Source organism: Dermacentor silvarum, chromosome 4 (genome assembly GCF_013339745.2).
Source record: "Dermacentor silvarum isolate Dsil-2018 chromosome 4, BIME_Dsil_1.4, whole genome shotgun sequence".
NCBI lineage: Eukaryota > Metazoa > Arthropoda > Arachnida > Ixodida > Ixodidae > Dermacentor > Dermacentor silvarum.
Genome location: NC_051157.2, coordinates 31,935,316 through 32,007,404, shown reverse-complemented (window position 1 = coordinate 32,007,404; position 72,089 = coordinate 31,935,316). Strand labels below are relative to the sequence as shown.

Here is a 72,089-nt window from a genome sequence, read left to right as displayed (position 1 = left end):
AGCGGCCTATCGTAATAACGCACGCTCGAATGTGTATTTTTGGTTCTGGCTAAACTCCCAACCTCTTGCGCCTTTCTTTCGTCTCCTTTTAGGGCGCAGAAAGCTATTACCTTACGTGATGTATTCAGATTTCCAAGCATAAAAGAAAGTATGTGCAGCGATGAAGGACAGTAGTAAAGCCGTCACAAATGCTTGAGTCGCATAAGAAATAGCGATAACAATGTATCTTTGTTTCTTTAAGAACTTTATAATGATTGAATATGTAATTGGACGCTGACGATAAAAAAAAAAGAATCATCACTGATTGTCTCCCAGATATACATTCCTCTATATACCGAAACATTCAGAGGACTGAACGAGAAATAGAGCACCGAATGGGGTCTATTTCAAGACGAAAGGAAGGGCGCGCAACTTCCACAACTAGACGAAGCATTTCCATCCGCCCAGGCGACGTATATATAGTAAAAACAAGCCATTCGGATCATGCGCCCGTAATGTACGTTTCTTACACACAAAGTTCCGTCGTACATCACCTTTCGCTCAGAGCGGTGCTCGCCGGAGCTCAAGGGTGGAGATTTAGGAGGAGGCACCTACATATTTGCGCAGCCCTTCTCTGAAACCTCGCGAAAAAAAGATTGCGTCGCCTGAAGAATCCGTCTGAAATTGTTTTCGAAAGACTGCGCTCTAGCTGTACGAGGTGGCAAGAAATCGGTAGACACCGGCCATTCAATTTATTTTTATCGCCTTGGTATCATCCTGTCAAGATAAATACTCTCGAGAAACCTTTTTTTTTTTTAAGCTTTCTCTCTCTGTCATTTCATGGTTGCTACGTTAAAGGTAAGAAGAGCACATGAAAAGAGGAAACGTGGGTCTCTAAAGCTGTTATGTTGCCCCGGCCTACCACCATAATAGAAAGAACTGCGACAGTTTTCCACTCTATACCTGCATTGATGGTGCCGCGGCAATCCCGTTAAATTTCTGGAGAAAAGGTCGCGGGTTCAGCTGCCTTCCATTGCGGATGGATTTAGTCGAAGTGAGAATGCTAGCACAATCACCATACTTTGACCTCGGTTGGACGCTGAGAAACCGAAGCGCTCTAGTTCGGGGACGCAGCTGTGTAATGTGCTAAAGTATAGCTTCAGGACGTATAGAGCAACCGTTTGCGCAGTGGTTGCCATCTCTGTGGGTTCATTCTTGAGAATTCGGGATTCTTATTGTCGTCATCATTGTCATTATTATTACTTTAGGAGCGCTGTATTATGTCTATTCCAGGCAAAACCAGCAACTCATTGAGCAGGAAAGAGAGAGAGGGGCATTTTTTATAAAATTTGGAGAGATTCAGCTGTACCAAGCACGCAACTCAAAATGAAAAGGATGATAAATGAAATCATAACCACAGCGCATTTCTATGACACTCAACGTACACAATACACATCGTTACGCACAACATACAAACGAATTAAACTATTTCGTTTATTCAATATATTGTGTGTGTTTTCTAAAGTCATCCGCAGAGGTGGCGAAGTGGATTTGGCGTTGCGCTGCTAGGCCCGAGGGTGTGAGGTTCCAATCCCGGTCGCAGCGACCGCATTTAAATTAGGGTGAAGTGTCCTTGTACCGTGCATTGGGTGCACGTTAAAGAACCCGAGGTGGTCAAAATTAATCAGGAGTACCCCACTACCGCGTGCCTCATAATCATATCGTGGTTCTGGCACGTAAAAGCCCAGAATTTAATATAACCTTTTAAAGACAGTCATCAACGTTCGAGGAGGAGCAAATACGGAATCCAAAACTATTAACCCAATGCATTATTATTCTGATGATTTACGTCAGGTTCGCTCCACGCGCGTGTGTGGGCCTCAGTATTATTTTCTGTGCAAGCGTTTAAATTCTATATTGCTAAACACGTGACACCTGCTAAGCGTGCTCGCCGAGCGAAATAACATGCTCGTCTTCCCAATCTTCAACAAACATTTAAGTCCTGCAGTTGCAAATTGTGCCAACGGAAACGGCACGCCCTTTAATGCGTCGCTTTTCTTGGAGACACTAATGATTCCTCGGACGCAGGAGATTGGAGTAGAGCACATGTGCATATAAGCAGGTCTTCGAAAAGGAATGGAAGAATCGCAAGAGTAAAAAGACGATGATCTAAGCGAGAAACAGGCAAGGCGCAATCCCCATCGTTTCAGTGCTATGTCATTAGCAAACAAAGAACTCTCCCACGTTCGCTTTTTTTTTTCTTTTTTTTCATTTCAAGCCACCTATTTCTCACCATCGTTGGTTGCATTCCTCACACGAAGTTTTCCAACGCAAACGTGCACATCAGTTGAGATTGCAGTTGAATAAGCAAGTGGCTAGTTTCGTATTTCTTTATATACATCTACATCACAGTAGAGACATCTTTCTTCTCACTTTTCACTCGGCCACTCTCTTTAAGAACTGAGTTGGTGGGTTTTTTCAGTTAGTGTGTTACTTTTTGTGCATGATCGGAGCGTTCGTGAGGACAGCTTGTCGGTGCTCACAGATATCCACAGCTAATTAAGCCTGCGCGTGTCCTGCGCATTTTTAGGCTGTGCAGCTAGTACCGAGAGTTATTATCAGCAGCTTTTCTGCTGGCAGTGAAGCGTCGCCTTTAACGTTGCTCGTTAGGCGTGTAGTTAGGTAGAGCGGACCCGCGTTTCCTGGTACGAGCTGTACAGCAGTGATGTTGGACTGGGCGAAGCCGCCTTCTTAAGTACACGTTCTCGGACTAGTTTTGTTCCTTCAGAGCGAGAAAGAGAAGCGCAATAACGATGCGAAACACTTAGTTGTGCACTGCAGAGATTGTACGCGGCCACCATTACTTCGGTCTGTGAAGGTTCTACATACCTGTGGGAAGCCCCCCACCCCCCATTCTTTTCCAACAAGGCCAGGATAATGTAACGATTCTGTCCCGACTCTTTTCTTTATCGCGCTTTTTCAATGGTGTGAGCTGCGCTCCAACTACGTCATTATCAAGATCGACCGGCTCGTGAGCGGAGCATGATAAAAAAGGAATAGAATTAAACAAAGCACGCAGGAATAGTTAGAATATACTGGGCCCAAGGCAGCACGTGGAATGATGGAAGGGAGAAAGAGAGAGAGAAGCGAGATGTGAAAGGCGCAGAGAGATATAATAAAAGGCAGGGAGGTTAACTAGATTCAATGTGCGGGTTGCTGTCCTGCATGAAGAAACAGGAAAGGGAATACAAATAAACGGGGAGAGATGAAACGCTGCTGCAAAAAGGACCTGCATAGCGGCGTGCACAGGTTAACTGAGGCACTTGACAACGATCACAGTCTCTCACTGCATGCCGATGTTTTCATATAAACACAAAAGCGCTGCTCGCAAAGCCACTTCTGCTAGCTTCCATTGCAACCAGGTTCCACGAAGGGTGTTTTCAGTGAGTGCACTGTTGTCGCGGGCGTTAAGCGAGGTAAGGAGCTCTCTTCTTTCGCGCACTCGCAAAGAAGAAGATGATGATGATCATCAGTTACGTGACCATCTTTTTGCGCCAGCAGACTTCACATTCTTCACCATAAGACATCCAATGAAGAAGACCTACGCATTCGTGAATGCAACGCCAAGCCATAGGCAACACAAGAAAGTAATGTCACGCCGTAGCAAGTCACGCGAAGGAAGAACGTGTCGGTGAAAGCGAGATTTCATTCACATAGAGGTTGCATAGAGGTTGTCCTATAGTTTGTGCCTTCTAGCCTGCTACTTTCTACTGGGAAAGAGAGAAAGGTAGTGAATGTATGGTGATGAGCAACGATTAGGAGAAGGGAACGAGTGGATGTGTATGTAGTACATTTGTTACACAGCGGCCCTACTTAAGTCGCCCTTCCAGTTCCGTGGCATACCAGTAGCTTCAACAGTGCTTTTGTTGTCTGCCTCGCAGTTGTAGCAGTTGTATATATAGTATGAGATACAGCAGATAAGCGCCTGGAAGATAAGCTTGGAATTCACATAATATGTGTTCCAGCTGGATGGCTTTCTGCGGAACAGTGGCAATTGTGTGTGTGTGCGCGTGCGTGTGCGTGTGCGTGTGCGTGTGCGTGCGTGTATGTGTATGTGTGTGTGCGTGCGTGCGTGCGTGCGTGCGTGCGTGTGCGTGCGTGTGTGTGTGTGTGTGTGTGTGTGTGTGTGTGTGTGTGTGTGTGTGTGTGTGTGTGTGTGTGTGTGTGTGTGCGTGTGCGTGTGCGTGTGTGTGTGTGTGTGTGTGTGTGTGTGTTTTCATTAGTTCTCTTGAGAACTTGATAGTCTGAAGTGGATGTGGCTATAAAAACACAGGCCCGTATTCCCAAACGGTACTTCAGTAGGGCGTGCAATAAGTGCGGGAAAAGTACAAGTGATAGGAAAGTTTTAGGAGAGTACTTCAAAAACAACACTTAAGTATCGCTTTCGACAGTAACACTTTTCGGGTCAAGTATGTCGTCTGGTTTCGAGGATACGTAAATAATTTACGTGTACGGCCGGTTCACTCGTAAAAAAAAAAAATGCAGCAGAGTAATGCGGGTATAAATGTTGCAGTGCTTGCACGCGCATTCTTCTGAGTAAATTACAAAGAACTATTTGGTTTTAGTTCTTTACTGAAACACGTCTGGCCACGAGTTCACATTGGTTCTAGCAGCCACTGCGGTTGTGTGTGTCGCCATCCCGACTTTTTTTGGTTTTGTTGCTGAAAACGTGCGGTGTTTGTGCATAATGTGTGTGTTTGTGTTGTGTGTTTTCAACCTGCGCGGTAGATGGAAAAAAAGAAAAAATAAGAAAAGAAAAAAAAAGCAAAACAAGAGTATCGGTATGCTTCATCCTCCGTAATATCGTGCATACGTCCGGTGAAATCGGCGGACGTGTGCACGATCGGAGGCTGCCAGAGGCTGCAGTACCAGTCGGCCATCTTGCTTGCTAGGCGAGAGTAGCGAAAGGCGCACTTAAGGTTGCCAATGGCTGTACTTTACTTTCCGGCACTCAAGTGTCGATGAAAGTTTACCTTAAGTACAAGATTTGTCTATGAAACGCGTTAAGCACCGACCGGCTACTTACGAGTAAGTTATAAGTTAAGGGTAAGTTCCGTTTGTGAATACAGGCCATAGACGCAAATAAGTTTTAGGGGCCGCATTCCAGCTTTTCATTAGTCAGGGATCCTTTCCGTTGGCTCATCGCATTCGCTAATTATATGTCGAGCGTCACCATTGGTCACGATAATGACACTTACGAACAGTAGCTAGCGTAAAAGCTTTTTGTGAATATGGACCCCAGGTAATTAGGAACTCATCTGAAATAAACATAGACAAGGCCAAATTTTAAGTAAAAAATTAGGCAGATCCAACGCACGTGTTGGAATCTCTGTGAAGCGAAAGTTTCGTGAAGCTGTTACTTAAATGGTACAAAACGGGATGCGATGCGTACAATTGTCGTTATTGTCATCTATGCAATGTCTAAAACGTAATGCAATTTTTATATTTACGCATCCTACCGGTACCAGCATTATTGTGATGCAATGTTTGTGTTTATGCGCTACGAAGTTCACAAGATAAGCCGGAATGCAATCAGTATAGTTCATGTGAATGCACACTGTGAAACGTCGATGCAGTGATGTTACGAAAACGAAGGTGTGATGCTAGTTGAAGGAAGAATGGTGAGAGCAGATCTATACTGACAGAAGTACGACAAAAAAAAAACATAGGTAAAATTCACCGTTGTTTTTCCTGCTTCATTCTTGGACCCTCGTCTAATAGAAACTGGCGCACGCGCACATGCAACGCAACATGAGGCACGCGCTCTACCCGCCAAGGCAGCAGCAGCCACGGTCGGGAAAGTCTCGATGGGTTCTCTAGGAACGCATCGCCATAAACGTAAACATCGATAGTTATACCAAGCACTTGGGCCAAAACCTAAGATGGTCTGAACCCTATAGCTACTATAACCTTATTTACGTTAACAGGTTGTTGGCGGGTTTGTTAATTGTTTCGAAATTATGACTGAACTTGGCAATGCGACTTGACGATGTCGGAAAAAGAAAATGACACACAGCGTTTTGAGAGTGTGAGGGTCTTGAGTGTTTTCTGCTTTATGCTGCTTCAGTGCTGCTCATGCTTAAGAAATAGTTTTGTGTGCCTCTATTCCCTTGAGCCGAAATAGCTGAACGCTGAGTAATATAGTCACGACTCGAAGCCTATCCTTTATATGGCCTTTGTGGGTGCTGCGAATATCCTCCTATTCCAAAATAAACTCTGCTCAATACCTTAGTTTGCGAATTCCGTTTCAGGTGAGGGCTTCAAAATAAAGAAATAAAAATAGCGCATTGAATTCGCGCGCGCTGATCTCGTGTCCACTTTGATATCGAAGAGAGCAGCTGGCCTCTGCATAAAGGGTCGGCAAATGATTCTTCCGGGCCAGTGGACCCGTCCACGTCAGCGACGCGAGGTCAGCACTTTTAAAGCGTGCGCAACGAAGTTTTTGTTAAAGCCTGCTTTCCAATCTCGTCATCTCAAAGTGACGAGCCGTGAAGGCCTTTTAATTCAGGCTCTTTTGAAGCATCCCGTGCGGAAATTTCTATATATCGATGCTGAAACGGCATCAGCTTGTGCCTTAATACAAGAAGTTCGAGGCACGTCATCAATCTCAATTTTTTTATCTCTCTCTTTTGCTCTTTCGGACTTTCTTTATCATATACAATTTCAACTATTCCGTCATCCTATTTTAATGCTTAAGTGATAAGAAAGCAGCTGCTATAAAGTATCTAGCCGCCAATCGATAGTCGACAAATGGCAGATGGAAAAGAAATAGCAGTGGTGCCTTAACCAAACTGAAAAGCGCGCGTTGGTCAGCCAGGCGTGCCGTTTAGAAAAATGCTGAGACAGCGACGCGAATAGCAAAGGCTACATGGCGTGTTAAGCCGTGCCCCATTGGGCGGTAGAATGTATTCGGAAGATATAAAAAAAGTTTGATAATACTTACACTGTAAAATCTTGGCCCCAAAATCGCGCGCAGCTGCGCAAAAGATTTCTTTCAGGATTAAGGAAAAAATTGGGGGCAGCTTCACACTAAGTGGTGCGAAGACTGGGCAAACAGCGAAGCTGCATGGTGGCCCTTCCGTAGCTTTAACTTTGTTTTCCTTTGCTTGACTTGGTTTGGCTTGGCTGGTTGTTAGCTCTAACTTTGCTTCGCATTACGCGTGCGATGCTCTCACCATTGAGCTACCGCGGAGCCGTTTTCCTCATTCACTTTCTGGGGTATTTATATTTTACAACTAGAACTAACCCTGGGAGTGTTACCCAGCGCCACCACCCACAAACCACAAACATAGGGGAAATTACTTGTACTTTACTAATTGAATTAAAGAAATGATAAATTTATGGATATATATATATATATATATATATATATATATATATATGTCTGCATAACTTTCCCTACTCCATGCTTATGTGCTAAGTTATTCTCACATTACGATCTCCTGTAGCTCAGAAAGAGAGAGAAGCTCTTTATTGCAGAGGTTTACCCAGCCGCCATACCTAGAACTCTACTCTAAATGGGAATGTTGAAAAGTGAAATGATGTGCACAGTGCAATTCACAGACACACAACACGCGCAAAACGTACTACAACACGCCACATAAAAACTAACTAGAGTATCTCGTTTAGACCGGTGTCTCTAATTAAGGTTAAAAGCACCTTCGTTGCGCAAGACGCCCAGGCAGCGTTAGTCCATGGGTCAGCTACGTGTCGCAGCTTAAGGTACAACAGTCTTTGGTGACTGCACTAAGGTCCGAACCCGAGCTAGTTGGTAAGGCATCACCTTTGAAGGGAACGGCGCAAGAAAACGGGACGAGTGAGTGCCAAACAAACACACAGAGTGCTGGATCAATATTCAGCGTGGGCATTAGGGCTGTTCTTTTTCATGTGGAAGGACTGCAAGAGCAGATTAAGTGCGCTATGTCGTCCCATAAGATGCACGGAGGGCACAGAGGCGATCTTATCCATTTAACGTGAGCTGCGCTGCCTAGCTGCTGCAGTCTGCGAGTCTGCAACGTAACCTTACGTCAAGAAAAAAAAAAGAACAAAACAGTGCTTGCAACTGAAGTAGAAATGGTGATCCAACACCGTTTAATATTACAGATGGACCAGAGACGAGTATCGACTATAGCACCGCCAACGAGTCGAACGAAGCTATGCGGAGAATACTTTTTAGAATGATGTACGCCAGGTCTCCTGCATAACTGAGAGCGCAAGGTTTGCTTGGGGTTTGCTGGGACCCAAGCGGCTTGCGGCACTAAAGCGAAACGCCCCTAATCTAAAGGTGCGCTTGCGCACCTTTAGATTAGGGGCGTTTCGCTTTAGAGCGACGGTGCGCCCAGAGCGACGGTGCGCTTGCGCAGGATGGCGATTCCACATTGCGCAATACAGCGCTCCCGCAGCACACACACCCACAACCGTCGCCGCTCCTCCTGTCACGTGTGTGTCTGCGTCACGCCACTCTGCGGCTCCTTCTTGCTCGCTCCGTCGCTCACACGCCGTTGGTGGTTACATCGCCGAAATTGCAGAAAAGGGGAGGGAAAGTAAAGCTCTTGTTTGTTATGAAAATATAGTTGGAAGTTTGCGCCCGTCCTATGTACACGCCTTTCTTCGTCTGTGTATTTTCGCGCTGCCCCGTTATTTGTTCTGGGAAGGAGAGGCAGCCCCTCTCCTCTCCCTTTGAATCCGCAAGCGTGTAAACGAAGTAACTATTTTATGTAAACTGGAAACTTACAAGATTGATTTCACCCCTCTAGAAGCCCCATTATATGTGGTTTACAGAATTGCAATATTCGTCTTTCACGTGGAGTTCAGCACGGGCTGCTTCGCTCTTTTTGCAGTGGACCTATTCCCGTGACAAGGACTGCCTGATTATTTAGACGTAAATGTCGAAAGGCTCAACGACGAAAATGCAACGTTTAATATTGTCAGCATTCATTTACCTGTGAAAGCAAAAGCCTTAGCCGACTCAAAATTGGACACCGTAAGGGGGATCAGTGAGGGAGATTGGAGGGGGGGGGGGGGGGGGGGAAGATAATGGGCTCGGTTTATGAGGGCGATGTCTGGTCAGAATTACAAGTGTGGGAGCCAGTTAGACACATTCTTGCGATTTAGGCGGTAATTAGTTAATTGCTTGCCTGAGCCATTGCGCAGTGTTGAAGCACTTAGTGTACGTATAGCGTGCCTACAATCATTTGACAGCTTTTATTGACATTGTATTTTGGTTCAGCATGGTCGCACAACTATGGCGGATTTTTCTTTTTTAATATGAATTTTCAGCAATTACTGTTTCGAATTAACGACTGATTCACAACTCTGCTTCAAAGAGTCACTAAAACATAGCTCTTTCTTTTAAGTGCAACAAATTTCATTCAAATCGGTTTTTAAGTGGTTGCCTAATAATGACATTTCCGCACTTCACACGTGTCTAGATTGGGAAATCCTAGTTTGCCCGAGCTTACTGTCAAAATGCGTATTATTATATACTCATGCTGACTGGCACGATAGTATGTTGTAAGGATCGATAGATTTCAAAGGCTCAAGCTGCTCGTTTCGCGCCGTCGGCTTTCGAAAAGCAGCCGGTGTGACTGCGCCTACCAGTGTGCCTGCTGCACAGAAACACACACTACCTGTTACGGCGGGTTTTCCTGATTGATTTGCGCAAGCTTCGCCTTGAGCAGCACTGCGCGACTTTATTACGAAAGCTTACGTATTCTCTGTAATTTAAATCCTGCAGCATCGCGAAACCTAACAGATTCATTCAAGGCGGGTAAGCCAGGTTGCCACTTGTGAGGTTGGTGCGTTTGCACTGCAGTTTTCAGCGCAGTCCTATCCGCGGTGTCTAAAGAAAGAGAATTGAAACGGTTCATCAAAATATACGCCTATTTTCAATGTGTGTGTCGTATCTGTACGGCCGGGGGCGGCAGAGGCACACTGCGTCAATCTTCGTGACCTCTACTTGCTCGCGACGTCGGCGTGTTTGCGTTTACGTCGTAAATGATTGCGAAAGCAACGGGGTCGTAACCCCAACACCTGTTTACGATCTGGCGTCGAGCGCAGATGTCGGAAGCACGTTTCGCGCGCATTCTTTCGCCTGAACTAAAATGACGAGAGCCGACCTGTGTTGTGCCAACTTCTTGTTTGGTGTCATTATTCCTCAGACGCGCACAGCCACGCCAGCGACACGTGCAGCTTTGAAGACATCTTCGCGCACTTCCTCTCTGCCCTTCCTCGTCAAAGTAAGAAAGGTCAAGTGCTGCGGTGGATGCTTGGCAGGCTGGTAAGCCGTTCATTATCAGAACCGGAGGTTCTGACTCAGCGCTCTCAAAGGAATGTTCCTCAGATAGCTGTACCAGCGCGATTCCCGTTCCTGATGTTTACTGGCCTGCATGACATACTTCAGTGACGTTTAGGGCTAGCCCTAAACTGTGTGCACGCTTTCGTATGCTGACTATAATTATCTCGTTTGTCCTTCTATCCTGAGTGCGGCATTTTTCATATCCGAGGTGGTGCTCTTGGGTAGTTAAACATATCAGTCAATCAAGCAATCAATCACCGCAGGATCATGCCTTGTTGTTAGTGGATATGGTTCGTAGTGCTTCAACGATGAAAGCAATTTTAGATACGTTATTTAGGGACACTATAAAGCAGATTTTTCAGCTTCAAGAATATCCTAGGTTCATGGTCGACATATTCATTGGAAAGGCGAGCGTCAATGGCGCTCCAGAGATTCCTGGAATCGAACGATATTCTCGGTAAATATTGAGTAGGGTATTGATCATCTCTTGCAAGCTTACTGTATCCGCTTATCTCGGCTAGACTTGGTTCCATTCTGTGCTTGGCTTCATGTGCCTTCGTGTGAACTTATTCCGTGTTTCGTTTGGTGCCCTCACTTCAGTGTAGTTAGGCGATTGGGCTTTGTGTTTCAGTAGTATTGTCTTTTTTTTATGTGACATGACTTAAACATGGAGTATGTTTAACTTACTTACGTGCCTTGACTTTAAGTGTGCTTGACCGACTTCTACGGGTTTACTTCAAGTTCGAGTGCGACATTGTGTGTTTTTTTTTTTCCATGTCCGAGGCCTTCATTTCTGTGTGAAAAGGAGTGCCTGGCGCCAATAAAAGCTATTAACGTCGCCTAAACATCATATATCTAAACAGTGCCATTTAATAAGCAATAATGAAACGTACACGGACCGATGTATCAGAAGGCTGTGGTTTCGCAAAGGAAAATCTTATAGCCTAACACTGGAGTGGAAGCTGCGCCTGTTCTGAACCTATCAAAATCGAGATCGTGCGAATGCACATTTTCTATGGGTTGTCTCACAGTCTACGTCACAGCGTCGACGTGTCCTTCTTTAGCAGAGTGCTGACCACTGTCGAGCGCCAGCGTAGTCCTTGTATGCAACCTCTCTTCTCGTGTTAGATGGTCATAAAACCGCAGTCATTAAGTTTTGGAAAAGGAACGTCATTGGTTATAGATTCTTTGAACGAAATCCTGAAGCACCCCAGCGTAGATATTTAAAACGGAACGTGCCCCTTCTGCACTCCGCCTTATATACACATGAGGTGAGGGAGGGACATCGATCACCTCATTTTATTGTGCCCGCACTTCGACACCGAAAGTCAAGAACTGCTTGAAAGCTCGCAGAATAAGGGCCTCTTGCGTGCGAGTGTTCATCTGCGGGCGTTTTTTGGAAGGGCTCAACATGGCTGGGAAATAAGTGTCACGCGATGTCATCGCTTCGCTTTGTCACACGGCAATTTACCTGGGGCCTCCTCCATGAGGTATATCGATCCTGGGTAAAATTAACTTCGTTTAGAGTAGAAAGCTTTGTCCATTTGACAATATGTTCCTGCAGGTTAAGAACGGCGCTTGTTCATAGCAGTTGTACTTTTCTAGCTCTACAAATTTCTACTCGGCAACTTCCTGAAAATTTTCACACGCGGGTAAAAATATCAAGAGTAAAGATTTTCATGCCGGAGGCTTTAGGACTGTGGGCTACATTTATCAATAGGACTTAAGCTCAAAAAACATATTTAGGTAATCTAACCAGCATAACAACCACCACAATATACGTTATTTGGCGAGGTTCAAAGTTCTTTATTCCAGAAGACGACGTTAGAGTAACACACTTACTGCGACCGCATACTCGCCAAGCCAGATACCGTGACGAAAACTCGTTGATGCTACTTAATTGGCTCTCATATTTTTTTTAATTATTTGCTTGGTGTTCAAAGTCAAAGCGCTGTTGTGAAACGAAACAAAAATAAAAGCTGTAGCCTGGGATTTACAGTGCACTTTTACGTCAATAAAGGAATTAAATCAGCGATAAAATCAGCCTAATATTTGTGAGGTCACGCAGCAAGGTTATTGCCGACGTTGTTCGGGGGCGATAAAAATTTACTTTCAGCTACATTCTTTCCAACCAATAACTAATCTTACTCCACCAGACAAAGGCTTAAAGTGTTACGAAAGCGTAATCTACCAAGTTGGCCTGACTCAGCCCGTATCACGGTGTCCTTTCAAGCAGTTTTAACCCTGATTTGTCTGCGCCCAAGTAAATAAGAGCAGTAATATGTCTTTCCCTATTTCCAGATCGCGTACGTGGCTTTAAAGCTGGCGGCAACTTTAATTAAACCCTGCACTGTCCGCGGTCGGTGCTTCGACGCAACCTGAACTCTTCAGTTCCAATTGTTACCGCACCATTACGACCCCTGCAGTCCGCTTTCTTCAGACAGACTCCGTCGGGCCACTTGGATAATTGCTTGGCCTTGTGTTCGGGCCACAAAATTTATGGTCCGTCCTTAAACTCTCTCAGGGACGGTCTGCTGCCTGGCTGGATCAGTCGTTCGGTTTACGACCCGTAAGGAGACGGAGCACTTCTCGAAACACCGCACTGCTTCTTCGCAGCCCAGTATCTCTCGGCAATATTGCAGTGCGGCTGGCAGACAAAGCTGTGCCCCGACGATCGCGGTCTCTTACAGCGCGCTGATTTTATTATCGATTTTATTACTGTGTTGCTGTCACTCGCCGAGCCGGTTTCCATGCCTCAGCTGTCACGTCGGCCCGTCGTACTTAGAGTTGCTGACTATGGGTGCAAATAATCGGTATAGAATCGAGCACAATCATTGTAGCGTTGCGGCACGTCTTTTTCAGGGAGATATAGCTGTTATAGATTCACTGACCTATTCGTCTTGACGTCATTCGTTGCCGCCAGTGTCCGTCGTTAGAACCCCAGACTGTTTTGACAGAACTGCGTAAAGAAAGAAAGTTGCACAGACAAACTAGGATTCGAATTCCGCAGCCACAGATTGAAATACGAAGATTTTATCTCTTAGCCCCTCTGCCTTTACTTCTTTTTGTTTTCTTTTACATCTCTCAAACACTCCGCGGATGCCGCCGTAAAAACTTCGCCTCTAAAATGGTGTGCCTAGTCTTTTGAGCGTTCGGTAAAATGATTGGATTGCTGAGCCAGCGCCGAGGTGAAAGAATATGAACAAAGTCATTGGCAGCAAGCGAAAGTCACGACATATATAATAGAGGACGGAAAAAAAACAGAATCTTGCCTCTCCGCTTTCCCACCTGTAGGGAGTGCCATCTACAAAAACAAAAACCGTTTTGTTATTCCAAATTTATATTCCGTGCTATTCCGAAGTTATATATATATATATATATATATATATATATATATATATATATATATATTATAGTGCAACTGACTGGGGTTGTGCTGCGGGCCACCATCAGTTGTACTCAAAGACAACTGATGTATGTCGAGTGAACTCCTGAATAACACTTAGCAATGCGCTGAACGCAGTTTACATCATCAATCCTGGACCTATAAGAGGTGCTCGGCCGGCACGCAGCCTCAGTGTTGAGGTGTTTCAATTGGGTCGCATTAAAGTATAAATAACTAAATGTCACAAGTGGTATTGCTGGGCCCCAATATCTTTCCGTGAAAATGAGCAGTTCAGGCAACACTGACCGATGGTTGGTGACAGTACAGGTGTATCGCTCGCATCAAGACGTACGACACGCTCCTCCCAAAATTACTGCGTCGTAAGAATAATGGAGCGTAATGAAAATATTCGCAAGTTCCAGTGTAAGCAAACAACACAGCATGATCATAAATAACCTAAATCTCCAATTTCACCTAAATAATTTACTCGCTCACATCCTGCACACGGAGGCGGATTACAGCTGCGTTATATTCGCAAAATGTTGTGAAATGTCTATAAGCAAAAAATTTCAGTGAATGATTGGCACAACGTCAGAAAGAAGAATCGTCTATGAAGCGCCTGGTTTTCTAACGTATTTGTTACTTCCCACTGGGAATCATGTGGTGGCGTCGCATATTTTCATCTTTGTTTTTAATAACTAGGTAGTTCTCAGAGGCTAAATATTTTACCCGTTTTTTTCTGCATTCTTCTGAGCAGGCTTCCGTGTATGTTGAGCGAATTGAAGCGCAGCCCTACAGGGATTTCTATGTGAAATACAAAGGTCGAGGGCCAGCCAGGAAAACAAACAAGAATACAGAAAGAAAACAGAAATGCGCGCAACTAAATTGGCTTCCATCGTTGTGTAAAAGATCCAGATGCCGTTGAATTGGTCTCGTTGCTGAGTGAAAAGTAAACGCCGAGCCTCAGGGAGCACTTGCGTTTTCCATTTTCCCGTCACCTTGGTATCGCATGAATTCGGCGCGCCTATGCGACGTGTCTCGCTGTATCTTTATGAAAGCTTATCCTCGATCCTCTCTTGAAGCGGCAGCCACCACACGGCCTATCCCGCATCGATGCAACATCACAGTATTTACTCGAATGTAGGCCGATGCTTTTCCTTTAAAAAATAATGTACCAACATCTGGGGTCGGCTTAGATTCCAGGATGTGGATTGGCCACAACCGTTAAACGCTGCCGACCGCAAAAAGGTCGATGCTAAACGATGTTGCTGATTTTAACGCGATAACGTTAAGGGCCTCGTGTCGCAGAAAATCTGGTGTCGACGTCGGCGGCGTGGTTCGTTACAGAAAAATCATCCTGAACCATGCAATTCGAAGCACGCCGGCCCTCCGCGTGGCGCATAGGCGTTACTGAACTAATTCAATTTCTCAAAGTAAAATGCGTAAGAAAATTCCTAAAGTACGTCTTACGCAGAACCTGCACACATGATAATGTCGGATTGTAATTTCAATATACGAGAAAACATAATTCTGCGACACGGAAACTCAAACACAAAACCCCTTTTCCAGCTGCCATTTGAGGTCTGTCTTAGTAGGTCCGCGCACCGCTCGGTTCCTTGCAACACCATACAAATGGCGCTCGCCTCCGCGTATCCACGGCAGCGGCGGCACGCGCCGTGCGGGGGAAAGAAAAAAAAGAACCAGAAAGCTCGCCTTCGTCCATAGGGTTCACCGCCAGCGTTTGCAGGTAAACATTACGGTTACATAAGCTGCAGTTGCCGGGAAGCGTTAGAAGCAGTCAGAGATCTTTGAGTGCTGTCACGTTCCACTCTTAAAGGCGAAGTTCAGGCGTTCTCCAAGTTTTTTAAGGACAAAAAGAGTAAGAAGCGGGAATGTCTGTGACGCCCCCAAAACAACAAAACAATGACGGAGATCATACAGGCGATGGCGAACCAGGCCGCAAACGTTCCAGGCGTCGCTCGCAGCAAGTTTTAACTCCAGTCTACTTCAACATACCTTCGTCATGTCTACTTCGCTTAGTCATAGAACTGGATCGTGGTGGCATGGGCTAGAATATTTTCCGTATTATTTTCTTTGTCGAATGTCCTTTTTTTTCGTTCTGCTAACATTTGAGGAAAAAACATTTTCCTGATCTTCTGAATATGGGAAGTTGAACTACAATAGAGACCGCCTTATATTCAAGTAAATACGGTAACGTGTGGCTTGTGGCTGGGTGTAGCGTTAACAAACGTCTCTAAATTCCTCACTGGTATGGGTGACACATGTTAATGCGACAGCTGTGGGTGTAAGGAGTTTGTCAAACATCTCCTCTGCATCGGTCCCCAATACGACGACCAGTACGTTCTACTCCGCACCGATGTCATCCTCGATGACAAAAGTCCTTGGACCGTTGCCATGTCCATCGTCAAGCTCCAAAAATCGATACGTGCATTTACTGCAGTTCCTGACGTCGAGAGCCCTCAGTGTCTGACTGTAGTCTCGATGTGACGCTCGAGATGAAAGTACCATCAGTAATCTCTCTCTCTCTCTCTCCCTCTTCATTTATTATTGTGGTAGCAATTACATGGACGTTCAAGGTGCATTGACGCCGTCGCCGTTGCCGTCGCCGTACTGTCCTTCATTCGGTGGCGTAGGCATGGCCCGCGCGCGGTGAGTTAGAGGGTCCTCAGAGACGCGGAGTGCGTTTGGCTGCAAAAATGACAAACGAAGTGGACTCACCGGCGCCACCACGCTCAAGCGACTCTGTGCAGGGGCCAGACCAGTGTTCTGGCTTCTGCTGCTGGCACGAGCGTTGTGAGCACGCACACTGGCATTCCTGTTGCGTTGCTGTGTGCAAGCACTATATTACGTTTCATAAATCGCGTGCAGTGCTGTGGAGGCTAAAGAGAGTTTCTTCGGCAGTGGCTGCATTTGCACCAAGAAATACCTCGGTGTTCTTGCCAGCAAGTAGGTAAAAGCTGTTCTTTATTTAGATTCAGGAATATGTGAAAACGAGTAATCCTTAAGAAAAAAAACGAACTATGCATTTGTAAGGCTGGTAATAGGTTGTGTTTGATCAGTTTTCTCTTGGTCGTTTATCTTTTCGGGTATTTTCAGCTCGCCGCGGCAGCCTCACGCGCATGCTCGCACGAGCAAACACCGTGGGCAGGCATCGAAGTATAGACGGAAGGCGCACTGGAGCATGGAGGGAACGCGCGGAGGGGTATATTTTGGTAACCCAACTTCTTGCGTAACCTCCGCAGCGTTGCAGGCTAAGTATGAAACGGAACGAAGAGTAAACGTCAAGCATACGTTCTCTAATATTTATCAGGACGCCGACTAACGCCGGCGGTTTTCCATCGGATTCATCTTATGCAACATCGAGGTGCGGCACCTGCAAAGCCATTGACCGCGCTCCCCGTCATGCCAGCGTTGTGAGATGCCTGGTAGCTGCTGCAGGGCAGTCTTTCTTCTGCGCAACAGAGATTGCCTTACGTGCTTCGTCTGGCCGATACGTCACACCCGCGTATTGTCAGAACACCGTCCGACGAGTTCAAGTGCAATCATGAACCTTGGAATTGAGGCCAATGCTGCCACATTCTTTTGCTTACTTCCTTTCATTCCTTTTACCTCTTTTCCCTTCCATAGAGTTGCAAACCAGGGGCGCATACGGTTGACCTCTGCTCTACCTGCCTTTTCTCTCTCTCTTTCTCTCTCTCTTCGAACTGGTGATGGTCAATCTGGATCTCAATTAACGATGCCTTTCGCCGCTTTAAGCAGTTGGACTCCTCGTCAGCGAAATTTTGCCAACACAATCATATTATCAAGAACACTTTTGTGCGCAAATGTGTTTTTACACACAAGTTATTGTCTTTCAGTTCGTTATTAGCACCCGCCGGGGTAGCTCGGCTTCTTTGGCGTTTCGCTGCAGAACAAACAGAAGCGAGTTCGATTTCGGGTCCCGGTGGCTCCACTCGATGAATCAAATTGCAGAAACACCCATTCCTTTGTGATATAGGTTTTTTTTATGAGCACAGCCATATTACATAGGCAGCGGCGCCATCTAAAGGCAGTCAGCTTGCTGGCTTCTGCGAACTCTCCTTGTTGTACGCCAGCTATACGCCCGGCGGCAGTTTCTGGTGGTTGTTTTCGAGCTCGCGCGTAAGAATTCTCTGGCGGGTATCTCAGCAAAATCTGTCTGTCACATGAAAAGTGTAATTCCTTGTATCTGCACGAGAATGCGCAATTTGCGAAGTTGCGAAGGGATTTGCTGGTTATAATAATGTAAATGCAGATGACTAGTAGCTTTATAAGCGATAAGCAACAATTGAAACCAAAAATAAAATTGATCAAAGGGAAAACATCCTCAGCCCTTCCATTCCAGAAAGATGGATGATAAGCGAAGTTTGTGCCTTTGTATACCTAACCGTCCCCTTTGTCATCAACTTTATCTTTACTGGAATGTGCCGTTGTTCTTCATCCTGCCTTAGAATCTCTTCATTCATTCATACTTGTGTCGCTGTTCGTCGGAGCGGATCACACTGATGAGGGACAAGTTGTTGTCGAACCACAAACGCTTGCGTTTGATGTCTCGAGTTTGCTCGGTGCGTTGTTAGCAGCATCCGCCCACCATTGCCACTTGTCTGTCTTCAAAATTAGATTGCTTCAAAATGAAATCTGTCCGTCACGTAAGACAATGAATGGCTCATACTCCCTTAAGCAATGGCTCATGCCAACACCACTGAGACTATTGAAAATAGTCTAGGTGGTGTTGCTCATAGCCCCGTAAATGCGGCCTCCCCATTACGACGACAGAAGAGAAATGAAATTCTACGATGGAATGATGAGCGGCAACGAAGCCAGCAGTGGAAGAAGAGGACCACGACGAACGCGGTAGCAGTGGCACGAGCGCGTTCGCGCGGGGCCAACGTGCCGGCTCTGGAAGAAGACGACGCTCGAGCCATTGCTGATGATGATAGTTTGCGTACACGGACGCAACCGAAATATGTACCTTATAACAAGCTTCGCTGGAAAACGTTCTCGTCAGGCCGCTTTGAAAGCTTACTTTCCCGCATGATGGTTGTGTGTGCAGAAAAGCCTGCTGTGGAGCTGCTGAGTATAACAAAATACTGATTGGTACATGTGATGATGATGATGATAATAAATTATTGGCGGCGTAAGAAAAGAACTGGTGACGTCGCTGTCACCACGTCAAGGTCGTAACAGAGAAGGATAAAAGAGAAAATAAAATTAAATAAGAGGAATAACAGCTGTGGTGAAACCGGTTGTGACGGCGTTCCGGCTCAGTTCATACGATGGCTTTTAAGGGGCCATGCAGCTTCCTGGCAACTCATCTCTACACCATTCAGTACACGAATTACATTTCTTTGGCACCGGAAAAGTGATGGGTAGACATGCATAAGCTAGGAAAAGCAAGTAAGCCAAAGCGAAGTAATAGCCGAGCTAAAGAATGCTTACGCATTAGTAGACAATTTTCAGAATTTCTGTAGGTGGCATGGCCCAAGTTTTTGCTGCCGTTGAAGCGAACGGAGCACCCTGCGTGATGTGTGCGCTCGTGTTTGAGCTTACAATCAGCCTCGGAGATCGGTTAAGCATTTCTGAATATTCATTTCATGAATGCAATTTAGTGCAGCATTCTCATTGTGATCCTGAGCTGTGCTTTAGCAGCAATTAGTAGTAACAAAACAAAAGAGGATTCTAACAGCGTGGGTACAGTTCTGCTGCGGAATAAGTTGTTAAGTTTACTTTGGCAAGAGTTCAAGTTGTTATCTGCAGATACATTGCGCGGCTACCTAGTTTGCTGGACCAGGTTTCCGCGAACGAATAAAATAGTTTTGATTACCAATAACAGCGTGTCGTACAGTGGGAATCACAGTTGATGAGTGGTCGAGCTACCGGCTGCGGACTGCGCGAGCGTCCGAAGCAGTGGTATATAAGGTGTCCCAGTTAACTTTAGCTAAACTGTTCAACGAAAAAGAGAGAGAGAGAGAGAGAGATTGAAAAAAAGACACGGTGTAAGAAACAATTTTAAGGCCTATCGTGTTCGACCGCTAGATTTCTAACGACCGAACACCGTAGGTCTTATAATCGTATCTCGCACGGTAGACGGTACAGGCCGCGTTTACGGGGGTATGAGCCATTGCTTGAGGGGGTATGAGCCATTCATTGTCTTACGTGACGGACAGATTTAATAACAGAGGTGATACGCGAATGTTTGTGCGTACCTATCGTGACGATGACCACCAATAAGGACAATAAATAAACTGCACTCCCATCGTAATTGTGGGTGATTTCAATGTCGACCTATCTCGGCCAGACGGAAAGTGCTTCTTGGCGTTTCTGTTGGAAAGGTTCGGCATTCAGTGCTATACATACATCGGCGGGTCTACCACACGTCATCCGTCCTGCATAGACTTGACGCTCGCGAAGAACCTTTCCAGCGTTGTTACAGAACCCATGGTTGTCTGCCATAGCGACCACAAAGTTATAGTCACCTTCGCGAGAAAATAATAAATACTGTAGAAAATGACAATTCATGCCGTATGTGTCTTTATTTAAATCAATATAGTTTATCACCATATGCTGGTCATCCACTATCACAGAGTGGAATGGCACTGGATTTTTTTTTTATTTGAACAGCTTGACTAAAGTTAGCTGGGGCACACAGTAGATGCTGAGTTATAGATCTATTTATGCTTGATAGCGCCTGTTCCAAGCATCTGGCATGACCATGCGAAGTCTTAGTGCAGCGTTAGCCAGTGTGTGTGCGTTTTATTATTTTTTTTGAAAGAAGATGAAAACATCTATATTTTTTTAATGCGGCTGCACGTAAGCAGTATGTAACTTGCCAAGCGCGGTACTGTTTCGACTAACATATATTTTTAGAATACCAGCTTGTTGCAGTGACTAGTCTTTGAAACGAGCATGAAATAGTTGCTAGTATGTATGTAACATATTTCTCTTAAATTATGTTTGCATAAATGAACTTCTCTTGTAGCGCAGCCAAGGCTTCAAAGCACAACGCAGGCTTTTTAATCTCTCTCTCTTATTTTTTTTCCGAGAATGTAATTATCTTCGGACTAGACCAAAACGAAAACACCAATTATATTTCCTCTTTTGTTCGAGATTTGTTTTTCATAAGAAATGTATAAAAAACGCTTACTGAGTTAAAAATTTTCGTTTCTTGCTCCATCTGGTTTTGTGGCTTTCTAATTCCCTGTCTGGTTGTCCTGCTCCTGTACGCACCTTGACGCCGACAACTAAGCCGTCCTCAGGAAGACCGCATCTCATTGTTTTTGTAACGAATAAAATTAATCCATCAAAATCAGCGGGTCCGTCAGCTGTGCATGAGCAAACTGTGATTAGAAACAGCACGTCAAAGAAACGGCTTTTTAATCAATTCCAAGGCACACACGGGCTGGTATTCTCGGTTGTTCACTGTCACAGATTTAATCACTTCGGCAAAAATCCACGTGTAGCATCGGAAGCACCAGCGTCGACGGACGAGAACGTTCCTGCCAATTTGCAATGACAGCAGTTAAACTTTGGGGATGCAATCACCGTCGCAACGTTTCGCCTGTAGCACCAGACGCGCGGATTTCAATTATACGGTTGACAGCGTTCCTTCCACTGCGCGAAAACAGCGTGCTTGGCTTGTGCCAGGAATGATGTTGCCCGCAATGTGCCCCTGTGAAATCTCGCGAAATCTCGCGAACGTTAACCGTACACCCGAAAGCGATCAACCGAGAACGCGTTTCCTGTATGCCACGGAACTTATGAAATGGCTTGTTTCATTTACGTTGGACAACCTATTGCTCAGTTCCTGTGTGGTCTTTAGTTTTATTGCGATAGCGGTTATATGGACACTCCAAGCGGATTTCTGCGGTCGCCGTCGCTGTCGTCGTCGCCGTCGCCACGAGTTTCCATATAAAGTCCAAGGGCGATAAAATCGTCACCGCGCGCCGTATGCTGTATGTGCGAGTGAAAGCGCGCGAGAGACGCGCGTATTCACGGAGAGCGAACGCACGGCGGAGAGGGGCGATAAAATCGTTGCCGCGCGCCGTACGCTGTATGTGCGAGTGAAAGCGCGCGTCCCTCGCTTTCACGAAGAGCGAGCGCACGGCGGAGGGCAAACGCGATGTCTTCCGTCGTGCGAAAGGTCATGGGGGAACAGGAGTGAGGGAGGGGAGGCGACGTTTAGCTGCGGCACCAAATGCGTATCTTGCGACCGGGTGCAAGGGGAACTGGCGACTCAATCTCACACGCGAAAGGAGGAAAGCGGGAAGGCAGCGCGGGAGGGAGGAAGTGCGGCTTCTACTCTGCCAACCACTGCGTACTTGTACTTTGCGCGGCTTCGGGCTGTCGCGCGCACCGTACCTTGAAAGCGATCTCCACACGGCTCTGACCTTTGTACGCCCTGTGCTTTCGCCGCTCAGTTTCCGTTGAAGCGATAGGCCGCACGAACCTTCGCCCACTGCTGCTGGCGCGCTTGCTCACGCCAGCGTTTTGACTGTGGTTGTCTGTGGTAATCGAGTGTGATCTACTCCTTTTTGCTTTTGCGCACTGACACCAGGCTTGTTAATTCAGTTAGTTAGCGCAGGTGTCCAAGTTTACGCAGCCGATACAACTATTATCCTTACTCCGTAAAGCTCTCTACGAATTTCCTATCGCGATTGATGCTTCGCCTTTCGGGCGAAACTGTGACATTTATCAAAATAATTTTGCTTGCTTCAATAGAACATTATCGCAGTGGGTTGTGCACGTCAGCACGTGTAGTTAAATAGCACGCGACTAAGCTTAAAATCAGAGAAGACCTTGAAGTAATGTATTTTGGAGCAGAGTTTCACAACCATTTCCAGTTATTTTTCCTTCAGTGCGTCATTTTGCAGCGAGTAAACGATTCTTGAATTCGTAAATATATCAATATTTAGGTTCGGTTTTGATAAAGCTAAATACATATCCCATGTAACCTTGCACCATTTCACGTATAGTGTTGATCTGTAAACTTCTTGGTATTGATGTACCGAGTGGGCTAACATGGAAACCAAAACAAAAATATGCTGGCTCTCCCGTAATCTAGAGTAGATGTAAGCATGAAATGGCTACCATATGGCGTGTTTTGCTGCCTGTGGTGCTGCCGCCTTCAACCGCGTTTCTTCTTGAAACAGTCCAACGCGCTCAGCATCTGTCGCTACTTTTTCTTCTTGTCGCATAGAAGTGGTCGACTGCAATTGTGCGGCCTTAAGTCTGCTGTATCTGCCTTTGGAACGTCGCTATTGGAAATGACAAATAAAATTTCAGTGTACTAGAAGTTACAGCTTCAGTGATATTGGGAATAAACCTTAGGGAGAACTCGGAAGGAATATTTTTTGTAACTTGTTTAGAAAGTAACTAACGTATGGAATGCGGCCCTGTACAGGGGGTTGAGGGCCAGAGACCGCATTTCTTAAGTTTTGACTGGTTGCCCGGATGATCTCGTTTTGTTCTCGTAACACAATTTACTATTTTGTTTGCTCATCTGATTTGTTTATATCAAGTGGAATGTATTGCATGTGCGATACATTATATTGTACTCTACATTCATACCACAGTTGTACGCGTGCCTACGGGTGAGTAAATTTCCTTGTCAACTTGCCGGCATGTTCTTCTTTTGAGTGCCCGGATAACGGCTCTGGCTTTTGGCTCAAGGTCGCCAACAACGGGAGCTAAAAACATTTCATGCTTAAAAAGCGTTTGTGTGCTGAACGCACTTGTAAAAGCCAAACCTCCAGGAACAAGTTGGAGCTGCTTTGCATGGTAAGACACGTACAGAAACTCCGTCCACTTAGCTTTGGCTGCGGTGCCACAGAAGGTTCTCGCCAGGTGTACTGTGGTTGTCTGGGGTCACCGAGTGTGATATATACTCATGAGATCATGAGAGCTTCATAGCTCTCATGATTTTACATCCTGGTTGTGGAGAAGAGGCATGGCCTATTCTTCTTTCCTAACCTGCCTTAGTGTATGACGAACATAAGTGATAGGCCATGACATGTCATTACATGCGTGTCAGGTCATGACAATGACTCAGCGACTTGTCCTGAGTGTTCGTGACCCATATATAGTCGCAGTGGGGGATTGGCTTTGAATTGGATGGTTCAAATCCCACTGGCTTTCTTCGACAGCAAACTTTTGGTGCCTTGTCTTTGCCGACCGCGGCCTCCTGAGTGGCACAGCATGCAATGAATATTAATTAATTTAATTATGGGGTTTTACGTACCAAAACCACGATTGCATTATGAGGCACGCTCTAGTGCGATGCAATGAATGTCAGCGGCTGCCGCAAGGAGTACTGCAGTGCAGGTGGGTGTATGGTGCCTTGATGTCAGCGCCGCCTCCCGAGTGGTGTCGAGGCACCCTAGGCTGGTGACGAGGCACCGTCCGCTCTTAAAACCTGCTGTTATACGAAGTTTCTATACGCTAGCCTGCGCCGGCGATGTAACGCTAAAAAACAGCTGCTCTAAGAGCTGCACAGGTGGTCGGCACGCGCTCGTGCCACTGCTCCCGCATACGTCGTCGTCGTCTGCTTCCACAGCTGGCTGCGTTGCCACTAATCATTCCAGCGTAGAATTTCACTTCTGTCGTCGTAATAGGGAGACCGCGATTACGGGGGTATGAGCCATTACTTAAGGGGGTATGAGCCATTTATTGTCTTACGTAACGGACAAATTTAATTTTGAAGAAATTTCATGGAAATCCATCCAGAATGAATGCGCTCGGGAAAGGGCTCGTCGTCGACGTGCCCATTCTAGTGTGAGAGCTTGCGAAGCCCAGGCGAAACGTCAGCGAAGAGCCGCGGACACCGAGTTGAGGGAGCGCGATGTTGAGGCCAAACGTCAGCGTCGTCTTGCCCTCCAGGAACCTGACAACGGTGGTGCACGCCTCAGCAATGCTAGCGCCAACTTCCCCGGTGCGACGACCAGGTTTCAATGCGAGTTTCTTAACCGGAACTTCGGAGCCAGCTGCAGTGCGTGTGACCGGTCGTCGTTCTAGCCCAACGTGGTACTCGTCAGTGCAATTCGTAGGGAGGAACACCGAAGAAACACACGAGAAGCTTCGCTTACACCTATTTCCACGACCGGGGAAGGGCTACTAATTGTTTTTCACAGCATCGGCAAGGTGCTTCTGCGCTTTTGTTTTTATAAAGCTGTAGGAGCAGTACAGTATTCATGAAGGAAGGTGACTGCTGGTTTAAGGGTTTGTCTTGTCTACAAGAGGCTTATTTACTACTTCTGCTTTCGCTAGAGCTTGCGTACCAACTTTGCTCCGATTCTAGTGTCGAACATCCGGTGGTTCGATGAAGGAAAAGAGCGCACTACATTCGTATTATTGCAGGGTAGGTTTTTTTTATGCGTACTTATTCGGCGACTTTCCATTAAAGAAAAAGGATGCCTAATTTACATTGACCTGTTAAGCTGGCTACAAATGACTTCTTCTAGATGATGCTCCTATATGTGATTCGCATGTTCATCGTCATACATTCTGAATCCACTCACCATTGTATAGCATGTCACGGTGTGACCTTGACAAAAAACTGCTAGCTCTAGAAACTGCTAGCTGCTGTTTAGGGGTAAAGACTAACATGTGCTTCACTTAAGAGAACGTTCCTATAAGAAAGTATTCCTATCTATTGTTCCTTTTCCCCATACTTTTTTTGTACTTTATTTTTTCTTTTGACTGCTAGCTTGCTTTTGTGCCAAAAACTATTTCTTACATGCAGAAAACACGAAAAATGCATCCACCACAAAGCAGCTGCAGTTGTTAATTAAGACAACTTCCTTGATTAAGGACTATGCATCATTACAAATTGCGCGTTTTGTTTTTGCTTTTGTCATCCTCACAGGTTTCCTAACACTACTTTTTTTTCGTAAAAAAGGTGACAAATTAAAATATTTCAATTTATTAATGTCGTCTTCACAATATGCATAAGCTAATGATTCTGCTGGGAGAGATAGCATTTTCATCCATGCAACTGGAATAATGATCCCCGTCGTAGTACAGATGACGACTATCGCTGGTGGTTTGCGGCCGTTGTGCACCATCGTCTTGCAATCCATCAGCGTTTGCTGCTTCGGAGCTAGAGTGTTGCGGGCATTTTTCAGATGCAGAAGCTTTGTGGTAGACACCAGATCCTTTGAGATTCTGCAATTCGGCACTGTCAACGGCTGAGCACAACTCGGAGGCTACCGACTGGGCGCGCCTGTACCGCTTTGCTGTAAGTTCTTTCGCGGTGTCAAAGTTGGAAGAAGTGTGTCTGAAGTGTGGGAAGCAACTGACGGTGGATTGGTCCAGTCAACTGTCAGTTGCACTTCGCTCCTCGAAGTGCGTATGTCGAGCGCTCCTGAACAATACTTTGCAATGTCATGAATGCGGTTTAAATCATACATCCGAGACCTCAAAGAGATGTGACCGTGATGCTGACACATATCTCTCGCATTTACTCGCATCAGGTGACAGACGCGATTTATCGCGCGGGAGATCGTTGACAACACGTTCCCGATGATAGTGAAAGTGCGTTCGGTTAAATGGCTTTCGAGGTGCTTTTCGTAAACCACAGGCGTCAGCCTTCTATCCTTTCTCCTGATCATTCGTTCCCATTCTGTAAGCCGCGTAGCATCAGCTGGTGCTATGAATAAGGATACACGCTCTTTGTTCGAGCAGTAACCACTCCTGCACAACCACACAAAGCAAGTGCCCTCCAGCTGTCGCTTTGGTTGCAACATTGTTTCACCGCCGTGACATAGTTCCCCCTGCTAGCAGGCATGGGAACTCAAACAACCACGCACTCACTCTGTGCTTTGACGACACCAAGAACAAAGAGGCAACGCGGTAATAACACTGAAAACGCAAACACAGAAATCGACGCAACCACTGCGAAACTGCTGTGTGAAGCAAACTAGACTCGTAGGCAGCACCCACTGCTGGGACTTCTGCCGGCCACCGTGTGCATTCATTGCACATGGTGCCACGCTCGCCCATTGTAAAGAGCGGGTTTATATCAGTATATTTGCGGAGTGCATGTAGAGAGCTTATTTCACTCTAAGCGATTGTGAAAGCTTTTGATTATTTCTATTTTTTTCTATTTATATTGTTCTTCCGTGTCTCCTTTTTATATGTTTGTGTGATAGACTACGACGTTGGGGTAGCGGGCTCTTCAGTAGGCCAAACTTCTCACACTCTCGCAGTTAATAAACAACAACCTCTCCACTTTCCTTCTCCTAAAGTTTCTCTCTCTCTTGATGCTTATCGTCGCCAGATAAATTATTAGAAAAAGAAACAGCAGAATGGAAGGCAGGGCAGGGAGGATAACCAGGTTGTGCCTTGTTTTCTACCACACTGGGAAAGGGAGATACGGAAAACAAAAGGAAAAGGATAAAAAAGATGCACGCGCACACACAACAGCGTTCACCATGTAGTTATAAAGGTGGTCACCGAGCGAAGCTTCATATTCCTAGACGAAACCGTATATGGCTTGACGAAATCGCCTGTGTATCGAAAACTATCATCGTCTGCATTGGCTCGAGCATCGTCGTCTTCTTCTGCAGCTGGCTCGTTGGCGTCCCTTCGGGTTGCGCTCGTGCTCGTGTTCGGCACGCGTTCGTGCCACTGCTCCCGCGTTCGTCGTCGCCGTCTTCTTCCACAGCTGGCTGCGTTGCCGCTCATCATTTCAGCGTAGAATTTCACTTCCCTTCTTTCGTCGTAATGGAGAGGCCGCGTTACGGGGGTATGAGCCGTTGCTTAAGGGGGTTTGAGCCATTACTTGTCTTACGTAATGGACAGATTTAATTTTGTAGCAATTTAATTTAGAAGAATCGCAAGCGGCAATGGGCGGGTGAATGCTGCTAACCACGCCGCCGAGCAAACTCGAGACATCGAACGCAAGCGACAACGGCGGACTGCGGGCATACCGTCAGTGACGTCGTTCTCTCCGTCGCAGCCGAACGTGTGTGTAACTTCATAATTGAGACGTACTTTAATGAACCCTCGGGATTAACCCAGTGATAAACACCGGGCCACACGTTTCAGCTTCGCTGGTTAACCATCTTCACGGAGTGGAAGGGCCGATGAATTTTTGATGAAGCGCAGCAGTACAGGAGTGAATAATTCAAATACGCTGGGCATACGAGCGCTCAAGCGACGTTCTAGGTTCGGATTCGTTTTCCTTTTTTTTTTTTGCTTATTTTAGTTTTTTCTCTTTTTTTAACAGCCTCAAATTGGTCGGGATATCTCGTGGCGTGCTCACTCCAAAAACGGCATCTGGAAAAGGGGTTTGTGTTTGAGTTTCCACGTAATAGAATTATGTTTTCTCGTATTTTCGAATTACAATGCGATGCTATTATGTTGGTTGAATTTTCTGATGCATTTTACATTTAGAAATTTATTTACTTCAAGGGCGCCTTCATACGCACGTAGGCGTGCGTATATGAAGGCGCAAGATAGTCCTTTATTTGCAAGAATAAAGGCTCATTTATATTAAACGTTGGAACATCGACTGAGAAATAAAAGACAAACAAGGAAGCGCACTATGGTACCGAAAAATATGATTTGACGCGGCGCCTTGAATATTTGCTACCGCACGAATCCTTGAAGATCCGCCACACTGAAAGAAAAGTATGCTACAATTTCTTGATGTCATCGTGGTTGCGTCATACCGTCATACACATGAGAGAACCAGACAGTGATAAAAAGAAAAAGCTGTATATTTGATCCTTGTCTTTCAGGCAATCGGACTGGAGTCACATAGAACTTGGCCAGACTTGCGACCCGTCTTCAAAACATGTAAGTATCTGTTGGAGAAAGAAAAGAGAAAGAGAGATTAATATCATGGTTATCTTTAAAAGGCTTGTTTTGCTGGAGAGGGATAGACGCGTAACGTTACATACTAGCAAAAAGAATATATAAAATGCTTTTTTTTTTTACAGTAAACTGCATAGTGATATTTTTTACAGAAAACCGCATGGTGATGTTTTTTTATTTTTTCTGCACAAAAAGAAAAGAGAACAGGTGAAAAAAACTAGCTTACCGCTAGGCTGGCCAGGTCAGGCGACCAAGTCCGTGGGACGTGGCGCGGCTTTATCCATGGTAAATTCAACGCGGCATGGCTGCCAACGTACAGCGTTTTGATGCTAAATGGCGGGACGATATGGAGTTCCTACGATGCACGAACGTCTCTATACAGGACAACGACGGCTGGGCTTAGCCCTTCCCGTTGACGTTGTTTGGCCCCGGTGGAGTTGCTTGATTCGGCTACGCCTGGAGATGACTGCACAGACCAGAAGCACACAAAGAAGAGGTTGGCGTATTGTGGCCGTATATAAATACGATTGATTGATTGATTGATTGATTGATTGATTGATTGATTGATTGATTGATTGATCACTTGTTAAATGGACACTGAAAGGATGCCAAGGGAATTCAGACTGGTGAAGTATTCTTTCAGTACATCGGAGAAAAAGAATGCTTAGCTTTCTATCTTAAACTACACGTTTGATATTCTTTCGCGCACAAGTATGCCAGGAGCAACACGCCAGTGTTACTTAACGAATTTCAATAAATTTAACGTATTTAGGTCACTTTTGCCGAAAAAAGTTATCAAAACTCGCTGTATCTAGTTTTTGAATCCTTCAGAATGTAATGCAATTCTTGTCTATCGCTAAAGTAATTACTAGGGCTGAGTAGGCGTTGCCGAAATTCATTGCGCCATGGGAAAGTAGTGAGACAATTTTTAACGAGGTGCGGTCACTGATTTTTCGCTTTCGCGGTCTACTGGATTGTTAGCCCTTCACGCACGGCGGTGTCAGCCCTTTCAAGAATGTAATTTACCAATTCATATTAATTTAATGCTCCTATTTGATTTCCCTTTGAGTGAGCTTGCTCGAGGCATCGCGCACTCCCATATATGACCAGAGGGAATAAATAGGCGTGAGAATGCTATCCACACTTTGTTTGAAATGTCATCCTAGGAGAAGAGCAAGCCACCGATTAGGACACACAGTTTTGTAATCTTGTTTACACATGGACAGAACGGACGTACTCGGCTGGAAAAGAGAGCTTCCCCTACATGGATCATGCAAACAACACAGAATAATGGAGGAGCACATCCGATATCTGTTGACGTCAGACGACCAACAGTGTCGTAAACCAGAGAAACCGAAGCGGCGCCTCTGCTCTGAAGCAAAGTGAGGCCGTTGTCCCCCGATGGAGCCCCTTTCCTCCATCTTTTGTCCACATCGCCGGAGGCCTACGGGCAGCGTACGTCTCTGCGAACCAAAACGGACGCGAAGGACCAGCTGTTCGATCGCCTCGTGGTGACCACATACGTGACTCTCTCGAGATTTCTACCCCGATGCCTGACGGCTGCCATCTGTCTCGCAGAGTCCAGCAACATGGTGAATGCTTTGGCGAGTGTGCTCATTGGTCTTTGCAGTGGTGTCAACGGCCTTGATACATTTTATTTCTTTTTAGAGCTCTTAAGAGGAGTTCCGGAGCGGTTTTCGTGCGGTGGCGGTCAAAGCCGACGGCGGCAGGGTCGGTATATCAAATGCCAATCAAAGCACAGCCAGCAACGCAACCAGGCAACGCTAGCAACGCAACCGCATTTCCTTGGTACGTTACAAAATAAGTTACCTTGTGTGTGCCTCACTTCAATAGACAAGGTCATTGCGTGGTTTATCTTAGCCAGTAATCCGTAATTTTTACTTCGCAGGTCGCGTTTCATCGGCTCCACGTTGCACGTCAGCTAGGAGCACTGTTGTGATTTTAGTCAATTTCGTCGCTAGATTTAGCGACTGTCTAGTCGGTTTAGCGACATTTTCTTTCTATTTAGTAACTGGTGACTTTTTTCTAGCTACATTACCAAACAAATGATGATAACTTAACGATTTCGAAGTAAGGACAGTTGCTTCGAAAATAGATTTCTATGACGCACTTTATTATTCAAAAACACAAGTAAGTGGCCAAAATTGCGTTTATGGCGGGTGGGCTCTGTTACCGTTATGAAGCGACGGTTGTCTTCACACCGATGGTGCTCACATCAAATTCGCGCTTTGCAGCACGGTGGGCCTAACAGACTTCACACTATGCTCGCAAAACGCCTCTCTTTTTTTTTCTTTCTTTCTTTTTTTGCAATACCACCTTTAGTGGGTCTTCAAGCTGCAGGTTTTGCAGTTTTAGCAAATACGTTCGACTGGTGAATAGTTTGCAACCGTAGCAGGAAATCAATTTACGAAAACTAACTGCCACAAAGTGTCTGGTGAGCATTAGAACGCACCAGGTGCGTGATCTGAGAGATCGACTGTAGAAATTTAGGCATTTATATCGGAGTGGCTGAGCTGCCAGAAACTAGACTGCCAGAAACACTAATGACAGAATACAAGCAAAAGTCAAAGGTTGTCATGTAGGCTTCCACCGCGAAATCGAAAACAACACTTATATTATTCATCTTATCCATTGCTTCGAAAACTGTTGTTTCACGTCTGATAACTTGCGATATTTTGTTTAGCAGGCGGATAAGACTACCAAGACTCTAACCGTCAGTTTTTTTTTTCGAAATATTGGATTAGTTTCGATATTAGAAACAACCGAATAGTTCGATTTCGAATGCGAATGAGATTAAATAGTGTTTAATATTCGATTCCTATTCGAAACATCAAATATTCGCCCACCCGTGCCTTATAGCAAAGTGATAAGACAATGCGCGCGATGTTCGAGGAACGCTTGATTTTACTGAGTTGGTGTTCTTATGAGTGAACCATTGTATGACGTTTGTAGAGGTTGGTGCTGTATCAGCCTCCCTATGTGTCCGTCACTACGATGTTATTTATCTATTGTGTTCGCTTGTTATTTGCTGCGCACTTCATGTACCTGGAGCAGCCTGGTTATACGCAGTACCTCGACATCTCCACAGGAAGCAATGTAGGGCAGAACAGAATCGCTTACTTGTCTTGACCGTCCTCGCTTCCTTCGGTGTTGGCGGTGCTGGCCACTTCCAGGAGTGGCCGCGTCTCGGGCACGGGGCTGATCATGAGCGTGTGGTTCGAGTTGTGGCTGGCCATGGCACCGCCCGCGCCTCTCGCGTCAGCAAGGAACATCCTGTTCTCCGTGTTCCCGTCTTCTGCCTTGCTTAAGTCCTGGCAAAGAATGATAATTAAAAAAATCCTTGGCTAAGTGATTCTTTTATTCTCTGAGCTCAGTTATTTGTGTGCAGAAAGCAGCGGCCAATGAAGGCCGTTGACATATACTGGTTACAGTCGGCATATACTGGTGGCAGTTAAAGGGGCGATGATAGTATCAGTGTTTGGGGCGATGGTCGTGGCAGTAGTAGCAGTAACTGCTGGTGTTTAATATCTCATTGCTGCTTATTGCCGCTAGATCTTAATACATTAGTGTTTTTGCATTTCTCCCATATAGGAATGGGAAGCCCGGAAATTGAACCCATGAACTCACGCCCATCAGCAAGACGCCATAGTAGCAGTAGTAGTATAGTAGTATTAGTAGTACTAGTAGTATTAGTAGTATTAGTAGTATTAGTAGTATAAGTAGTATTAGTAGTAGTAGTATGCCAGCTCTATCAGTAGTTCGTATTATTATTAGTAGTAGTAGTAGTAGGAGGAGGAGGAGGAGGAGGAGGAGCAGTAGTATAGTGGCATCAAGCAACAGCTGCATTAGTAGCAATTGTTGTTGCTGATGGTAGTTGTGCTTATAGATAGCGTCCGAAAGCACGGTATCTTTAGCGCGCAGTTTTCGATGTCATCATTATTGTAAGTACCGTTGTTGTAATCGCTGTTGCTGGAACATTGGTTCTTACCAGGACGCAGGAGCTTGCTTGATAGTCGGTTTCGTCGCCTGACGGCTGCAGTGACGTTTCGGCCGTGGACAGGTGAATGCCGCTCGAAAGCTCCTCAGGGCCGCCCGCGAAAGCGCTCGTTGCTTCAGGAACGATAGTGTGGGGGGACAGCTTGCTTCCCGCGCCAGCCGGTTTGTCTGAGCGAGCAAAAGGATGCGCTGTCAGAAAGTCAAACCAACATGATCATCCATATTTGCGTTATTTGCATTGCGTTATTTTCATCAAAGAGAGAATCAGAAGAGGTTACCTAATAGTAAAGTCATTTCATATGAAGCGACGACTGAAAGGACTTGCGTCTTTCTTACAAACTTACGCGGTCGCTTACGAACATACGCATGAAACACTGTGTCAGTGTGTTTGTGTGCTCTTCTCGTATTCTCGTCTGGATTGCGCTGCACTAGCACTACAAGATGGCAAACCAGCAAGCCGGCATCGCCACACTAGCTTATGAACTGCGTGCTGATTTTGCTCATCAATCATCGCTTCAGGTGCACGTTCATGAACTTGCGCCAGCAAGGCGCAGATAGTGCACGCCTTGATGAAGCCTCTGTGATTTCGCCGATACGTAATTGTGGCGCCATCTAGCATGCACCGTGCAAGTGACGGCTGGTGCCTTCGAGACAACAGTGCGCAACTTTGCTTTTCTTACTTTCTTTCTTTTTCTTTTTCTTCTTATTTCTTCTTTTTTGGAAAAGGGGGGGGGGGGGATTAGACATATCACATATAAGAGGCTTCAGACAAGACGACAAAAACCAGTGCAAACACCGATCCTAACTTGCTGTTACAAGTTTTCATGATCACCGATGACACGAAAGGGCTCATTCACACCGGCGACTCGCGGAGGTCACGTGACCAAGTTGGTCGCAAATACTCGCAAATGGTCGTTTTGGTCGAAGCGACTGCTCTGACTTTGGTCAAAGCGACTGTTTCGCCAGTCGCGATCAGTCGCGCGACCTCTGTCAATCACCGACCGATGCCAATGCGCCCTAATAGCTTTTAAACGAGAGGCTTTCCGAATCAGTTTAAACAGTACAGCTCACTATGACAAGCAAAAGTTACGATGCTCTGGGCGGATAGCTCTTTTCTTATTCATCCGCAGTGGCGTCTCTTTTTTTACTTTTTTTTCTTTATTTTGGTCTCTTTTTTTCTAGCGTGTATACAGGCTTGTGTTGCAGTGCCGTATGCTTATAATTTGCAGATTACTAGTCCTCTTCTCTCAAGTCAGCAAGCGAAAGACTAGCAGTCATTAGGGAGAACAAACACATAAATGGAGTTTTTTTTTTTTTTCGTATGAGGCTGTACTATACTGGCAAGGGTCTCGAAAATCTATCTGCTTAGCCCGTATCTGCTTAGCACGTCCGCTTAGCCTACATAATGTGTTATGTTTGTGGGGTTTTTTTTTTTTTGCCTTCGTGGTATAGTTTTTTCAGGGAATTCTTTGTCGGATTATTGTAATGTTTTAATTTTTTATGCCTTGTTAACCATCGTATTTGCATGTGACCACGTGTTCCTTGGTTTCTGTGTCTTGCAATCGCTTATTTGCGATATTTTTAATAAAATCTTCAGCTGAGAGTCAGCGCTCGTCCTGTGTATCTTGTCTACGCCTTCGGCCTTTCGCGCTACGACAAAATTACGTTATGTTTCGAAAAGTCTTTGATGTAAAAACTTTAAATATGCATAGCATACTACCTGCCGTGATAAAAAGGCAAAAAAAACTTGATGAGGCACACGTAGCTGCATGAGCAACGAAAGTGCACGGACGTACGAGCCGAAAAAATTTATTTAGTTTAACTGAGGAAAGTCACCAGCATCTTGGTTGCGATGAACGCGCAACGAAAGAAGCGACGAAGGGACGGCCCGCATATGGCAGGAAATGCCTTCTGCCGCGGGGCAGGACTCGCGGTTCGAACACAGCACAGCCTTTTAGAGCATACCTGTAAGACGAGAAGCCGTTGGAAACGCTAGTCGAACATCGATGAAGTCAACAACGACCGCGCGGCTGGAGCTTGCATGCTGGCGATTTTAAAAGCATGCGCTCGTCTTTCTTTCAAACGACGTCTATTGCGAACAAGGCCATGGCTTTCTCGAATGTCATTGTGTCTCGCGTTTGCGAAAGTCTCTTCTAACAATGGAAGTTCATCCACGTGGCCACTTCGTGTTCTTTTGTTCACCCTTCTTTTTTTTTTTTGAGTAGTGATATTTTACGGGAAAGAGCAAAAAGAACAAGTTACAAAACAGAGTGCGCAGATATGCTGCAGGTAATAAAGCTACCTGGGTAGCTTCATGTGATGTGAAGCACAAAACAAAATTATTTGGGGTATTCTGTTTACGTGTCATTCTTGCAGTGAGATTGCATGAAGACGTAAGTATACTTTGTTTCACAATAAAATGTAAAACCACTTTCGGATGCTTCGTTTTTACGTAACCACGGTGAAACCAACTGCACGCGCAAGGGCTTTCACTCATGCGACTCAGTAAATACATCGCTTAAATCACAATAAAAAGGAGAGGGGCACATGCCACAAGAAAAAAAAATGAAGTCGTAGCAAAAATACTGAGTGTAGATTAGATAGAACGCACGGGGGCAGTTCGGTGCTTGCCTTCAGGAGAATAGCATGAGGATTGTTTTAAATGTTACTCTTTCTTTGTTTTTTTTTTCCTTTTTTTAAGTGTGTGTGTGTGTACCAGAATTTCATCCGCACGAGCATCAGCGGTGCCAAGACCATTTAGTGCGGTAATTATTTCGCCGCATATTTCAGACATCCAATACTACTTGTTTTTGTTGCCAGTATAATTTAAAGATAGACTGAGTTTCAGCCAGGTGGCAACACCACGTATACATTAAAACAAAATAGAAAAGGCTAAAAAAATGACAATATAAAAAGAAGTGCTACAAGTGAGAACAGGTGCTGGAAGCAATAAAGTGAAATCTTCCAACAACAGTTTGCCCCAGAGATGGCAAATTATCTCCTTCAGACATTTATATGGCCCGATCCTGACAATTGAAGACAGCTTGGCCATTTTTTTCTGTCAGTTGACTTCGTAGTTTTGCTACGCATAAGACTGCTGTTGCATACTCTCCTACGTGTCTCTGTCCGTGTCATTTCTGTAAAAGTTCCTCGTGTCAATTGTCAACACGCATTCGCCACCATGCTTTGTAAGTTTGGTATAAAGGAAACTATTGCAATTTGCTGATTGTTTTATCAACATTACCGTGTACTATATATAATATGTAGGTTGTTGGAAAAAGTCATCTGTCGGCACTTACTTGCTCTCCACTAAAACACCCCAGCAAGCGTGCTAACACTTCTTACTTATCTTTTACATGTCGCACAAAGCCATATGAATCCCTGCTTTCGTGAAAGCTGGCTCTTTCTACGATTGCATTTCCTTCATACTCAAGCTTGCATCAAAGTATTTCAGCTTTTTTCTAAGCGTGTTCGCGCGTTGATGCAGTTTGAGAGATGCGAATGTGTTTAATTGAAATAATGACTTCACTTATAAATCATCTCAACATCTGAGTGACAAGTTATTTATAACTTTGAATTGGCTCTTGCATCGTACCCGATGCACCACGTTTTGAACTCAAGATCAACCTTAAAGTTATACCGGTGTTTCAGCGAACACTTTCAATTTTTTTTTTATTTGCCTGTGGCAGATAGCACAATTCTAGTTCATGAGCTGGTCTACTCGAAGAGGCGGACATTACTTGCACAAAAATTTGAAATGCATAATCAACTAATTAACAAAAAGTAATTAATTAAGTGTTTAACTTCTGTGATTCAATGCATAAGACGACGTTTTGTTAAGAAAGTAACTGGAGCGCCAATGTATTTTACGGCAAAGTTCGACAATTAATATCTCGAAACTGGTGTCATCCTGAGAATTCGTTCCAAGTGGATCCGCCTTGCAAACTCCACGGCTAGAATTTGTAGATTGTAATATTGGCCATAAGGTAATTAGGTAAAAACTTAAGTAGTGAATCTTTGGTAATTAGTCGATTATGCTTTTCAATCTTTTGTGCAAGTAATTTCCGCCTCTTTGAGTAGACCAGCTCATGAACTATAATTGTGCTATCTGCCACAGGCTACCTTTCAAAAAAGTTTTAATTGTTCGCTGAAACGCCCTGTATATGTTAAAGCATTTCTGCTAAGAGACAACAGCAACAAAAAGTATTGAGCTGGTGGGCCTATGCACATTCCCTTAAGTTATCTTCTCCAGCTTTGATCGAGTCCCAAGAGTATTTCGAGGTTTCAATGTCGCACAGCTCAAAAAGATTCGCTTGTCGCTACAGCGTTACAGCTCGCTCTCTCAGTGGTCGTTCCGTGTGACAACTCACCGCCATTGGCTACGGTTGATTGGGACACCGCGCTGGTTGAAGTCTGGCTGACCTGCTTCGAATGCGGCTGCATGCGACTCGGCCAAGTAGCCACGCTGCTCAACTTCGAGCGTTCCCCGCGATTGTTGTAGCCGGAGAGCACCGGGAGCTGCGTGTAAAGACGTGTATCCGCACCAGGAGAGCAAAGCTGGGCTAATTTGTTTCTAGTGAACGAGATAGATAGATAGATAGATAGATAGATAGATAGATAGATAGATAGATAGATAGATAGATAGATAGAATAGATAGATAGATAGATAGATAGATAGATAGATAGATAGATAGATAGATAGATAGATAGATAGATAGATAGATAGATAGATAGATAGATAGATAGATAGATAGATAGATAGATAGATAGATAGATAGATAGATAGATAGATAGATAGATAGATAGATAGATAGATAGATAGATAGATAGATAGATAGATAGATAGATAGATAGATAGAGGGGATACGAAGCGAAAAAGATTAGAGGAACACAGAGAAAAGTGTGTACACTTTCCAGCGGTGACCGGAAGCGTTCTCAAAACTTATGTGTGTAGACCTGTATTGCTGTCATGCCGACGGGTAATATAGGGACGCATATGCGCACTGCGCGGGTTTCAACAGCAGGCGACCTCAAGTAGGGAGGGGAGGTGGTAGGTGGTGTGGCGATACTGTTCGACATATTCCATACACGTGCTTATACAGGGGTCTGTTACTTTGGGTCATGACAGTACAGCAAAATCTTGGGATGTGCCGAACGACGCGTCGGTAAGCTGATGGCTTGGACTGTTGAAATCCGCTGGAAACCATCAAAACCTATTGAGAACATTTTTTATGCGTTGTTGGGCATGACTTGTACGACGGATCGAGCGTATGCTACGTATACATGTGTTTCGCGATTACGCCTCTTAACCACGCCGTCATTTAATAATGTATCAATAAAGGCTGCATGTGGAAAGGAAGCGAATGCGATAACATCAGCGTGAACTGTCTCTGCATTTCAAAGAAACTGAGGAGGCCAGAGCTATTTTCTCGCCTCGGCTACTGCCTTCTTTTCAGAAGACGACACCAAACCGGACCATCAAGACTTGTCAGAAACACGTCTGTGCATTGTCTAACCACCTAGTATGGCGCGCATCCTAGTACATGTTGTTCACTGCCGACGCCATCTTTATAAGTTAGGCAGGCATAAAGCAAGGCTAGCAGTAAAACTTCTTTCGTGCAAACTTACCGCGGCGCGACTCTTTTGTCCCATCGCTCTGCGTCCCACAGCGTACTCCTGGTATTGAGAAAGCACGCACAGAATGGCGTATATCTGTCAAAAAAGGAAAAAAAAAACAAGAGCTTTCGGCGCCGACGTATCTAAAAGAGGTCAGCGGCAATGTCTTATTAGAGGGCTCGTACTCGTGCAGCAAGAAAAACAAGTTCAAAATGCTTAGCCAATGTCGCATTGATGATTCTAGCTTGCATTTAACATAATTAACACAAGAAAAATACTTCTTTACGGGATCGTCGAACTATGCCTCTGATATTCTTAAAATAAATGAAAGTCGTAGCTACACAGGCCTAATCCACGCACGTATGGGAAGTGAGCAGGCAAACGTCGATTAGGGACAGAAATTAGCAGTTCAAAACGTGCCGTACACGATACTTCCATCCTGTGCGCACACCTTGATAAACACTTGTCTTATTTTTTTAGATGTTTATACTTTGCCTTCCGGTCAAAATGCCGTGCAGGACACGTCCCTGACCAGTGGCGCTGATTAGTCGTCTTCCTTCGCCATGCTTCAGCTGTGCAATGCGGTGCACCTTGTAGACGAGTCAAGAAAACTCGAGTGCATACTTTGACAATGAAATATGTGTATTTGTGTTTGCTACCAGAATTTAATGTGCTATAACCTCGAACGACATTTGAAAAGTGGCTTCGAACTCAAGATCTCGTGACCACAGTAATCTCTGAACAGAGCTGATGGCCCTCACCAGCCTAGTAAGAGGCCCACTGCTGTCGGGCCATCGGCGTAAAGAGAGGCATGCATTGAATGCGTAATGGGTTTTGCAAGCCAATAATAGGCTAAATGCTGAAACTGACGCTTCATTCCAAATTCAACAATGTAGTAGTACTGCAGTGTACCACACGTTCAATGTTCGCAAGGACTCGGCTCACATAATCTTTACTCGCAAGCGTTTCACGGCTTCACGGACTGCATCAATGAGTCCGTTATATATCCGGCCTGCTGCATGCCTTGAACTGTAAGATGATCTGGCACCTTGAGGGACCACCATTTCTGCTTTGCGCGCTACAAAGTAATTGTGACTTATTACGTGGTATGTACGCCTTAATAAGCTTCTGTAGAGCTCGTTTCGTTCGCTCATTGTTAATTCTGAGTCTTTTTTTAATATTTCTTCTGAATTTATTAGTGATGTGTGTGTGTGTGTGTGTGTGTGTGTGTGTGTGTGTGTGTGAGTGTGTGTGTATGTGTGTTTGTGTGTATGTGTGTGTGTGTGTGTGTGTGTGTGTGTGTGTGTGTGCGTGCGTGCGTGCGTGCGTGCGTGCGTGTGTGTGTGCGTGTGCGTGTGCGTGTGTGTGTGTGTGTGTGTGTGTGTGTGTGTGTGTGTGTGTGTGTGTGTGTGTGTGTGTGTGTGTGTGTGTGCGTGTGTGTGTGCCTGTGTGTGTGTGTATTCTCACCTCTGCATTCCTCAGAAAACATATATCGACTATCAACTCTCAGATAAATTCGGTATAGTGCTTTATTTTTATCCCATGCGCGAAAGATCTAATTAAGTGCGGTCGTCAGGCGTGTCATTTGCCTACGAATACAAAATGGCTAAGCCTTTATTAAATTCGGTCGCATCATATCGGACAAATTTTAATTAGCTTTCAGGCATCGTACCCGTTTCGCTGTTTCATTTGCGCTCGTGATCCCATCTCATAGTTTGCTCAATCGCGATCTCTTTATGTGGTACTTTATTGAATATGTAAAAAACTGTACCCGGACTCCGCAGTTACGAAATTTGGTTCATGGTCAGAAACCCGTCGCCAATAGGTTCATCTTTTTTCTTTGCCTACCCTGTCTTCTAAATGCTTTCAGTCACTGCAGTAATCATGTCCTCGCGAAGTTCTTTGAACTGAAATGGTTATCTCGACTTTAGCATTATGAAAGGACGAAAAAATATACTTTAATTGCCTCTTTTATCAAGCATTGGATGGTTGATCCTATTCTATCGAAGAATGGAAACTCGTGGCCTGATTGAAAGCTTGAATGCAATACCAAAGACGGCGGGACAAACAAAAAAAGGGAGAGGGAGGGAGAGAGAGAGGGTGCCTACAAGGTGCCTTTCGAGCTCTTTCGAGCACAGCCGTAGAGCACAGCGATAAAGAAATAAGCATTAGTAGGGGATATTAGCTCACTGATGAAGAAGTCCTTTCAAAAAATACGTCGCTGTAAACCTTGCTGTTTTAATAATTAAAACGGCAGTTTCGATTCACCAAGATGAAGCCGCTGATAAGCACGAAACAAGAAGTAGTAACAACATTTTTTTCACTAAACTTTTAGTTGCAGAGAGAAAATGTGTATCTGCCCCCTCAAAAAAAATTATTCGGAGTGTGATAGCCACGAAAAAGCTGAATTTCTTGCCTACCCAAGCTTGGAGCCTGAAAACGAGGCAGATTTTAAGCTACTAATGAAATTTTTTTGTTCGTACCGATTTTCTCATTCCGAAAATATTTCGTCGGAGGGCGTACGCAAGATGGTAATGAAAAAAAATGATTCTTGCGTGCCGTATAATCAATCCATAAGCCCCTTCTCCAGAAAGCGTCGTGGGAAACCTACATACAAAAAGCTAGACCTTTACAGCCATTGTCTACGCTTAGAGCTCTCGCCAGCTGCTTTTCGCTCTAGACTGATATTTCATGAAAAGTAATAAACCGGATAAGTAAAAGCGATGATTTCTCCATCAAAAAAGTGGAGGCAGCCGTAGCCAATTTCGTGCGAAACGACCGTAAAAGGTACTTCGCCTGTAAACTTTTTTTTTTTCTTGTCAGGAGAAGCCAATGCTCCGAACTGAGTTTTTAAAAAGATTTTAGTGCAAGACATCAAACAACATGACTGGTACAAAAACGAAAATTAGAACAGCGTGGGTGAACAAAGGGACCGTATTTGAAATAATAATAATAATAATAATAATAAAGTTGGAAGGTGATTCAACCTCTAGTTGACGCCGATCAAAGACAAGTTAGGGTGTGAGAATGGGCGGAGTCACTGCGCAGGGCGCTCTATAGCATCACCCATCACCTAAGGGGAGTAGGAAGAGCGGTGGTCTGCCTATATATTTTTTTACTTCACTGCCTTTGGGATAGGCTCACATTTTTAGGCTGCATTACCTTCTGGATCGGCCCACATGTTTAGAAGGCACTATTTCCGGGATCCGCCCAAGAAATAGGCTAGGAACCTACATACCTGATACGGGAAAGTGAAGGTAATTCATCAAGAAATATATTATCTTTAAAAACAATTGTGTAGATCTGGCACACAGGTTGGAATCTATATGAAGCGAAGCTTTAGTGAAGCGGATAATTAAATGCTGTACAACCAAACGAGGTGTATACAATTGTGGTTATTTTCTCACTCCTATGCAAAGTGTGAGCTCGCGCACTGTTTTATATTTAGGCATCGCACAAGTCGCAAATCTTAGTCTCACGCAATGTGTGGGTTGATTCGTTACACCGTTCACACGTTCTCGCTTAAATGCAACCTCCAAAATCTGGTCGTCGCACACCGTGAGAGGTCGACGCAGTGATGAGAGGAGGACCTATAAAGAGATGCCGGATGTTTGTGGAGGGAAGAATGTTTATGGGAGGTGTATGGCACAGAGATGTATCAAAGATACGTCTAATTGCAAGTAAGGCTTCTGTGCCCCTTTTGTCACAATGGCACATACCCATTCTAGGAGGAGGACGAGGAGGAGGAGGAGGGGGAGGAGGAGGAGGGGAGGAAGGAAGGAAAGGTAGGGAGGTCAACCATACGCACGTTCGGTTTGCTACCCTACACGGGGGAAGGGGTTTGAGGGACGAAAAGATGAATTGACCAAGTATGGGCACATAATCACTGGTAAAAGAATGGGGTAGCCCAAGTTTAACACCTTTACGAAAATCAAGAAAGCTGCTGAATATCATGCGCTGTTCCATTAGGACGTCTAAGTTGTTTTCAGATGGCTATCAACCGACGTCAAATGTAAAAGTGTTATTTGGGATTTAGTTTTATTACGCAGAACATAGCTCCGTTCACTTGCACTACATTGTCGGTCAAAATACCGCGCTATATAAGACGCAACTTACTGTGGCTCGTACCCAGTTTGCCTGAGAACGGAGTATGGGCAAATATAGAAAATTAAAGAAAATCAAAAAATCCGTTTAATATTATCCGCTTTTTCATCAAGAGACCTGTGTGCTTTAATATGCCTAAGAACCGACATTACATGTGCTTTATGTCGTGATTGAATGTTTTACTACAAAAAAACCGGCGTGCTCGCTGAAACATTTCTTTAGTTCGAGCAGATGTGTTAAGTCTACCTGTGCAACACTCCTGTTCAAATGCAAACTTAAGTGCTAAAACGAAGTATTCTATAGTGAAAGAGACCGAGAACCCATTAAAACCCACAAGTCTTCGTCGAAATACTCTTGTACAGACGTCTTATGGTCTGAAGTATTGTCCTCTCCTAAGTGTTGTCCTCCGCGACTATGCAGGTAGCGCTTGCGGCCGGATGACACGACTTGTCACGCTCTCTATGGCTTCTGAACTTTTGACGAAGAATACAACCAACGACAGATCGGTATTGTAAGACTGGTGAAAGGACAGAAAATAAACGAAGCCTTACGTTGATGGAGCACAGCGTGTAGTCGACGACGTACATGGCGATGACAAATGGGTTAACTCGCTGAAACAAATAAAAAAATATTATAAGTACACATTGGACCCAAGCTCGCAATCTGAAACTAAGGAATGTGGCTACGACTGCGATGATTGCTCAAGGAAAGCTTACTTTCACGGCTTTACAAAAGCACATTGGCCCGTTGAGTGTGCAACGACGGTGCTAAAAAAACTAGGAAAGCTAGGAAACTCCATGGACGGTTCGTTAGGTATGCCATCAACTATATTACTGTAGGTAAATCAAATTACACAATAAAAATTTACACAAGAAAAGGAGGACAGATGGGACAAGTTCTTAATTGAAACCGAGGTACTCTAAAAAAAGGATTACACGAAAGAGGCCAGTCGCGCGCGTTCATTGTTCGAGAAACGAATAACGCGAGGCAAATGAACTTTCGAAAAACTTTGGAAAAACTGACACGGAAAACCAAAAGTAGCACGTGCCAGACTATTCCTGGCACGTGCTATGCATCGAGGACGCGCTTATACGGCTGCCTTGTCTTCCTCACAGGCCGACGACAGGTCCTCCTATCGAAACGTTGGCCAGCCTTTCTAACGCACCTTGTTCCTGTTCATAACCTTTATACCACAATCACTACATGGTTATCTGGATTCTAGACATAGAGGAATCCATCACCGACGTTTCTTTTCTTTCTTTCGTATTTTTTTTTTCAATACGTAACTATAGATACTTACCAAGTCTGTGACGAAGTACAAGGAGAGGGCGACGTCAAGCAGCGTTGTCATGGAAACAACGGTCAGCCACGGAATCAGCAGAAGCCGGTTGTCCTGAAATTGCGCGAAGAACAACAGTGCACCACGTGACAAGATGGTTGGTCAAGATGGTAGAGCGACTTCCCCGTAAACGCGTGCCGGCTTCCATCCTCGAACGAGAACAATTCTTTGCTCAACTTCGAAGCTTTACTTATTCCAGGCGGATGGTTTTTTTTTTTTTTTTTTTTTTTTTTTTGTTCATTCGCCGGCTTCTGCAGAACTGATTTGCCAAACATGAGGTTGTTTGTTTCACAGTTCAACTGGGAGCTTGTATGCTTTAGTTGTGCTTACACGGCGCTGTTAGTGTGTATTTTCGAGCTGAACGAAACAATTAGGAAACAAGCCGTGGACCTACCAGAAATAGTCCCAGAAGCAGAACAACGGAGAAAATGACGCAGAGGCCCGAGAAAATGAGAAGCAGGAGGACCAACGTAAAGCCCACTGAAAGAACACGACAAAAAAACTTGTGAAACGGAATAAATTAAAAGAGCGCAATATATAGACACGCTAGGCAGGAAGCAGCACAAGCGCTTAATAACAAACAATGTATTTCCGGTAGATGTAAAGGACAGTTCATATAATGCACATGCGTGAAAAAAATAAACGCCATCAAAGTAATAAAAAATGTGAGAAAGAGAAAAACTAAACAGGTTTTTTAACAGTTTTCTTTTTATGTCGTTCTTTCCTTTGTTCAATATATTTTTTTTCTTTCGTTTATCCCCCTTGTTGCGTTTGTTAGCGCGCACGTGCAAACCATGAACTGTCATTTTACTTTTTCCCAAAATACATCAGTTGGTAGTGAGCTCTTGTGCCGTTTCCAGTCTCGTTCGCCTTTCGCGCTCTTTCAATTTACTCCGCATTATGAATGAACTCGCCAACATGTCTTGTTGAGAACTTGTGTGCCGGAAATGTAAACTCTTAATGGCGATTGCGCAATAAAAAGACGAAAGTCGGCGTTTACCACTTTTCTTTACTTGTTCTCAGCGTCCCAACGTTGGTAACCAGCGTGGTTAAGAACAGACGCAAGATAAATGATAATATTTACGCGAAGAATTTTTACAGTAAAGGCACTTATATCGCGAGTTGGCAGAGTCCGTATCTCGTGTTTCCATCGTCCGCATGAATATTTCATAAACTTGTCTGGTTTGACAAATAAACATTCGAGACAAGTTCGAAAAACCCCGATCCTGCGTCTCAACCTGTTTACGATGCAAATAGTGAACTGCCTGGGGTGCTTTAGTCAGCTTCGGTTGTTTCATCGTTTGTTGTTTACGCGTACAAGTTATGGAGTAAGTAAAACGTAAGAATGCAAACGCAACAGTAAAATGCGGCCTACACCAGTGGAGTCACATCTGTGCGTTCGAGCTTGTGGCCGTAAAATTACACGGGGGACAAGACTGAATACATTTCGTAGGGGAAGCCCAGTTACGAGCTGGCAAGGAAGCGCGCTACAAAGTCGCAAATCGTGCTGAAACTTACCGGGCGTATGAAGCACGGAGTTTGCGTGGAATATTCCGGTGACCACTAGCATCGTGTAGAAAATCTGGAAGACCACAAAGCAAACACCAACTCAAAATCTTGGGCGTAAAAGGGCAAGAGGGAGGGAGCGGGGGTGGGGGATGCACGCAAAGCACTGTGGGCTTGCGCGTGCTCTTGCGCTTCGGCGGCGTGTTTATGTGCGGAAGTATGTGTCTATTTTGGTTGTCAAGTAGTTAAACAAGCAGTTGCGAGCAGCCCTGATACAACCACATGCGTTATGTGATGGTTACTACGCCAAGAATTAAACTACAGCATTGTCAAAACAGACGTAACAGCTGTCACCTGTATACGAATAGGATGATGCGTTTGGGGAGACAGCAGAGATTGATGAAGAATTTTACATCAAGATATTTAAATTATAGTAATGATTCCGCATAAACGATACCTAAAATGAACCAAAAGGGAGCTTGTGAAATGGATGTTCGGGCTCATAGACAGTAAAAGGAATAAATAGTTTAAAAAATAAAATAAAGATGGTACCTATTACCATGTCTCTATGTGTCTGTTTAATTGCGTGAAACTCGCTATAGCATTTCATTCCTTCATTCCGAGTTATACTAGTTTTCTCAGATTTATTGTTTAATACTTATTTCCACGTTCTACCGGCTGATTCTCGTCCTAACCCGCATAAGGCGTAAAGTGCCGTTGCACATGGGAATAACGGTAGTAACAAAAATCGTAGGACTGCCTGCAAAGCTTGCTGAGCCGTTGTCGGTTGGGTTCAGGAATTTTAACTTTCTGTCCTGATAGAAAACGGTTGTCCGTTTGCACCGAACGCATACAAACAGCTTTGCGGGAGAAAACGTGATTCTGCGCCCGTGTACAAATGACCGCGGTTCTTGGTTGGTGGCGTAAGTGTTGATTGACTTCGTTTGAGCGAAAGCATTTTATAGCACACTCTTTCCTTACTATCAAGCGATTATGCTGCTTTTCTTGAAACAATAATTTTTAAAAGATGACGGGATATTTTGAAACCCAAGCAAGGCACATCATTCTTGAGACGAGTAAAAAATTGTGGCCTGTGTCGGGCTTCATGGATCCATATCTTGCATGGCCGATCCGCGCCGGATCAATTTCGCTGTATTCATACTCTAATAATCCTGTTCTTGATAATAATGATATATCATAATTTCCCGCCTATCAAACCATCACATCGAGTTATAGGCTTATGCAGTGTGCATATATGAGCGCGTTATATTGAACCACAATTTCTCCGCGACGACAAATTTCAAGAAAAATATAATGCAGTCACGTGGGATGGTTGTGTCGAAGAAATAATTTATTACCATGTAAATCAACACAATGATTACAAAATTACGCTGGCGATGCTCAAGGGACTGATAATTAAATGAAACTCCAAACTTCTCTTTGATATCATTCACCATGCTCACGAGGTTAGATTCTCTTTTTAATGATTTTGTGTTTTTGAAGTATAGAACTCTATCCTTCAGTCACCTTGTCTCATTAACTCCTGGATCTTTTTTTTTTACCTATCGTTTCGCGTTCCCATAAAGGTCATTGTCGTGCCGTCTTTCTATTGTTTTTTTTTTTTTTTTAAACAAGCGAGTCCGACGCTACCTTTATGCCGCGCGCATAGTATTCGCACCCACTACAGAAATCAGAGCCGAACCCCTAAACCTTGACTCCTAACGCGTTTCGTAACGTCTGTTTCACTAATGAGCTAATGCAAATGAGCAGTGGGAACGCCTGTCAACTTGGAGACCTTAGAGGTCTTTTCTGAAGTTCAAAAAGAAAAAAAATACGATACCGGTTCTGCATTTCTAAACGTCTAACCATGTCTTTTGAGCTCTTGTAAAGAGCAGGGCACGATGAAGACAGAACTTTTTTTTTATTCTCACTACCCTTTCTTTATTATTGTTCATATTTGTTAGTCGTCAGAAGTTCTGAACACTTCAGTTAATTGCCTTCCCCGTAAAACTTGAAGTATGAGCGTTTCCTTCTTCATTAGCTTTGGAAGTTGAGAAGTTTGGCCGCTGAAAGGGCTGGATAATCATTAGCCATGAAAGCCACAAGAAAAAGAAAAGTGGTAAAGGAATAACAAAACACTATCAAAACAAATCGGTTGATCACGACAAAAAAATAGGGGGGGGGGGGGGGGGGGGGGGGCAGAGAGAAATGTGAGTAAAAGAACAACATAACCTTTAACATTTCAGAAGGATATAACAAAAAAAACACGCATAAATTACTGTTCTAGAGCCTTTGACTTCAAGAGTCACTGACATGCAACGAATGGCCTAAGAAAAAAAAACGACGTTCGAAAACGCTTTATGAGACGGTGCGGCAAAAATAAATATCTTTCGCGTATTTCCCAACAGCGGTTTGTTTAATGAGCAGCTCTCATTGCCTTCAGACGCGTGCAAGCGTGCAAACTTTAGTTGTACGGCATAGCCGCCTTGGGGTAAACTTTGAAACTTCTCGGCACGTGTCCGTTGAACCCTTTATGAGTCCCCCAAATCCCTCCTCCCACCATATCGACCTCGACACCCGTGTCACTTGTGCCTTTTGCTATCACCGCGCACTTACTTTTTACTTGTGTTCTCGCTTACGTCATCAAATATACTCGTTAATTTTTATCGACATTTTCAGCGACAATGAACAAGTGTAAAACTTCGAACATGAACTTCGAGCGAATAACACGAAGTACGTTATGAAATGTCATCTGAATAAGTTTTGTAGCACTTTTTTTCTAGAAGCAACTAAGCCTCGAAGGTTGTGCTGGTTCTCCTGTGGTACGCACAGGACACTGGACAATATACACCGAGGAATATGTGTCATTTCATTTTTGCATTGAGGATCCAGTTGATAAACCTCGCTCTATATATCTACACTCCTTAACTCACATCTTTTTTTATTTTTTCTTCAGTTCTAAATTTAAAAACCCACTACGCAGTCGTTATGGCACAACAAGAAAGCAAATATGTAACCTTCTACAACTCTGCGAGACATAATACACACATCACAAGCATTATCTTTACTTAAGCACGCTCCAACAAACAAAATATTAGTTAATCGTTTTTACCGACAGATTACGTGAAAGTATTCGACAGAAGCATTGCAAAAACACGGCCACCTTTAATGAACTCCCACTTGATGGACACACAAGGAGACCTTTACCTCCTCAGCTGTGAAATGAAAGCTAGCACAGCTGTCCTGGTCCTCTCTTTTCCTTCTCACCATCGGAATACTCTCGATGAGCGGCGCCGCATCGACAACAGCATCCAAACTTGGCAGCGCTGTCAACGCTTGCGCGAAGTTGTGCACATGAGCAGCCGCTTTCCGGCAAGCGGTCGTTAGCAAATCGCATTAGTATTTGCCGCAACGCCAAGCGGCCTTCTCCGCTGACACACACTCCCAAGGGCAGGAAATCTAGGAGGCGACATTTAGTTGTTCGCTAGGAGCATTTTTGTGCATAACTGGCTGCCCCAGCATGGTGGTGCCGTTGCCGCGGCAACGCACGAGGCCGCTGTCCCATCGCCACCGAATCTGGCACTTGTTTTTCTCGTTCCTTCGAGACGACGCGCACAAACAACCTCGCGACACGGGCTGTTGATGGCCAACTCCGGCTGCGAGCTTGTCGTGCTGCTAAGAGGCCGGCTAAGCTCCGCCTGCCTACATCCATGCACTACTGTAAAAGCTACACAGTGGGCATCATCTGATCGACACTTACATTCACAACGCAGCTCCTCACACGTGACCCTAATTCGTGATTCGAAGGTATCGAAAGTGTGACGGTTGATAAGTATACCTAAAGGAATACGATATTCTATCCTTCACGATCTTTTCGTTCGTACGCTCTTAGTTCGGCTTCCAACCGGATCTTTCCTTTTGGCAAGGCTGCACGGATGCCGTCGCAGGAGTTGAATTGGCGGTCGCTTTCGTCCGGAGTCAACGGCCGATCCGACGTCGGAGAGATAGCACTTTATGAACGGGCTTCGCGCTCGAACTGAACACTCGCACCGACAGATGTTTTCGGCCGTGTGAACCCGGGTGCGATAAACGTGACGCAGAGCTCTATCCGGTCGGATTTGGAGCGCCCATTCAGAATCGCCTTGCTTTATCTCTTTCCGATTCGAATCGACCGCGATGCATGGACAGGCTACAAGCGTTACAAGGACAGTCCCACATTGTAGCGTAAACCCTCTTGTTCGACGCGTTTATATCACTACTTCTCATTTCATAACGGTTGGGGTGTCAGAAACAGACGCTAAACTGCGTACGTCACGCGAGGGCATAGAAGAATAGAGTAGCTCGCCGGGGCCAACATTATTCCGGTAGGTAGCGTTGCCTGTTGTTACGACTTTACAAAAGTAACAAGGAAGGGAGCGGGGCTTTTACAGTCGTTTCTAGCAAACAATTGCCCCTTGCAGTTAAATTTCTGGCTTTCTTGCAATAACAGTATTATTGCAGAGGTGCACGCTTCGCAGGAGCGTTACATAAGCGATACATTGCGCAACGTCTCTCTTGTGCCTAGCCCACTTGTAAATCTGCAAAACGAAACAAGAACAGCCTTTATGCGCCATCTGATTTTCTTTACATTTTTTTCAACTATCTCAGAAATTAATCAAGAACGTCACGAAGCTGTAATTCCCGACCAGCTTCAGTGTATACGTGTATACTTCAGTATACACGTTGCTCGCTCGCACGGACATGAAACTGTTTTGGAAACACAGACGCACTCTAGTTTATCGATACTTTGAATTGAGGCTTCTAGGCTTTGGGAATATTAAGCCCCGTGTAGTGAAAATATTACTTTGTTTTCTCGTCTATTTCAAAACTCTGTACTTTAGCTCAGTTGTATTTGCGTGAAATTGTCTTTAGGTGTGGGGTTAAAGTTATAAACCGAGTTCATAAAGCTTGGTGCCCTCTCTCCCCCTACCTCTCCCTGTTTCTGTTTTGCGACTTCATCGTAAGTTATGAAATACACTTTGTTGCTTTATGCCAATATAAACAGCCCAATAAAACATAACGCATCGGCGGCAGGGTCATCGAACGTGTTGTACGTCACAGCAAACAGCTCTCTATCTTTTTTTTTTTTTGACGTTGTACTATTATGTTCTATTAGCTTTTCTTTTACTTTTTTTATTGATAGCATATACCGCTGACTTTGTCATTGTAAATTTTCTAATAACTTCAATCAAATTATTATTGCTCTCTTCGCTTTGTAGGGTTGCGCGCACTTGATACAGAGTAGACATCTGCGACTCTGGTTACATAATTTGAACGAATTCCTAATCTAATCTAATCAATTCATATGCGCCGGCTTAAGATACTTTCTCGCGTCTTTGACTATAAACAAAAAGCTAGTCGGACCTAAGGCATTGACCTTTAGAGTGATGAATTCTACCAATAACGTAGACTGTACGTAAGACATCCAAATAAAATTACATATATATGCTGACGCGAGTTAAGTTTCGTAAGCTCCTGAATTCATAATTTCATTTACATTGGAAGCTGCGCCTAGACAAATCCCTAACTGATGGCGCATGGCTGAAAGGCTTTCAATTTGCGGATTTGAGGACTGCAATCCTGTTCTCATTTTCTGCGTCTACGAAACACAGCCTGACTAAAAAAATATAAAAAATGACTTTGGGAAACAACAGGTCATTGTGCAAAGAGTTGTTATATAAACATTGCGACAACACATTGCACTGTGGTGGATGTGGAGGAAATTAAACTTGTTTAACTAAGTACACAGAAGTGTGCTCCAAGATAAATGAACAGACTGACGTCGGTATATGACGTTCACACAAAGAAGTCGCCGATTCAAAAACACCTAATATGATCAAGTGCCGTTTCGGCCTTGTGGGTAGACGTTACGAGGAAAGGTCGACAATCGTTTTGATATTTTTTTTTATTCTGAAAACACCTCAAACATGAGGCAGTACTGTCCCGGCAAGGTTACGTCGTGTCTATTGTCTCGTTAACGTAACAGTGCATCACACTTTATACTTTGCGACTGGCCAAATCAAGCACAATATGAACTTTGAATCACACGCTAATATAATCAAAGAACGTCAGACTTTAACATTATTGGGAAAGCAAAAACAGATTCTTGGCTCTTTGATGATGTGTTATCATTTAGAGAGTTCTGATTTCACACCTACACGATGCTACATTACTGTTATTACATTACTGTTGTCACAAGCTGCGACAGCAGTGAACTTGCTACAGTCCAAAGAGGAAAAGATTGCTATACCAAATTAATGAAGAAACTTCATTTCTATTTTAACGTTTATTATCCTACTGTAAGTGATGCGTTAAGCTTTAAATGGCTTGCAAGTGTCTTCCGACGATTCAGTTACTTATTTTTATTTATGCGGCCATCACCAGCCTAGCTCTAAACTCAACACTATTACCATTCTGGTGCCTATTTTAAGAAGCAGAGTGGGCAGTCACTCCTCAGTTTGCAATTTGCCACGGATAGACATCCAGCAGACGTCGCAGCGTACCGCAACAAATAGACGTTGCAATATACCGTGTGACGCATTATTTGTATACAAACATACCCGGAAGAACCAAACAACCTTTAGCACTTCCTCTTATTCTTATAGCGTTATCTGGAGCTCGGTTCACTTGTTATACGACAAAATTGGGACGGCGGGGCCATTACGGGTGCGGGAGGGCTACGACTCGAGCGGAGACGGTCGGCCTTTCTCCCGAAATCCCGTAAGGGGCCTCTTTGGGCTTCTCTAAAGCGTGTGGGGAGCGGGCGCGTCGTTATCTGATCGAAGCCAATGTGGTGGCCCAAGTGGCTCTATCGAGTGAGGAAGACGCCTTTGACGTCATCTCGCTTCTTGAACGTCGCTTCCGGCTTTTGCTGAAGATAGAGCGTCTCTCTCACTACTGCTGCTTCCCTGAAAAAAGTAGTGTGTCTTCAATCGCCTTTTGCTTCGTCTTCTTCGAGTGGATCCCTCAACGGTGCCCTTAAAGCTTTTCAGAGTGCAAACGCATGTCTACATTTACAGTCGTCAAATGGAACCCGCGAGTATAATAACCCGCGACCCAACATGTTCCTGCAAATCGAGCGGAACAGGCTGAGAACAGGAAGGTGCTTGCTTATACCGACCTACTTGTGGGGCAGACGACGCACGACACGAAAAAAAAAAAATTCGACTGTCAAAAAAAAAAAAAGAAAAAGAGAGAGAGAGAAAGAGAGATGATCCGTCTGCTGGTTTGTATTAAACGACGCTGCGGTTCGGTAATGTTGCCCCATGACTTCCTTACGAAGGTAAGTTGCGGAACTTATTCCTTCAAAGTAAAACCAGGCCAATATTTCTGCTACTTGTTTACCATGATACAATAACTGCCACCAATGTTTACCAATGCTTACCAGCGCACAATAACCGCCACCAATCTTGCACACAAGTGTGAGGCTATAGCAACAGAATGCTTTCCTGGAAGTTGCGTGGCAATATACTGGCTGTCTCACATAACTTGTGGCAGAATTTAAAAATATGTAAGTACCATGTAGCTGGACAGAACCAATGTAACGTTGTTTGCCGTGGCTTGGAGCAAGTCAGACATCTTTTGTATTTCGCCTAATTATATAAATAATTATTACTAATTATTCAACTTCATAAAATATTATATTCAGAGCAAAAGTGACAATGAAAAAATTATAGACCATCCTGAAAAATTCCCAATCCAGCTGTCTATAGCTCAATACATGCTACACAAAAGTTTTTTTCGAAGCCTGAAAGAATACCCAGAAATACAAAAAAAAACATTGCTTGTGTGTTTCGCCGGCTTTCTTTCTTTCTACGGGGAGCATATAGCAACAAATAAAAGCGACGAATAATTTCCATAAATAACGATTTCAGAGCATTCGTCGCAGAGTATTATCAGTCTCTTCAACAGAGAAGCGTGTTATTATTAGGTTAGGTTGACTAGGTTAGGTTAGTTTTCTATCAAACCCTAAAAACATCCTTCGCTATATAAACCGACCAAAGTTATTAAATTATTTTTGTACACTTTATTTGTTCGAGATATTCTGTGCACCTGCTATCCAGAGCGTTGCTTTCACCGTTCAGCTTATTTTACTATCGAATCGTGTTGTCCTACAGCTTTAGTCCACTTTTGTTCATTTTTCAGAGACCCAATATCTCATAATCGCATTTCGTCCAGCTGCTTCCAGCGTGTGGAAAGGAAACTCTCACAAGTGACGCGCACACTAAGCACAACGCCAAGCGACGCACTCGAAACACGGCTTCGTATAGAGTTCAGTGTAACATAGTATCGCTGCCTCCACTGTTCCGTTTCCGAAACCTGTTCCCGTTCATCGCACGTAGAGTACCGCACGTGAGCAGAACGGCGAATTGTTTCCGGGATAAGCTGCGTAATTTCGGCGTTCGCATGCGGGTGGCAGCTCACCCGCTGAAGAAAGGTGCAGTAACGTGTTCAGAAAATGAATTTTGACCCTTCTTTCTTAGTGTGAATTTTTTTTTTCGTCATCCGTAACTCCCTCACTCGGCTCTTTATGAGCACCACCAGGGATTGCTTGAGACGGCTCACTGACATTTACCAATCACCCGCCGAGTTTACTCAGTGTCTATGGCGTGGCGTTGCGGAGCACGAGGTCGGGGGTTCGATTCCTGGCCGCGGTGGCCACATTCAGGTGGGGATGGAATGCAAGAGCGCTCTCGTATCGCGCATTTGGGGCACGTTAAGGAACCTCAGGTGGTCAGAATTGATCCGGAGTCCCCCCACTATATTACGTGCCTCATAATCAGATCGTGTTCTCGGCACGTAAAAGCACAGAATTAATTTTATTTTATTTTTGCAGTTTCCAATCGGCGCCACTACAGAGTTTAGTACAATAATTATTCTATGAATCTGTATGCACTGGACTGCCATACGCACAAGCAAACATGTACGCGAATGAAATGGTGCCGTACACAGCATTGTACCAGTGCCAACATACGAATGTACTAGCTCTCGCAATACATTATAACTATGCAATTCAGCGCAATGGGCCAGCTCCCGACAGCATGACTGTACTACTTCCTTGGCCCTTGATTGCACATTCGGCTGCCACCTGGTGCACGTCGTTGCGAAGCAACTTTACGGTGTCGCTTATGGCTGGGCGTCGCTTTTACAAACACGTACTGTTATCGCATTGGTATGATGGGCAGTGTCTCATGCAGCCTTTGTGACTGCGACGAGACCATAGTACACATCCTTATGTAGTACCATGAAGCCCGTCAAGACGTTGTTTTGAACTACTGTAACACTCCTTGGACTACTAAATATATGAAGGAAAATGACCGCTCTTACCATTCCCACCCTTTTTAACAGTTACTAATGAGAGCAGAGAACCTTTCCGTTACTCTCTATAAAAAGTAACTAGAATTGAACGAATAACAAATATTAAGTGTTGTGGCGTTTCTTCCGCTAGCTTTGGCATAAGTACAACGTCCCATATTTCTTACAGCTTGACACTGTTTGTCCGCTTGTCAATTGTGTTCGTGTGTCTAGTAGGTGTGAATTTCTCGTTTACTTTCTTCTTCCTCATTGTTCTTGTCTGAATAGTGTACTTGAGATTTTAAAATAGCCTGCCTTCCCCACTTTTCTACGTTTAAACATTAACTAAATTTATCTTTGCTCAAACAATAATTAATGTTTGGAAGAAACATTAATAAAAGTGGTAGAAACACCACAACACTCAGTATTTGTTGTTCGTTCAATTCTAGTTACTTATTATAGAGAGGAACAGAAAGTGTTCTCTGCTATTGTTGATAATTGTTAAACAAATGGTGGGAAAGGAAAGAGCGGTAATTTTCCGTCATATGTTTAGTAGTCCAAGAAGTGTTCAAGTAGTTAAAGACAACGTATTGACAGGCTTTATGGTGTTTATTGAACGCACTCGGCTTAGCGTTCTGATTGTCAATGTATCACAAGACGCTACATTGTTTTAATTTATTGCTGTCGGGTTCCATCAAGAAACTAAAGTAAACACTGTCTTCCAGACGCGAGCATGTTCGTAAACACAAGCAGGAACAAAATAGTCATAAATAAAAAAAAGTCACTCTGAAACTCCCTCTGGGAGTTGTCTAAGTATGCGTAAGCACTTTGCCACTTACTCATCTCCACACAGCCCGGTGCCATTCTCAATGGTATGAAACTCGATACGAGCAGTATAAACGACAGCGCTGCGGCGACGCGAACTGGTGCGGACGGCGGCGCAAATTTTATTGATAACGCAACCAAGGTACTGCAGGTGGCGGCGCCAGGGGGCGCTGATGACGTTCCGACCATCATAAGCCGTTATCGCTCTTTAGCGCCTTGTCCACCCGTGTCGAACCATTACTAACCGTGATCAAAGGACTCCGGCGGCAGCACGGACCGATCAAGCGTACTCTGGCACGGCCGCGCGGACCGTATCTTGAAAGCGATCTGCGAAGCGGACAGAAAGTGCCGACTGCTGATAGCTCCGTGTTTTCGCCGCTTTGATCGCGTTTAAGCGATAGCAGCACGAAGGTAAAGTCGCTCGCTGTTGCGGGCTCCATCTTGAAAGCGATCGTCTTACGGGAAGACGGATGGACAGTATTCTCGTTGGGTAAGCATATAAACGAAAATTGAACTGATCTAACGTAAAGAAATGACGCTGAGCGGAAATAGAAACACTAGTTCGCGCGGGCCGCGCGATAGCGGAGGCGATGAGCGTCTAATTTGCTTGTTAATCAAGCACGAGCTGTTCTTTATGTATGACAACCTGACCGGCCTAACTCGGTTTGCCACGCTGCAGTCGATGAAAAATGAGTAGGCGCGTCTGTAGGATCTGAACATATTGTAAACATTGTTTTACAAGGGGAAACCGTCTTGCGTTATAAACGAAGTCACGAAGGCGCTATTGAATGGACCGAACAGCGTCTTTCTTTTTTCATGATGTAACCTTGAGAAGCTCGGCTTTTGGTAAAACCTTGCAGGAAACCTGCAAAGGACACCTCTACCACAGCGAGACAAACTGTTCCATCCCCTGCATACACCTATACGTTGGAGCCGCAGTCATAGGTCCCCGTTACCAACGAGATTTAAGACTATATTCACGCTGGTAGTGTGGACTGGTGAGCACAGATTGCGCGGCAGCGCAGTTTGGGGGAAATAGTCGGAACGTATAACACTTTTTTTTTTCGGAAGACTGTAGGCTTTGCTTCTCGTTTTATTATGTAATCACATTAAACAGCTGTTTTCTTTTCAATTGTCTTTTATGACATAGCGTGAGGGCGTAATTAACAAAAAAGAAACAGACCATTTAGTCGTTTGGAAATTGCCCCATCAGCTGCTTTTTTTTTTTTTTTTTTCGTCCTGTGGCAGCGGACTTGGATCCAGCGCCTGTAGGTTTCTATAAAGAAATATAACTGGCTGAACGCTAGCACATGACCTTCGCTTTAATAGCTTAACATTACTATCCCTAGAAACACGAATAAACCTTGCAAATTAAGAAATCTGCTGGAACTTGATAGCGGAGACGTTTAAAGAATGATCGCGTCAAGTGTTTTACTTCTTTTTTTCCTTGGGGCGATGCGCCTCACACCGAACATAATTTCGTAAGCTTGTAATTTTTTTCTGCGTAAGAGAGAAAATAATTCATTTATTTCTATTAGGGTGGATCATGTGCTAGTGAAGCCGATTGGCATTAATGATGCCATTATTTCTTCCTTTGGGGGCGTTCCGTAATTGCGTTTCAGAACCTTTTTTTATTATTATTACATTCTTGTACTCTTTTCTGGATTTTTTTTAGCCTACGTTCGCGAATTTAGCATGATTACTAATAGTGCAAGCTACTGTAGAAAGAGAGAGAGAGAGACAACAAAAAATGGGGGGCCGACAGGTTAACCAAAAAAGTCCCGTTTGCTGCCCTGCATGCAATGGAGAATAAGTATTTAAAGAGATAGGAAGGGAGAAAGATGAGTATCGAAACGGAAATCGGATTACAAAATTGAAGCGGCGCACGTCACGTTCACAGCAAATCGTGCAGGCCCGCGGACTGCAGAAAGCTAACTAGCGTAAATAATCAAGACTACGTTAGATGAAAAATCAGCATGTCGCATTTGGCGAAAATACACGCATAATGATCCGTTTTCTGCAGTTCTGCAACCACTTCATTGGTACTGTTGACAATATGTTAGCAAAGCAGGTGTACTACTATCTTTCGATATATTATTGTTTTAAAGCACGCTCGCTGTAGCAGAGGGGTGAGTTAATGTTAATCCTTCTGCTGCTTTATTCTAAAGGTTTTAAGGTTTGCTGGCACTTTCTTTCTTTTCTACTTCTTTTTTTTTTCTTTTTCTCTGGATTGAAATACCATGCTGTCGAACCAATGCTTCTACTCGACATGTTAACAAGGTGCACGATATGCTAAACTGTAAGGCGCTGAAATGTCATCCTTACTTTCACTCCGATAATGCGTAACAATGCCCTTTTCAAACGCAAATGGTTCATTGCGACCCACAACGAAGCTTGGCGGTTAGGCAGTATCCAGGCCTGTTAAAGGCAATGAATCCTGCGTCGAAACAATAATTTTTTTTTCAGGAAAAAGCTTCTACGGGTACCTTGCGAAATTATTGCGCCCTTTAATTAACGGCTCTTCGTAAGCGTGATTCCGCAGTAAGCTTTTTCGAAAGTAAGTGGGTGCGAATTCGCACTTGTTGAAAAAGGATTTGAAGTGAGTGAGACAATCATCTGGCATTTGTTCACGTTCACTTAAAATCTCTTCCGCATTTTGTCTCTCGGGCAGCAATTGCGGGACCAACGCCTAAGCAAAACCCATCGCTAGCTCGGAGAAGCACTTCTTGCACAACGGGCGAGTATTTGAGCGCGTGTGATCTGCACAAAGTGCAAACCTAAGGAGGCTTTCATAACATTTATTGTATATTCAGTCGCGAACAACATCTGGCAGTCTCGAAACCGCATTTCTAACCTAATGTTCGTCAACGAAGCCTTCTTTTACGCATACTCAAGAAGCCGCGTTAGTCTTGTGATTACGCTCCATGCAGCCTACGACACTAAAATACACCCTCTGCACCGCCAGTGTCAAAGCGCAAAGTAGGGGCTTCAGTTAAACAAGACTATAACACATTTCGACTGGTTATAAGTAGAAGGTGGCGGGATCGAATCCCGGCCGCGGCGGCCGCATTTCAATAGGGGCGAAATTCAGGAATGCCTGTGTACCATGCATTGGGTGCTCGTTAAAGAACGCCATGAGGTAAAAATTAATCATGAGTCTCTCACTATGGCGTGCCTCATAATCAGATCGTGGTTGTGGCACGCAAAACCCCAGAAATTATTATTATTATTATTATTATTATTATTATTATTATTATTATTATTATTATTATTATTATTATTATTATTATTATTATTATTATTATTATTATTATTATTATTATTATTATTATTATTATTATTATTATTATTATTATTATTATTATTATTATTATTATTATCTATCTTGCGGTCCTGATGGCATCCCTTCCGCAATCTTAAAAGCGTACAGCGGTATATTTGCCCCGGTATTGACATCTATATTTAATAGCTCTCTGAATACTTCCACCTTCCCTCACATGTGGAAAACTGCTCGTGTTTTTCCTGTATTTAAGTCTGGCTGTAAAACCGATGTCTCAAATTATCGCCCGATTTCTCTTCTCTGTGCCACGTCTAAGGTTTTTGAGCTTGCTCTTCACAACGTATTGTCTTGTACTGTGAAGAACACATTGATTCCGAATCAGCATGGATTCTTCACCGGCCGCTCTACTATCACAAATCTCGCAAGCTTCATGACACATATCTCCGCGCCGGTACTTCAAAGGGGGCAAGTAGACACCATATATTGCGACCTCAGTAAAGCTTTTGATGTGGTAAGCCACTCACTGCTTCTCATCAAGCTTACGCACTTTGGTGTTGACTCGTCAATTGTAAATCTATTGCGGAGTTATCTTATTGGTAGATCATGTTTTGTTAACGTCAACGGCCAAACGTCTTCATCGTACATGGTAACCAGCGGCGTTCCTCAAGGATCAGTGTTAGGACCACTCCTTTTTTTAATTTTTATTAATGACGTTCTTTCCGCCATTCGACATTCTTCATTCCTCCTATATGCTGATGACATAAGGATATTTAAGGCAATTCACACTGTTGATGACTGTCGCATCCTGCAGTCTGACCTGCTTTCTTTTTCTAAATGGTGCACAGATAATAACCTCACCTTGAATGCTGCTAAGACCAAAGTCATGACTTTCACCCGCAAAACAGCAAGCATCTCTTTTTCTTATTCAGTAGATTCTGTACCATTGTGTAAGGTCCGTGAGATCAATGATCTTGGTGTACTTTTTGATACAACCTTACACTTTTCAGCACACACAAAACGCGTTGCAATGCGGGGCATGCGCACTCTTGGCTCTGTTTGCAGACTGTCGAGAGAATTCAATTCTCCTACACCGTTCCGCAAGTTGTACACAACAATCTGTCTTCCTCAGCTCGAATACGCGTCGGTCGTCTGGAATGGCATTTCTAGATCCAACAGTGACATTATAGATCGGGTCCAGAAAAAGTTTCTAAGCATATATCATCACCGCTTTGCAAACACGGACTCTGGGCCCTGCTCTAGCACTGTTGGATTATTGCCATTGCCCTTACTTCGCTGCCGACGTAATCGTGCTGACCAGCTTTTCCTCTTCAAACTCCTTCACGGTATCCTCATGTGCCCCGAACTCCTCAGTTGTATCACATTTCGTATTCCGCGCAAAATCACCAGAGAACACAGACCTTTCCATGTTGCTGCCTGTCACCACCAACACTCAACCGTCCATAGAATACAGAGTCTTTATAACGCCCACTTTCATGACCTTGATATTTTTCACAACTCTGTCTTTGTTCTGCTCTCAGCTTTCTGTTGTTGTGTCTTAGTTTCACCATATTGTTCAACTTCCCTTCTCCATTTTATTATATATGCATTTTGCGCCTTCGGTTACATGTATGTACACTTTTCTTTTCAAGATTGATATTTTTTATTCATTGTTTTTTTTTTTCACTGATACTCCCCTGCTGTATTTCTTTTTCGATGTATACGTGCGCCAGCATCCAGACCTCACGATTGTTCCTGGGCACGATAAATAAATAATTGATTGATTGATTGATTGATTATTATTATTATTATTATTATTATTATTATTATTATTATTATTATTATTATTATTATTATTATTATTATTATTATTATTATTATTATTATTATTATTAACTGTTAATCTTGTACAATCTGAGAAGGAATGAAAACCCAAATGGGTATTTCATTAATTAAATACAAGTCAAAATAGCATGGCTGAATTCGTTTTTCTCTCTTTCTATTTCTCATTTTTTTAGGAACGAAAGGGGAGCGGGGGAGGAAAGAGCAATATTAAAAATTTAAGGCTCAAGTAGCATTCAGGACAAACATAACTTTAGAATTTCTAAGGCTCTTACTATTTATTCTATTAACAAAAAATAGGAATTTTATATTAGCGCTTACAACAACATTTAAATCTAAAGATCAGTCCACTACTATGTTATCGAGCAGAAACGGCAAAGCTGCCGTCAGTCTTCTGACATTCCTTCCCTGCTATGCTTTTGTTGCCTCTTCCTGATTCTCTTCAATAGGCTACGGTTCAGGTGTCAGATTTATTCATTCATTCATTCATTCATTCATTCATTCATTCATTCATTCATTCATTCATTCATTCATTCATTCATTCATTCATTGGTTGATTCATTCAGTCATTGATCAATCTTTAATGAAATTGGCAATGTGGAAACTATTGCGTTGCATCCTTCTTCACAAACGATAAGTTTTTCAATTGTTAGAGGATCATAACATGAGGTGATATGGGAGCATTCTTGCATTAAAGCACTTAACAAAAACGGGAATGAACAGTCAATATGAAAAAAAAAAAAGCGCGGCACGAAACGTCACGTCAGTGCCACCGGCAGGACCTTTTACTTCCCATTTCTTTTGTATTAAGCAACCGTTTGAGACTACTGTGAGAAATTATTCTGGAGAAAGCACCATGAAACTCGTGGGATAAACAAACATCACTCATGTTTATTTTAATTTGTAATGTTTCTTTCAATTTCATTTTTTTTAGTATTTCTCCCCCGCTCTTTTTCCCTTTTTTTTTTTTTTTGTTTGAACAACCATGCACCTCGGGCAATCACCGTAACAAAATGCGACGTGTCGGTAGCATGGCTTAAGAATCTAGGCTGGCGTGTGTCGCCACCCATCGTCTTGTAATATTACTTCGCTTTAGGGCGGAAAAAACATTTATTCTAGGCACAACTGATCGATTTTCTGTTCCAGAACTACAATTTACCCGTTTGCAATGAGGCAATATTTTTTTTTCGCACGTTTTTTTACCGCCATACGCATTTTTATCAGTTTCTTAGGAGCCACACTTATTTATACAATCGAAGTAATACATTATAAGCTACTGTGATGGTCTGAAACGTGCACATGCTCAAACTTTCTTCTCTTAATTATTACTCTTTTAAAATCTTGCGTGGGAAGCTCTCCCGTCATACATAATGGAAGACGCCATATAATGGCACTGCTGAAAGCTGTGTTGTTTGGCAGCAGCTCCCTAGTTTCCCAACGCACTCTCTAACAGCACTCGCACCGTATTCCGCTGCAACCGCATTAACAAGCGCGTGATTTCATCATATTTGCAAGGCAGCGAAGTAGTAAAATGTACATTCCCACTGCGCAGCTCTTGCAATTACTGTCTGGAGAATTCCATGCGAATCGTGTCGCAGTTACATTTAGTAATCGTGCAAGAACTGAGGACGTCGACCGCGCATTCATACATTCTTCAGCAGCTTTGAAGAAAACGGTTATTTAGCTGGGAGCACGAAGGGTGCGATGGGGCATGTGGCAGATGGCGGAGAGAGGCAGTAATGGCGGCTGGTAAGCGTGGGAACTATAGAGGTTCTTCATCTAAAGAAAATGTTATAACACGAACGTCGTATAGACGGCGCTCCTAATGCACGCAACACGATTAACACATTTGTAAGTTCTTTAGAATAGTGACAAAATTTGGGTGATACAAATACCGCGAGGCACGCACAGTCAGTTTCCATGACAATGAATGCAAGCCGGCACGAATGGCGCTGTTCTCGGTCGTCATTCTGATTCTAATAGAAAGAGAGGGAGAGAGAAATGTATGGGGAGGGGGCGAATGAAAGGCATGGAGGTTAACCACACTTTGTCCAGTTTGCTACCCCACACGTGAGGAGGGGAAGAAGGAATGAGAGAGGGAAGAAATGAGATGTTATCGATCACACGCACTATAGCTTGGCTGAAGCCTAGTGCTCAAGTCCGTCTCCTGTGGATATTGTGAAAGATCTCGCGCCGCTTTCTGGGCTCATGAGCTGTTGGGCCAGGCTCTCAGGACCTCAGCTCGACTTATCTGCGACCACCTGTGATTCCACGTTTAATGCTGCCATGTGTGTGCGCGCGCATCTTTTGATCGTCCTTTCCTACTCCCTTTCTTTTTTTTTCTTTCCTTATCTGTGCACTTCTCCCTTCCCCAGTGCAGGGTAGCAAACCAGATGCTACTTGGTTAACCTCCCTGTCTTTCCTTTTCTTTCTCTCTTTCTTCTATATAGTATAAAGGCGCTGATGGACTAAAGAGAGGGCTTCTGTGAGGGAAGAAATGTATGCGGGTTCTGAATCGGTTACTTGATTATTAAGCTGGGGTATGAATAAGTCTGTGTGGGTCATCGTGTCCTCAGTTCATCATTCGCTTTCCAAGAAGGAGTTGCTTGCTCATATCCGTGCAATGAAATATTACAAGAATAAAACGCGCATTAGCTGTCTATTCTGGCTATGATCAAATGGTAAAATTTAGAGGCAGTTAGAAGAAAACAGCAACGTTCCCTTTCTACTCCAATGCGGGCGTCTTCTACGAGTAAAAACGCTTGTGTAATAGATTTAGGCGACGTTAAGAAACCGCAAGTGGTTATATGTAGTACAGCCCCCACCACTGCATCTCTGATAGCTCGCGAGTTAGCTCCGTCCGTCCACTGCATCTCTGATAGCTCCGTCCCGTCCGTCCCGTCCGGTCGGTCGGTCGGTCGGTCGGTCGGTCGTCGGTCGGTCGGTCGGTCGGTCGGTCGGTCGGTCGGTCGGTCGGTCGGTCGGTCGGTCGGTCGGTCGGTCGGTCTGTCGGTCTGTCGGTCTGTCGGTCTGTCTGTCTGTCTGTCTGTCTGTGTGTTTGTGTGTTTGTTTGTTTGTTTGTTTGTTTGTTTGTTTGTTTGTTTGTTTGTAAAACCATTCTTGAGCCGTGTTTTGTTGTCAATAAAACCATTGCCGAGCGTTACTTTGTTTCAGCAGCACAAAGCAACGTCAAGGCGTGCCGTTTCGTCAAGGCGTACCCTACTTCAACGCAGATCCTTCGCATGCTTGCATTCTTTACCCCTACATAACTGATTCAAATTTATGCCGGCGGCGACTTCGATTCATTTGCATTTATCCGGCAGGAAGTTGTCATCACAGCTGTCGCCAGCCGAGGTTCCTTCTCGCCTCAGACAAAAACAACCACGTCGCTATTATAGATTCCAGACTCGCACATTAAGAAGCAGTTCTTGTAGCAATTCGCTTCACTGAAGCTTAGTGCGCTTGTGAGCTCGAATAATTCTCCGTGCCCTATTTAAACGTTATTCGCAATCTTTTGAGAAATAAGCAAAAAAAAAGCATAAACAGAGAGAAACCGACTCGCGCCGTTTCCTACAGCACTCTGGTTTCGACTATAGACAAGCATCCTTAAGCAGCCCGCTGCAGTACAACACAAAAGAAACCCTCGTTGAGTTTCCATTCCAGTTAGAGTCACTGAGGAGCTTTGGGTCTGTTTACCCGAAACAACTCAAACCACGGAGGACGCTACGTTAGGTGGAGACTTGGGAGTCGAAGCTTGTGTCTGTATAACAAAGACCGGTAAGGGAAGCAAGGAAATGTTTTCGGCTTTGGACCAACGCAGTTGCTATTCTTGTTTGTCATAGACAACAAGGAGGTGAGTGGCACGGAGGTTAGCAATACGAGCGTCATGTTTACCGCCCTACACAGGAAGTAAGAGAAAGGGGAATAGAAAAAGGAAAAGAGGGAGAGAGAGCGAGCACTAGCTCCCACGCAGTAGGACGCACAGCAGGACTGCAATCGGTCACTCAGGTCGGTACACTTTAAGAACGGCACAAGCTCACGAATAGCTTTCTGCGCCGACGACGGATGTGGCCACGGTACGAGTATCTTTGACTCAGAAAACGGTCTCGAATCTAGCCGGTTTAAAACTGTCCGCATAGAGAGTCGTTAGACGTCGATCATACCGAGGACGGGTACACAACTGGTGCTCAGTGCTTTCTTCACATCTGCAAGTGTCGCACGTCGGGCTATCGGCCATTCCATTACTGTATGAGTAAGCACTCGTAAAAGCCACCTGATGTTTCAGCAATCCTTTAATGATGGCTCTAATCCATTTCCAATCTGCCTCATGATTGGCAGATCGGAAAGGTGGTTCCGGCGCAAAATTCAGTTAACAAAGATTCGCCTCTGTACTATGCGCCGCAACTTCTATTCAGTACATGCCTCGTTAAAACTACGGTTGTACAAGTCACTAATACGTACCGAAGTCGAATTTGCCGCAGCGTTACTTAGCCATAGCACCGACAACAGTATCAGGGCTCTAGAATATGTGCAATTTGATTCCGTTGACTTCATTATACGTATATACAATACTGTAACCACCACGCAAGCATATGCGCTGTAACAACCTCACTGCAGCTTTCCTCTATTGCTTCACGTCAAAAATATTTCCACCCGCGCCTATTACACGAAATCTGCGACCACTTTCATTCACCCCGCGAATGTCTCATCATTACACTTTCATACGTGACGACTAGAATTGAACATATAGGAAAAGTTGGGGTTGCGCAAGGCCTAACGAAATTTTGCAGTGAATATGCTACGCCAGCACATTCTTGGCTCAAAACAACCATTAGTTGATTTGTTTTGCTCTAGCTAACATTGTATAGCAAGATATTGAGTCAAATGTAACAATTCCCCTCCATAATGCCTTCGGCCATGAGGGTTTTGCTAAGAAGTACACATAAAAGTACATAACCGCGCAAACCTGCATGCATTGAACGTTTGCTACCACTGACGCCATTGACGGTGATATTGGGGACGACTCCGAACACAGCAAAGCGAGTCAGCAGTCTATGACAGCTAACACTGCAATATCAGTTTCAATTTTTGCATCTGCGTTCGAGTCTAAATTTACCAATACACTAACGTATTTGTACACGCACTGCAAGGCTACGTCAGTTTAAGCGCCTGAGAAAACGCTGCAGATAGTGAGACTTCATTTCATTTAGCCAACCGAGAGAATTCCCAGCTTTATTAAGGGAACGGAGCACACGCTCGTGAATACAACACGTGGCGCCTGACGTCATATACGGTGATTCCCCCCTCTGTACATAGCGGTCAAAGCGAGGCACTCGAGAAACGCACAGCGCAAATCAATACAAGGTTAATAATAAAGAAATTCGATATATTGAAATACGTATGACCCACACCGTGGGGGCGCAGTGGCTGAGGTGCTTCGGTTGAGCACAAGGTCACCGGTTTCGATGCCACGAATCTATCTATCTATCTATCTATCTATCTATCTATCTATCTATCTATCTATCTATCTATCTATCTATCTATCTATCTATCTATCTATCTATCTATCTATCTATCTATCTATCTATCTATCTATCTATCTATCTATCTATCTATCTATCTATCCATCTATCTATCTATCTATCAGAAACACGTAGGGAAATTCAAGATCAGGGCATTCAAGATTGCTACTTCAAGAAGCATACAGGTACTAAACATATGCGTACAATATGCGGCAATGTGTGGCGCTATAAACGAAAGACGCCGATTGGAGCAATCTTAAACTTGCAGGAAGTAAAAATTCGTGCAATTTGTTAAGATCCGGACATAAACACTGCCTTCCATTGTGACAACTGCACTCTCTTTGAGTGTGAGTGAATACCAGCATAAGGTAGTTTTTTAGCAATGCGAACCTTGTAAACCTAGCGTTCGGCGTATTACGCTTAAACCGCGTATTCATCTAAAGTGTTAAATCAGCATAAAATAAGTGAATTTATTTACACTCTGCCTATACAAGACACAGATTATTAGTCATATTGATTAGAGATTTACGCTTAACAGTCCGCAACAATAAGCAACATTGTGACTAATAACGACACTCACAATATTTCCTCGCTATTTAGAGCTAAAATTAGCTCCTAGCTTCTTTCCCTTACATCAACTGGATCTATAATAACTGGCACGGCCTGCCTTATTGCTTTCCCTCGGAAATAATACAGGCTTTCGCACACACTGAAGTCTATGTTGCAATTCCAAAAAAGAAAGAAGGCATACCGTATACTGAGCTTTCATTTCACAGTTCAGGAAAAGCAACGCAGAACTACGAGATTTTTCATACGCACAACGTTTTGCAGCAGTAGAGCGTAATGCTTGATTACAAGCAAAATTTCTTATATATCTGACATAAACTCACGCCTTGCAACTCCTGCAGTACCGCATCGCCCCGCCATATCTCAATGCTAAATCTATAGAACGAGGGAATACAACACAAATGTGGGCCAAAGACATTCTCTCATTCAGCTGAAGACGACACCGAGCTCCGTTTGTTTCATCTGAACAAACAGTATGCGCAAGTTTGCATATTCGAAACAGCCAGCTAGGCGACTTTGCATGCGGTCGTAACTTCTACAAGCATTGCCGTGAAACTGCACCCTAAGTTAAATATAAATTGTGGGGTTTTACGTGTCAAAACTGCGATCTGGTTATGAGGCAAACCGTATAGCGAGGGACTCGGTATTAATTTTGACCAAACCCAACGCACGGTACGCGAGGGTTCTTGTATTCCGCCCCCATGGGAGTGCGGCCGCCGTGGCTGGGATCGAACCCATAACCTTGAAATCAACCACGCAACGTCGTAGCATCTGAGCTACTTCAACGGGTAAGAACTAACACCTGTTAGCTTTCTTTTGCAGCGCTCGTGTACCTTTTGACCCTTCTGTCACAGTTACGATTAGCACCGTAGAAGCTCTACGCTGCGCCTGCAGAACGCATGCACGTGTAAACGACTTCTCGACTCACCAAAGTGTAGACTCCACACACGAAGCTTCCCTTGCGCACGGAGAAAAAGCAACAGCACGATCGCAGGATAGCCATGTTGGAAAAGGACGGCAGGCGTATTACGTCTTCGAGATGCTCCGGGGGGCAGGCGACGCGATTGGTGGCGGTGAAGACAGGTACGCTCTCCGGGAGCAGCCCGATGCTACCTCTTCGGCGCCTTCCGAGCGACTCACCCGAACCGACGCTGAACGCCCAACTCATATCGGCCGCCGGGCGCGGACGCGGCGCTCAAACACCCGACGTCGCGGCGATCGCGCGCGCCTCCTCCCCTTTGCGTGCTTCCTTTCCCTTCTAGCTCTCCCATTTCGCCACAAGTTGCGGCGCGCTCCTTTCTTTCTTGTGCTTCCCCAAAACTTAAACTGATGCTGTGCTTGCGTTGTAGTGCACGTTAAAGAATCCCAGATGGTCGAAATTAATCCGGAGCCCTCCACTACGGCGTGCCTCATAAACAGAACTGGTGTTGGCACGTAAAACCCCTGAAACAAGAAGAAGAAAGCGATATTGTATATCCTGTCACTGACATTCAGACTGTTGTGTCTTTTGAGCAAAAGCGATATTGTATATCCTGTCACTGACACTCAGACTGTTTGTGTCTTTTGAGCACTTTTCGTGTAGTTGTGGATGTCTTGAGACTTCAATGTTGATATTGTTTTCGCTTTATACACTGTAAAATAATTTACACCCTTCAAAGTGAATAAGGGTATAGTTTAATTTGCAATGTTGGAACCGGCAAACTTCGCTTGGCGATGACCTTGGTAACTTATGCTGGATGCTTTGTGCATGTGTGTGTGTGTGTGTGTGTGTGTGCGTGTGTGTGTGTGCGTGTGCGTGTGCGTGTGTGCGTGCGTGTGCGTGCGTGCGTGCGTGCGGTGTGCGTTGCGTGCGTGCGTGCGTGCGTGCGTGCGTGCGTGCGTGCGTGCGTGCGTGCGTGTGTGTGTGTGTGTGTGTGTGTGTGTGTGGTGTGTGTGTGTGTGTGTGTGTGGTGTGTGTGTGTGTGTGTGTGTGGTGTGTGTGTGTGTGTGTGTGTGTGTGTGTGTGTGTGTGTGTGTGTGTGTGTGTGTGGTGTGTGTGTGTGTGTGGGTGTGTGTGTGTGTGTGTGTGTGTGTGTGTGTGTGTGTGTGTGTGTGTGTGTGTGTGTGTGTGTGTCGACTTGACAAGAATCGACTTGAAACCCGATTTCTATGTTCCAGAGCTGCGTTCGTGTCTGAAGCGGATAGGAGGACGTACTCAAACTACAGAATCAAACAAAACAGCTCCTTTGCTTCGCCGATGCCACCGCTCGGCGGGCTTCCGACGAGCTGTCTCTCGGACGATCGAAAGCTCGCCCGTCTTCCCCTTCCCGTCCGCCTAGATTTTGAGGCGTAGACTTCGGCGCCGTGGAACGGAGACACTTCGGATCCACGTCCGCGAACGTATTGTTCTTCTTGACGAGCCCCGGAAATTAAAAGCCGCCCCTAAAGTGTTCTCCTCAATTGCGCCTTGGTTTGGCAAATGCTCTAAACGGACCCGCCTTCCACTTCTGTCTCTTTCAATCTGTTTCAGAGTTACGACCGTTTGGGATGGAATTTAACAGTCGAGACGTATAGTGACTGTTTTGCTCGTTTCCGTGGCATTACGACACGCTCTTCGAAAAGTGTTTCTCCTTTTAGATTTCTCGGCGTGCACACTTAAAATAACCTAAGAAGAAAAAGAAAAGTTCGTTCTTGTTATAAAGTTTGTTTGTTTGTTTGCTTTGTTTTTGTCGTAAGAAAGAACATAAAGGCGTCGCTTTGTGTAACATAAATGTTTGGCCAGCCACGGATTAAAAAAAAACTGGGATGGCCGATATTCTAGTTGACATTAAGCGGGAAAAATGGAGCTGGGCAGGCCATGTAATGCGTAGGATGGATAACCGGTGGACTATTAGAGTTACAGAATGGATACCAAGAGAAGGGAAGCGCAGTCGAGGACGGCAGAAAACTAGGTGGGGTGATGAAGTTAGGAAATTTGCAGGGGCAAGTTGGAATCGGCTAGCGCAAGACAGGGGTAATTGGAGATCACAGGGAGAGGCCTTCGTCCTGCAGTGGACATACAAACATAAATTAAATTAAATTAATTATGGGGTTTTACGTGCCAAACGCACCATCTGATTATGAGGCACGCCGTAGTGGTGGACTCCGGATTAACTTGGACCACTTGGAGTTCTTTAACGTGCACCTAAATCTAAGTACACGGGTGTTGTCTGCATTTCGCCCCCATCGAAATGCGGCTGCCATGGCCGGGATTCGATCACGCGACCTCGTGCTCAGCAGCCCAACACCATAACCACTGAGCAACCACGGCGGTTTCATACAGACATATATAGCGCCCGGAAATGGCGTGAAGTACCTTAACAATGCTAACGCAATAAAAGAAAATTGAATTCCACTGACATTAAACAGGCGCTGACTATGTGAAGTTTGATGACCAAATTGTGTCTCAAGAGTCGCCAAAGACCGAATATTCGGTCCAAGCACATCGAATAATCAAGCCACAAGGCAGCACTGCTCTGCACTCTTATAAATTGAAGAAACGCGTTCGGTCTTGTAATGTTCAAGAATACGGGGATCACAACTACAGTTGTCGCTGCGCTCGCTTGCATTTCAAGCTGTGGTAAAAGGCACTTTTCCTGCAAAAAGTATATATAGAAGAAAAGATGACAATTCCAGAGACAGCTGAATGCGTGCATCATGAAGTACCTACACACGCAGTTTTGCGGTATGTAGACTTCCTAAGTGTTATGCACTAAATACCCACTCACGCATAAGATAAATCTTATTTAACTTCGATTTCGGTTCTGTTAACATGCACAAGAAATCAAATGATCATATGCAAAAGTACAGTGCGCTTCTATGGTCGATCATGCTACAGGTTAAGGTAATCTGTGGAATTACAGGAAAAAATATATCTTCTGTGCAAGAAAAAATAATTCCTGTAGTCTGAAGCAATCAAACACAACCGACGCAACACATAAAAAGAAGAGGCTTAAATGCCGCACACAACTAAACTATATACAAAATGACATTGCCCCATCGAGCAAAGTGGAAATGCACGCATCAAGGCACCAACTAAAGCACACATAAAGCTCACACAAGCTCAGACAACCTCGTCAAACAACACTTTCTCGTTCCTTTGCTCATTCGGTTTCTTTTATTAACTACATTCGATCGATGAACAAGTTGGCTCATTGCGTTGCTAAAAACAACTCGACGACGGCGTGTTTGCATCCGGTGCAGAGAAAAGCCCTTCCAGACAACCACGTCGGTCGCTCTTAATCCACCCGCAGTGCAAGACGTCACGAACCCTTTTAGCAGATTCGGGACACTTGCAATGCCTTGATCTCCCCGTCACGCACTCCGCAGTCGTTGCTATACATTAAGACGCTGACAAGAGTGTCTACGCCGCGGTTAGCGTGACTTGCGTGCTGATGTTTAAGAGATCCCGTGCCATTCCGGCCGCATACACTTGTGAAAGTATGCTCATATTAGGTATAAATACTGTCGTGCAAGGAAAGATATGAACACGACTGGGAGTGTCGTATGAGAAAAGTGGCGAGTTAGAAATACAAAAAAAAAAAATGCGGTCGTCGCCTGGCGATAAGCCCTATGAAAGTGGCATACCTTTGACCTTGGTATGTACACGTAACCTCCGTTATATGAGTATGAGAACTTGTTGCTGGTGGTCGTTTCCGCACGCACACAGCGCATAGACGTATCCGTTTCGCCGGGACTCTGTTCACTGTCGCTCACAGAGTTAACAACTGGCTCGAGCAACTTCAGTCTACTGTTCACGGATAGGGCAAGCACCAAATACAGCCTATTTTTGCGCATAGGATGGCTCAACTATAGGGGTGTGCGAGTGTTCGAAACTTTCGAATAACGAATCGAATAGCGTCCTATTCGATTTGGTCTTCGATTCGAATAGTTAGTATTGATAAAGGCTATTTTTTTCGAAATCTTTTCGAATACTTGAAACCGTCAACTGCACCCAATTAAACATAAAACTGTAGCAAAAGTACGGTAAATATTCACCCCCACTAGCATAGTATAGAAATAAAACATGAGAACTTGCGTAATGGAGCAGGCTACGTCACTTAGGTAGCCATACTTTGCAGGCTGTACTCACTTAAGTGTCCTCTGCATTCGAAGAAACTATTTGTTTGCTCCTAATTCTCCTTTGTGTTTTTAATAAACAACACTTCGTAACATACTACTAATGACAGAAACTTGCTAACTTTAACAATACAAGGATGCGAACATTGTGATAGCAACCTGTTTATCATTCGAAAACTATTGGGCAATTCTTCGATATTCGATTCACTTCTGGCACTATCCGATTCGTATTCGATTCGGTGTCAAAAATCACTATTCGCACACCCCTATCGAAATATATATACAAAAGGTTGCCGAACGCTCTTGCACTCAGTGCAAGATGACATCACATATTAGAACGCTCTTCACCGGTGAGGCGCGGAACATATAAGCCGACAAGGAGGTTGGGGCAATTTACCAAAATTTGCAGAACACTTGGGCAGGATTGGGAGCACTTTATTTCTACCCGCTGTCGCTATAAATGGCTCCAG

At 44.4% G+C, this 72,089-nt stretch overlaps 1 protein-coding gene across 1 annotated transcript; it reads right to left on the bottom strand.

Moving 5' to 3' along the window:
* Positions 1–28,460: 28,460 nt before the first annotated feature.
* On the bottom strand, positions 28,461–67,636 carry LOC119449722 (uncharacterized). The gene is made up of 11 exons (XM_037712960.2): positions 67,451–67,636; positions 45,169–45,232; positions 44,045–44,130; positions 43,612–43,704; positions 42,863–42,922; positions 38,220–38,303; positions 36,962–37,109; positions 32,584–32,759; positions 31,716–31,906; positions 28,801–29,040; positions 28,461–28,564 (listed from the first exon to the last, which is right to left on the bottom strand). The coding sequence occupies exons 1-10, from the start codon at positions 67,523–67,525 to the stop codon at positions 29,025–29,027; spliced, it is 993 nt and encodes a 330-aa protein (XP_037568888.1). The 5' UTR covers positions 67,526–67,636; the 3' UTR covers positions 28,461–28,564; positions 28,801–29,024.
* Between the last annotated feature and the right edge of the window lie 4,453 nt (positions 67,637–72,089).

Bases quoted from the DNA above. Each gene is read 5' to 3' on its own strand.
- LOC119449722 (XM_037712960.2), bottom strand. From the start codon at position 67,525: ATGGCTATCCTGCGATCGTGCTGTTGCTTTTTCTCCGTGCGCAAGGGA. The intron at 44,131-45,168 runs GTAAGTTTCAGC...GTGTTCTTTCAG, and splicing joins CTCCGTGCTTCATACGCCCG to TGGGCTTTACGTTGGTCCTC. The intron at 32,760-36,961 runs GTGAGTTGTCAC...TTGCTCGCTCAG, and splicing joins ATCAACCGTAGCCAATGGCG to ACAAACCGGCTGGCGCGGGA.